Below are 72089 nucleotides of genomic sequence, written 5' to 3'. Positions count from 1 at the left end.
TGACTATTACCTACGGTTATTATAACATAAATAAAAGTACCCAGGTTCTATCTAACCATCTCTTCCTCCACCTAGAAAGTCAGTTCACTCTTCACTATGTTCTACCTTGATGATCATGCTCCTTGACAGAAAGGATAAAAGCATCATAGGTAGGGCTGCCTTGCTGCGTAACTCTAGCAGGTGTTATTCGCACTGTAGTCTGCATTGATGGCGCCCTCTGGAGGTGTGCAGTATACAAAACTTCTGTGACCATTAGCCTCAGTCCTATTAGAAGTAAAATAGTTCTTTCTGTGTCATTGATCTTTACCATACTATCTTCTCCTAGAAGCGGTCCCCTCCTGTTCTTGGTGTAGCAGATCCTAACAAAACTAGTTTTAATTTTTGTTTCATTTCGTTTTTATCATTACTACTTTTCCTAAGTCTCACTTAGAAATTTAGCCCGGATCAGCATCTTATCAACATCTTGAGTAAAAATAGGGAGAGGCAATTCCTTTAAGGGAGAGAGTCAGTGATCAGCTGTGGTCATTGAACTTGACCCTGGGACTCTATCTGTCCTTCATATGTCAGTTGGGCTGGAGGTGATGTGTGAAATAGTTCAAAGAGAGAGACCCCACCAGCGGAGGGCAGAGAAACCAGGGCAGGCATTGCCTGAATATTACTTAATGTTATCTTGTATAGAAACCAAAAGCCCTAGTTGAAAAACCCTTCTTATATTTGTCTCTTGACATTCTCTGCCTTACAAAAGAATCTCTTAAGTAATATGTGGCCTGGCAAGAAGTGAATCTCCTCTCAGATTTTGGCCCCAAACTTTCCTCCATAAATCATCTTTGGAAGGAAGTGCTCTATAAGCCATAAGGTTGAAAGGGAAAGAGAAACAGCAAGCAGTGATCAGTTACCATGTGCATAAATAAACCCACCACCTTCTCATGGCTGCTCTGTGAAGCAGGTATTACCGAATATTTGGTAGGAGTGAAATTAGTCCTGAGAAAGTGAAGGAATCTGCCTAAGGTTTGTCTGATCCAAAAGACATTTTTCCACATCACACCGGATTTTTGTGCATTAGAAACCAGCCAGACAAACAGCCAACTTACCTACATCTAATGCCTCCAGATGGTGTTAAATCTGGGCCTACAAGCTTGGAGGATGGGGTAGTCCGAACGGTGAGGTCCGGGTCAAGTCCCTCAAGACCTCTAGGCTCTGATTTCTGCATTCATATATAAAGTGAGACAATCATACCCACCCCCACAGAATCGTTGCAGGAATCAAATCAGCTCCTGCATGTCAACTGTTTTCGGGGACCTGGCTTGTAAGAGGTGACTCATTATTCATTCACTAACGGATGGTGGCTTATTACAGTTCTGGTTACTGGCCTTATTGTCAATGACTGGATCTTGCTGAGCCCTAGTGACTGCTTTCCAGAACAATCCAACCTGAACATCCCCGGCAGAGTAAGGTGGAGCACTTCGGAGCAGGCTTCCTCAAAACCGGTTCATCTTCCCAGCCCGCGTTTCCTTCGCATTTTGACTCCTGGCAGATTTTTCTGTGTTCTGAACAAGGCTGCTGAGTGTTACTCTGCAATCTGTTCTGGCCGTTAAATACACTTCTCCTGCTCCTGGACGGACTGCCATGTACGTGTAGAAGCCACTTTATGCCTGGACTGTGATTTCCAAGTCAAAGTCCCCAATGGCATGGGTGGCTATTAGGGTCACTCCAGATCCAGGGCCTCTGAATCACAGATAATAGGTTCAAACTCCGAGGCTGCTCTGGGGACTGATTATGGGGTCTGAAAGAAGAATGACTAGCAGTTGTATTTGGGCATCTTATGGCTACTCTGGGCATCAGAGGATCACATTCCGTGTCATCATCATTAGAAGAGGTGGCATTAGGAAGGGACAATAAGCAACGTGTGCCCAATACTGCAGTTCCCAAAGCCCATTTACATCTGAGCGTTGACTCATTACTTTCTCAATGAGGTAAGGATTATGAGAACCGTGTGCTGTGTAACTATGGGCCAGTTACCACCTCTCAGTGTTGCCATCTGTTAAGTGGGGTTGTTTTGGGGATTCGATACTAACACTAGTACTCCTAACAATGATATTTGATAGCTAACGTCCCAGTCTGGGTTCCCCGAAAAGCAGGCCCGAAGATAGGCAGCAGGTCATGTAAGTAGGCAAAGGTCATTTATCTCAGGAAGCTCACGTAAGGAAGTGGACAAAGAGAGAGGGGGAGAGTAAAGCCAGTACTACATGCATTAAGGAGTGGGTCAAAGCTGTGGGCAACTGGGGCTCCGTCCCACAGGGGACCCTCCGACAGACTGGAACACAACCTAGAACCACCCCAAGAGGATGAGACATTGATCCACTGACTGACGCCCCACCAGTTGTGGGGTACACCAGGGAGTTACCCCCGCACCCCCTACTCTGGGTTTCCCCTGCTAGTGGCCAAGGGAAACCCTGTAGTGTCAGAGAAACCCCTCAGGAGAGAAGGAAGCAGGCAGGTGAGGAGAGCAGGGGACACTCTCCACTGCTACTCAGGGGGGCTGAGGGCACGGGGTGTGGCCTCACCAGTGACGCTGACATGCACTCCTGATGCTTCTTTTTTATTTTTAATTGAAGTATAGTCAGTTACAATGTGTCAATTTCTTGTATACAGAACAATGTCCCAGTCATGCATATATATACATATATTCATTTTCATATTCTTTTTCATTAAAGGTTATTACGAGGTATTGAGTAGAGAAGAAATTTGTTTTTATCTATTTAGAAAAAGAAAAAGAAAAGAGGACACTAATGAACTCAGCTACAAAACAGAAACAGACTCGCAGACATAGTAAACAATTTTATGGTTACTGGGGAAAGGGGATGGGAGGGGATAAATTTGGGAGTTTGAGATTGATGCTTACTTCCTACTGCAGGGAAACGGCCCAGCACTGGACACACCTTTGGTCCTCAGGCCAACCCCCAGGAAGAAAACGGAGCCTTAGAGAGTGAAGTCACTCGCCCGGACCAAGCCAGCCTCAGATCCAGGTCTGTGTGGCTGCAGACGCTGAGCTATGAAGGGCAAACTTTAAGGCAAACATAAAAAGAAAACTAGCCTGTTTCACAGAAAGGTGGAGACTCCCACTGGGAGGAATCTGCCAAGAAAGACTTAAAAAATAATGTTGGTTACTATTCTTTATGCTGATTTAGGAAACATGAATTGAGCAGAACTTTGGATTGAGGGTGGAAAAGAAGACTGTAACCGAGCCCCAGCCCTCGAACCCCTGCCCTCTATGCGGTGGCAAAGCTCTTTCCGGCTCCACGATATACAGTGAGGACGTGCTGAGGCCTGGAGAGGCAGGGGGACCTGTCCCATCACACAGCTGGGGAGGAAGCAGGATCTGAACCTGCATCTCTAGCCCTTGAAACCTGTGTTTCCTAAACTAGTTCCCTTAAGAGGACGAGTTAGCTCATTGTGATTCGCTCAGACCTACGCTAGTGACCCCAATGACCTTGAGTAGCCACAGAGTCCAAGAATTCTAACATTTCTGATGGAGAGAAATCCTATGAAGGAAAACGAAGCTGAGCGTAGGATGACTGAGTGATTAGAAGGTGTGTAACTGGTGAGATTTTTCTATACCCTGCCATGGAGTGCTTGCATTAGAACCAAGACTTACACAACTCTGGGGACTGGGAGGCGGTGGTGTAGACACACCCCTGGGTGCATGGGTGAGACTTTCCCTTCTTTATATTATAAATAAAGCTCACCCCAAAGCTGTTTCAAGCATTCAAATAACCCTTATCGCTTGCTTGTTTGGATACATCCCTTCATTCACTTGTTCATTCAACCCTTTGACTTGAATTCATTGAGCACCTGCTACACGCCAGGCTGTGCTCCTGAGGGCTGCTGGGCCTTTGTCGTGAACACTTTTCAGTTAGCTGGTTGGCTCATGGCAAGAGATGAGTGTTGAGAGGTGAGATCATGGCAAGTTTCAGGGACTACAGAGCAGGAGAAAAGCCCCGGGTGCCAGGACGAAGGAAGGCCCCTGAATCAATGCTGCCCGTGTTGCCCTGACAACTGCTCTCATTTTCTGTGTGAGAGAGACAGCATGCGAAAGGCAGTGAGAGTGTGAGTCTCACAAACCCAGTTAAATCGCTGGACCATCTGTGTGACCTTGGCCAAGTTCCACAGTCCTGGGGCCCTGCCTTCCCTAATCGGTAAGTGGGGAGAATATCCCATGCCTTGAGAGCTGCTGCCAGGATTAAAAGGAGAAAAAAGGCTGCGGCCTCAGGAGGGCTCAGAAAACATCAGTTCCCGTCCTCCCAAGTCCACTATCTGGAGAATGGGCGGGGCTGGCCATTCCAGAAAGGGTTGACCTTATTTCTCAAGATGTAAGCATCAGAATGTAGAAGTGGATGGAAATCAGGGACACTGTCCAGACCGGAGTCACAGTAGGATTAACAGAATAACTAGGTTACATGCACACATACACATATAAATCAGACTGAAACAAAACATGCTACCGATAAGCTCCCCTTTCTCTCACATTTAGGTGAGAAGAGATCACCCTCGATTCTGGGTTGTATCAGATCAGGCAAATGGCCATCCTTTGGGAGATGACCGCTCCTAACGCATAATCTTACCACCCAGACTCAGACACTGCTAGAACATGAGGATCAGCCTGGGTGGAGCATTTTGGATGTTGTACAAAGCAGATACACGTTACTGTATTTAAACCCCATGTTAACCCTGGGAAGGAGGCAGGGCAAATGTCACTATCCCACTTTCCAAAGGAAAATTAAAACTAGTCATGTTACCCTTGATTTTTTTTTCAAGGTATTCTAACATCAGAGGGGAATGGTTGTGGAAAAAGTTAAATTCAACTTATTTGTTTTTCTGCAGAAATAATACATACTTTATAAACTATATTTTAAAATATAGAACAGAATCCTTAAGTAGGCCATCCATCATCCCTAATCTACAAAAACATGATTATACTTTGACATAGTGGTCAAAGTTAATACGTGTTAATTTTACTTTCTTTTATGAGAGAAAAAAGCAAATCTGACTGTAAACCCCTGCTGCCCAGGAAGAGGTCCCAGGCACCCTGTGGCCTGTGAAGATGGTATTGACATCTGCCAGCTATGCTTCATATTTCAGAGAACTTAACTAAAAAGTTTATCTTTTCTCTCACATAGTGAGGCCACTCAGACTAATTAAAATCACAAATCTTTCTTCTGGCTGGAACTTGGTAACACTGGAGATCACACGATGATCAGAAGTGCTGGATGGCCTTTGATGACACCATAGAAATTCTGAGACCTGGAGACAGGACCACACTGTGACTTACGCCCCACGCCCAACCATCTCAGCTCAACCGCCAGTGCAGCAAGAGACCCTGTCTACATGTGTCTAGACACTCCAGCCCGTCAATTCAGAGAGAACTTGGTGATAGAAAAGTCCATGCAGACAGAGCCAGGTTATGTAAAAGGAGTTCTTGGAAATTAAAAGGCTGGAGCCGCTGGCCTACCTTTGAGGGCTGTGGGTTTTCTGACGGAAATTAGGGGGCAAGGTGTAAAGCTGGGGGGCACTGATAGGGTTTTCCTTCCATAATAAAATGAGAGCTATTTCTTAATACAGATTCAGGAACTCTCTAGGTCTCAGTAAAAACATAAGACGACTACCAGGAATTTTTATCTTTCATGTATATGAATATATTTAAAATAGCTATTTTTCCATCTGCCATAGAGCATTAAAATGAGTGTTTTTAAGCAAGGGAAGGGAGGGTATTGGCCCTGCCATTCACAAGTGAGGGGTGAAAGGAAAGGAGGCTTTTTCACTCCCACTTCCTCTATGAGATTTGCTAACTGAAGTGGTAAATGGATGAAAAGCAGACTCTGGAGTCAGAAGATGAGGTTTGAGTCTCAGCTCTGCCGCTGCGCAATGCTGGGCGCACAGTTGCTTAATATCCTTGAGTTCAGTTTCCAGATAAAAAACCAGAGGTAACACCTCCCTCTCCAGAGGATGTGGCATTGCTGAAAGAGCAGAGGGTTACAAATCAGTGGGTCCTGTCCTTCCAATCCCACTTCAGCCATCTGCCTGAAGTGCGTACTCGGATGGCTTGCCTAACTCCGCCAAGCTTTACTTCTCTCCCCTGTGAGTAAATACCACTTGCTCTTCCAACTTCAGAGGATGGTTTTCAGGATCTGAGATAATTCAAGCAGGGGCAGGAAATCTTATAAACGGTAAAGCAAATACACCAATGCAAATTCACTGTCATATCAACGTAAAATTTGTGCTGCACTGTTTTTGGCTCGGACTGGTATCGTTTCAGACCATCTTCAAGGAATCATCTTGTTTCTTTGCCGGCTCAAGAGAGGACAAAGGTCAGGTCTTTATTCATTACTTAACAGATCCGGTGGTCGCACGCGGCCCTCTGGGCAACGCTGACTGCCGGTCTTCAGTCCAGCCAGTCAGGATAATCCCATCCCCCCGCCGTGGTGACTGCTTCGGCGGTGCTCTTCAGCACTTGGTGCTGAAAGCTTTGTTCAAATAGTAGCAAGATGTGTCAGTCTCCCCACCTGGATGTGAAGTGACCCTAGGAGCTGCCTGCTGCCATCCTGATGTCATCAGGGGAGAGTGAAGCCAGAGCTGAGAAAAGTCGCAGAGAGAAGCATGGCTCTGATGATACTGTGATCCTCTGGACTTAGCTGTGTCCATAGCTAGCGTACTTTCTGGACTTTTCTGTCAGGTGAAGCAATACATCTTTTGGATTGAGTTTGAGTTGGTTTTTCTGTTCTTGCAAGTAAAATAATCTTAAGAAATATACCATGTAACCTTGAGCAAGTTTCATTAACCCTCTAAACTTCAGTTTCCTGATCTATAATGGGGAATATTATAATACCTATCATATATAGAAATGCAGTGAGGTTCAACAGTGCTCGAAAAATGCTTAGCACAGTGCTTAGTACAAAATAAGAATTCAATAAATTGTGGCTATTTTTATTATGTTTGGAGCTCTAGACATTGTACTAAATACTTTCAGTACATCATTTCCCTTAATCATCATGTCAACCTATAAGGTAGGATTTATTATGCCCATTTTATAAATGAAGAAGTGAGGGTTAGAGAGTTTAAATGACTTGCCCAGGGTCCCATGGTTTCCAAGAGGCAGCGGTTTCACCAAGTATAATTGTTTCCTCTTCTTTTTTTTTTTTTCCTAATCCTTGGACCAGATGATGTTGAGTGTACCTTAACAATAAAATGCTAATGTGCCAAAAATGATTAGGTATCAGGGACATAGCAGTAAAGATACATGTTTTCTTTCAGCTGAGTTTTAGAGGATATAGTCGTACAACTATCTGGATTACAAGAGAGATGAGACTGAATTTGTGCCTCGGATTTACTAGCATTCATGCTCCTTAGAACTCAGCCAACCAGTCAGCAACATCTAAATCCTATGGGCATCTCAAAAGCATTGACAGTTATATAACGGAATGCAGAACAGACAGAGGTTCTTTCCATGTACAACTTAAAGTATACGTACATATATTACATTCCAACCGCTATTTAATTTCTCCTAAAACCCTGTGCTGAAATGGAACATTTATTTCATCTTTATTGATTCCATGGGTTTAAAAAATCCTCTTCAAATGCACTATAAAGATATCATCTCTATGCATTCTCTGCTCTTTCTGACATGATGTCAACCTGTATGTTTTCTAGGAAGTCTGAACCATACAATTAGATGTGATCACGGGATGGATGAAGAAAAAAGACCAGAGCCTCCACGACACAGTTTTCGTAGGAAATCTACAGGGAAATCTAACGGTGTGTTTTACTGGTTACCTCTAGGTGACACTCTCCAAAGGTCCTTACATGTTATGGAGTGCCTGTGACAGAACACCAGTCACTGGAACGGAGAGAACAACTATGTGGAGAACAGTTAATCTGAACCTCTGCCTTCCAAGTGTCGTCTGGTGCGCCGATCAACAAATTCCTTACAAGCAATCTATGGTGAGCCTCGAAAAACATAAGTAGACTCTGAACTTGTCTTCTTAACAACTAGGTAAATACTTTGTCTAAGAAAATATAACTGTGTCAGGACACATCACAAAGGAGAAGTCGCAGGCGTTCACAGGCAGGGTGAGAGGTCTTATCTCCCATCCCGCCTACCTCACTCCAGGCTTTTCAAGGGAAGTTTGACAGAACGGTCTGAGAAGAGGATCTGGAAAACCGTCCTATAGATAATATAAATGATCACTGATTTTATACTTACGAGATTTTTAACTGTATCCAAGTCATACATGAGGAAGCTAACCAACAACTGAGAATAGAGTCTGTTCCTTTTCTCTTCACAGCTTAGTTTACAGATACCTGAGGGTGTGGAAGTGGACAGATTTACAGTCAGACAGATCTAGCTTTGCTCTTTCTAGGTGAGAGACATTGAGTCTATCATTTAACCTCTCCAAGCCTGTTTCTCAACATAAAATGAAAACAAAGGCAGACCTCGTCTTATTGTGCTTCAGTTTATTGCACTTTGCAAATATCCGGTTTTGTTTTGTTTGTTTGTTTTACAAATTAAAGGTATGTGGCAATCCTTTGTCAAGCAAGTCTATTGGTGACATTTTCCCAACAGCATTATTTTTCTTTTTTTTCAACTGAAATATAGTCAGTTACAATGTGTCAACTTCTGGTGTACAGCACAATGTCCCAGTCATGCATATACATACATATATTCGTTTCCATATTCTTTTTCACTAAAGGTTGTTACAAGATGTTGAATATAGTTCCCTGTGCTGTACAGAAACTTGTTTTTTAAAATTATTTTTATATATAGTGCCAATATATTTGAGTACCAATCACAAACTCCCAAATCTATCCCTTCTGACCCCCTTTCCCCCAGTAACCGTAAGATTATTTACTATGTCTGCGAGTCTGTTTCTGTTTTGCAGATGAGTTCATTACAGTTCTTTTTTCTTTTTTTTGAATATTCCACATATGAGTGACATCATATGGTACTTTTCTTTCTCTTTCTGGCTTACATCACTTAGAGTGACAATCTCCAGGTCCATCCATGTTGCTGCAAATGGCATTATTTCATTCTTTTTTATGGTTGAGTAGTATTCTATTGTATAAATATACCAACTTCTTTATCCAGTCATCTGTCAACGGACATTTAGGTTGCTTCCATGTCTTGGCTATTGTATATAGTGCTGCTATGAACATTGGGATGCATGTATCATTTCGAATTAGAGTTCCCTCCAGATATATACCTAGGAGTGGGGCTGCTGGATCATGTGGTAAGTCTATTTTTAGTTTTTTGAGGAATCTCCATACTGTTTTCCACAGTGGCTGCACCAAACTGCATTCCCACCAGCAGTGTAGGAGGGGTCCCTTTTCTCCACACCCTCCCCAGCATATCATTTGTGAACTTTTGAATGATGGCCATTCTGACTGGTGTGAAGTTGACACCTCATTGTAGTTTTGATTTGCATTTCTCTGATAATTAGTGATACCAAGCATTTTTTCATGTGCCTATTGGCCCTTTGTATGTCTTCACTGGAGAACTGCTTGTTTAGGTCTTCTGCCAATATCATTGATGAACATAGATGCAAAAACCCTCATTTCTGGATTAGGTTGTTTGTTTTTTTCTTACTAAGTTGTATGAACTGTTTATATAGTCTGGAAATTAAACCTCTGTCAGTGGCATCAGTTGCAAATATTTTCTCTCATTCTGTAGGTTTTCATCTTGTTTTGCTTATGGTTTTCTTTGCTGTACAAAAGCTTGTAAGTTTAATTAGGTCCCATTTGTTTATTTTTGCTTTTATTTTTATTGCCTGGGTAGACTACCCTAGGAGAACATTGCTAAGATTTATGTCAGATAATGTTTTACCTATGTTTTCTTCTAGAAGATTTATCACGTCTTGTCTTATGTTTAAGTCTTTAAGCCATTTTGAGTTTATTTTTGTGTATGGAGTGAGGGAGTGTTCTAACCTCACTGATTTACATCTGATTTACGTGTTGCTGTCTGGTTTTCCCAACACCACTGGGTGAAAAGACTGTCTTTTCTCCATTGAATAGTTTTGCTTCCTTTATTGAAGATTAATTACCATAGGTCTGTGGGTTTATTTCTGGGCTTTCTATTCTGTTCCATTGATCTATGTCTGTTTTTATGCCAGTATCATGCTGTTTTGTTTACTGTAGCTCTGTAATATTGTCTGAGGTCTGGGAGGGTTATTCCTCCATTCTTTTTCTTCAGTATTGCTTTGGCAATTCTGGGTCTTTTGTGATTCCACCTAAATTTTAGGATTATTTGTTCTAGTTCTGTGGAAATTGCTATGGGTAATTTGATAAGGATCACATTAAATCTGTAGATTGCCTTGGGGAGTATGGCCATTTTAACAATATTGATTCTTACAATCCAAGAACATAGGATATCTTTTTATTTCTTTAAGTCATCTTTAAGTTCTTTAATCAATGTTTTGTAGTTCTCCATGTATGAGTCTTTCATCACCTTGGTCAGATTTATTCCTAAGTATTTCATTGTTTTGGATGCGATTTTAAAAGGGATTGTTTCTTTACTTTCTTCTCCTGCTATTTCATTGTTAGTGTAAAGAAATGCAACTGATTTCTGTATGTTAATCTTGTATCCTGCTACCTTGCTGAATTCTTTTATCAGTGCTAGTAGTTTTTGTGTGGAGCTTTTAGGGTTTTCTATATATAGTATCATGTCATCCTCATATAGTGACAATTCCACCTCTTCTCTTCCAATTTGGATCCCTTTTCTTTCTTTTTCTTCCCTGATTGCTGTGGCTATGTTGAATAGAAGTAGTCAGAGCGGACATCCTTGTCTTGTCCCAGATTTTAGTGGGAAGGCTTTCAGTTTTTCACTGTTGAGCACTATGCTGGCTGTAGGTTTGTCATATATAGCTTTTATTATGTTGAGATATGGTCCCTCTATATCCACTTTGGTAAGAGTTTTTATCATAAATGGCTGTTGAATTTTATCATATGCTTTTTCTCCATCTATTGAGATGATCATGTGATTTTTGTCCTTCTGTTAATGTGGCGTATCATATTGATTGATTTGCGTATGTTGAACCATCCTTGTATCCCTGGGATGAATCCAGCTTAATCATGGTGTATGATCTTTTTTATGTGCTGTTGCATTCTGTTTGCTAGTATTTTCTTGAGGATTTTTGCATCTATGTTCATCAATGATATTGGCCTGTAATTTACTTTTCTCGTAGTGTCTTTGTCTGGTTTTGGTATCAGGGTGGTGGTGGCTTCATGGAATGAGTTTGGGAGTACTCCCTCCTTTTCAGTCTTTTGGAAGAATTTGAGGACCAATATGAGTTCATCTTTATATCTGGTAGAATTTCCCAGTAAAGCCATCTATCTGGTCCTGGACTTCTGTTTGTAGGGACTTTTTTTTTTATTGCTGATTCTATTTTATTTCTAGTGATCAGTCTATTCAAGTGGTCTATTTCTTCTTGATTCAGTCTTGGTGGTCTGTATGTTTCCAGAAACTTGTCCATGTCTTCTAGGTTGTCCAATTTGTTCCCATATAGTTGTTCATAGTATTCTCTTACAGTTTTTTGTATTTCTGTGGTATTGGTTGTAACTTCTCCATTTTTCTTTCTTATTTTATCTGTGTTGTCTATCTTTTCTTCTTGGTGAGCCTGGCCAGAGGTTTGTAAATTTTGTTTGCTCTTTCAAAAACACAGCTCTTGGTTTGATTGATTTTTTTCTATTATTTTTTAATCTCCATTTTATTTATTTCCTCTCTGATCTTTATTATTCCTTCCTTCTGCTGACTTGAGGTTTTGTTTGCTCTTCTTTTTTAAATTCTGTTAGGTGACAGGTTAGGTTGTTTACTTGAGATTGTTCTTGTTTTTTAAGGAAGGCCTGTATCACTATGAAGTTGCCTCTTAGCACTGGCTTTTGCTGCATCCCATAGATTTTGTGTGATTGTGTTTTCACTGTCATGCATCTCAAAATATTTTTTAATGTATTCTTTGATTTCATCATTGACCCATTGATTTTTTTTTTTTTTTTGGTAGCATGTTGTTTACTCTCCATGCTATCATTTTTTTGTTCTTTGTTTTTCTGTTGTTGATTTCTAGTTTCATGGCGTTGTGGTCAGAAAAGATGCCTGAAGTAATTTCTATTCTCTTAAATTCCAACAGCATTATTTTTTCAATTAAGGCATGTATATTGCTTTTTAGACATAATGTGAGACTGCACACTTAATAGACTGCAGTATAAGGATAACTTTCATATGCACTGGGAAACCAAGAATTCATGACTCACTTTATCACAGTGGTCTGGAAGCAAACTCGCAATATCTCTGAGATGTGTCTGTGAAAAAACCTACTTCACAGGATTGTGGAATAAATGGGCACAGCTCACAGTAGGAACTCAATAAATGGTGGTTTCTGTGAGAAACTATTTATTTGATATCATGTGTTTCAAGAAAAATGTCCCTCTTAGGAATATAACTTCAACATCACTAGACTTCATCAGTTTGGGAGTACAAATAATGTATAAATAATAATGCAATTTTGAAACCTATTTCCACACTTAGATAATACAGTAATTTGGCAGCGTCACTAGGGATGTCACCTGTGCCTCTCTCATCATCACCCAGCCCTTTGTCAATGTCTGCTGCCCAGGGAGACCAACTTGGGGGCAGTGCCTTGCTCCTGCCTCTGCAGGTGATACCTCAGTGAGAACAGGGTGGCTGCCTTCTCTGAGAACCCCAGAGGTATTCAAACTGTAATGCAATCAAGGAGCTAAAATGGCATGATTTCCTGTTAAGACTTCATGCACCAGAAGCACCTATGTCTGCAAGGACATGACCCTCTCTTCTCACTTCGTTTCTCACTTTGCCACTTGGACCACAAACAACACTACCTGTGCCTCCCTATGAAAAAAGCTTCTTCAGCTTCTTCTTAATCCCTCATCATCCATAAGTGAGGACCAGGAAACTTTCTATCCCAAGATCTCCTAGTCCACATAATCCCACCCTAAGGCAAACCAATTTCTGCATATTTTGGACTGGTAGTTTCCCAGTTCATCATAACTATTCAGACTCTAAAACCCAGTTTAGGCTCAGCTGGAATGCTCAACAATAACAACTACTGCACATTCTGATTTTTCATCCACCAGAGGTCTGCCTTCCAAATCAAAAGTATACGACAGAGTAAAATGTGTTATATAAATTTATTCTGTGACATTTTCCTCATTGAAGGTATTTTAAAATACATTAAAATACATCAATATTTCATGAAAAATAAATATCTAGTATAAGAGTTTAGATAATATCTGTAATATACATGATTTGAACTTGAGTATCCTTTTTTCACTTCAAACATCATTTTTAAAAAAGTAACGTAAAAATAATAAGGATTGTTGCATTCTTCATATATCCTATGTCTCATAAATTTTAATTCAACTGCCAGTTCTTTTCTCAACTATGTATGTTAATGGTATTTGATTCTGGTTTTGAATGGGAAGAGTATCCATTTTCTGTTTAACAGTGATATTCACATCTTCTTTCTCTGCTTCTTCAAGAAAATGCTTCATGCTGAGTTTGAATAGTAATCGAGGGTCTGGTCCAGAAAGTGGTGGGCAATTACAGGCCTCTCTAATTTTGAGAGCCTATAAAGAAAGAATACAATACAAAGTATATACACACATATAACTTTATTAAAGTTATCCCAGTAATTCCTAATATGCTCTATGCAAAACAATGAAATATAAGAATATATTCTGTATTTTTGGAATAAAACTTATCTTACAACATATGAAAAGAGAATTTTATATAAATTCAAGGTAAATAGTTACATTTTCATGATTTATTCATATAAGAAAATATTTTCAAAAAAACCCAACTGTATCTGCAGTTGTCCACTGTCCTGCTGGAGATAAACAAGACCTCTTAGAGGTATCTCTATAATTTGTCAAACCTGAGCCAACACTGAGAACAACATTCAGATTAGAGAAGATCTGAAGACTCAGATTTTTTTCAAGAAAAAGAAAACAACTGAAAATAGATGTGAATGCACTGAAAGAAGATATCCATAACTGGAACAGTCTGGGATAGAACTGATGTAATAACCGAGGAAAGCAAACAAATCAAAACCATGGCAATTTTTAATGCCAGGAAAAGTAAAATGCTGCAGGAAAAATAAAAGTAATCACAGTACACTACTGTGACTAGTGACCAATTTTTTAAAAATTGAATCTTTACCTAACCAAAATTACAACTTAACCATAATTGGAAGGGGGAGGGCTGGATATATGTGTGTGCATGCACAGGGTGTGACGCTGATAAGGGAGAGCATAATTCACAGGGAAAAATAAATAGATAATGCCTAGAACTCAAAAGTTAGGAAGTAGCAATATAAGCATGTTACATAGACATAGTGGGAAATAACAAAAGAATCATGTAAGAGAGCTGGAAATTATTACCCTTGAAACTGAGGGCAGGTAGGGACTTTCAGACATAAAAACTAAAATAGCAATTTTTAAAGGAAAAAAAGTCTTAATACCTAAAAGGTTTTAAAAGAAAGATGTTTAGGGCTAAAAGCTGGCTTGGTTTTTTACTATTTCTAATGTTTTGATAGTGAGGCATGTTAAGGGAAGTAAGCGGAGAAGGGGACAGTCGGCGTTTGGAGAAGTAGTAAAATTTTAGATATACAGGGTACACAAGGTCTCACTGATAAAACAAGGGCTTTGTCAGGGCAGGGGGGAGACCTAAAGGACAAGGACACGAGGGAAGAAGTCACATGGGTACCGAGAAGAAGAGAATTCCAAGCAGCAGCTGTGAGTGCCAGAACCTGCGACGGGAGTGTGGCTGGAGTGTTCCGGACGGTGAGGAAGCCAGTACAGCTGCAGCACAATGGGGTAGGAGGCAGGAGCAGATTACGTGGGATTGCACAGGTCTCAGTAAGGATTCTGGGTTTTACTCTGAGTGGGCCTGCCCCTGATGTTTGCGTGGTCCATGCCAAGAATGCAAACGGAGGCTCAGATACCATATGTTTAAACATCTAAAACAACTACAGGAAAAATGCTCTGTTCTGCTTTGAGGAACAGACATTCAAAATGGCCCTAATGGCCAGGGACAAAATTAGAATTCTTGAATTTTGGAGTGCATAAAGTTACAGGGAGCCGACCCCAGCTGCTGCCACTGGCCTGCTGTCCACTCCCTCCTCCTCCCAGCCCTGGCTTACCTGGCCCTGGGAGGGGCCTTGCGTACAGCCGTCCAAGGGAAGAGGTCCACACAGGCCCTGCAAGCAGGCTCAAAAGTGTTTGGATGAGGAATTCCATTATCCCAAATACCAGAGTGCCATGTGGTGGGGCACAGGTTCTTAGGGAATGTTCCCTCAGGCCCCACAGGACAGGGGGGCATACAACCAGAGGCAAACCAGAAAAGTCTTTTAAATGGCTGAGGCCAGGGCAGGAGCTTGGGTCTAGGAGACTTCTGACTCTGAAAGAGGCTATGAGTTACCCAAATAAACTAAAGAGGAAAAAGCATGCAAGTGAAATTCTTCGGTGACAGAGGCCTTGTCTGAACTTTCTTTGTATATCAAAATACAAGAGTAAAACGTATCTTAACGTCTATTAAGTTTAAGTAAATGTTCATCGAAGTAAACTGAACAGAAAAAACAAGAAAATGTTTCCCAACTATAGCACTGACGTAAAGAGAAAGTCAGACCCTCAGCTGAACGGTGACCTACTGTCCAAACCAGGATATCTTTGCGAGAGAAAGGAAATGCTATAAAAGAAGATTTACACTGAGACACCAGGCAGACTGAGACTGTCCTGGCCAAACTGGGACACAGAGTCGACTCTTGCTTTAACTCCTTTACAACTCCGTTGTTCTTTTCCACGTGAGAAGCCACCTCATGGCTGCTACAACACACGCCGAAGGCCTTCAGTGGTTTCAGGAAAGGGGCCCAGCGGGGAGTTCAGCAGGTAACAGCTGGCACAGCTGAGTGTGGCAGTGAGAGACGCAAAGTGGCAAACAAACCGAAGGGGAGTGCTGCCTCCTACAATCTTTCCTATTTAGTAAAAGCTCTTCTCTCTCCCTTAAGTTATCTTACCAGTATTTTTACATTCAGCGAATATTTAGAACACCAAACTGAGTAAGGTGCTAGGTATACACCGATCAGAACAGTCACGATCCCTGCCCTCATGCAGCTTATTTTTGCATTTCCCCACCACTGGGCATTTAAATTGTTTTCATGGTTTTGCTTTGTTTGGCTTTTATAAATTACCCTGCTACAAAAACGTTTGCTTAAAAAGAAAAGGTTATTTTAAAATCTCCATTTGAGTTTACTTGAAGGATATCCCCAAAATAGAATGATCTGAACAAAGAGTAAGAACAGAGTATAATTTTTGTTATATAGGACCAGACTGTTTACCACCAGAAAGTCTTTACCAACTTATCATGTTATCAGCATACGGGCATACATACCTGAGTTATTCATAATCAGTACAACGTAAGATTTGATTATTTTTCTGTCTAGATAACCACATCATTTTAAGACTCAGAATCCTTAGAAATCATCAGCTAAATTTTACAGTTGAGGAAATTGAGCCCTAGAGAGGTTAAGCTACTGGCAGGGAACAAAAAACTGCTTGGTGCTTGTTTATTAATTTATTTACTTGTAATTGCCCAAACCTGGAAGCAACCACAATGTCCTTTAGTTTAATGGATAAATAATCTGTGTTACAACCAGACAATGGAATATTATTCAGCAGTAAGAAGAAATAAGTTATCAAGCCTTAGAAGGACATAGAGGACTCTTAAATGCATGTTTTTAAGTTAAAAAAAAATCTGAAAAGGCCACATAGTGTATGATTCCAGTTACATACATGACACTCTGGAAAAAGGCAAAACTATAAAGACACTAAAAAGATTCATGGTTGTCAGGGGTTAGGGGGAAGAGAGGGATAAACAGGCAGAGCATAGAGTATTTTTAGGGCAACGAAACTACTCTATGTGGCACTATAATGATAAAGACATGTCATTATACACTATACATACCCACAGAGTGTACAACACTGGAAGTGAACTCTAATGTAAACTATGGACTTTGGGCTGTAATGATAGGTCAATGAAGATTCATCTGTTGTAACAAATGCACCGCTCTGGTGCAGGATTTTGATAGTGGGGGGAGGCTGTATCTATATGAAAGCAAGAGGTACATGGGAAATTTCTGTACGTTCCACTCAATTTAGCTGTGAACCTGTAACTGCTCTTAAAAATAAAGTCTATTTTCTAAAAAACTAGCATGGAAGTAAAAAGGCTAGGAAAAAAGGGATAAGAACACACTTTTGTTTTTGTTTTTGTTTTTGTTTTTTAATGCTTTTGCATTACATGTGTTTATACTAATTTTTTTTGCACCACACTATATGTGTCTTGAGTAAATCTTTTACTGAATAAAATGTACTTTGGAGATATCTGAGCTATGTTTCCTTAATTGTTAGAAAAACTACATATTCTTTGTAAAAGTTTTCTATTGCTATTTCTTCATGTATGAACTGTTTTTCTCCTCTACTTATCACACAGAATCCTGTTACAGACCATACATATTTCCATCAAATCTTCACCTATTTTGCATAGTAAGATTTTATCACATATGGTGGTAAAATATTCTTTTTTTCACTTTCCTTTCCACATTTATTTTTATTACATTTCAGGGTGTCAACATCTTTTACTTTTATAAATTCAAATCCATCTTATTAAATATGCCTTCATCTCTTTAAAAGTAAACATTTTCCCACTGTACAGCTAGAATATGTCTTTCTATCTCCTTTATTTTGTTTTCTGTGTTTAACATCATGCACTGCACATAATAGGTACTTAATAAATGCATGCTGAACTCTAAACAAACATTTATAGAATGCAAGCTATGAATAAATCATTATGATAAATGTCATAGGAAAAACACTCTTAAGAGTTTACAGTCTATGAGAAAGCAGGAATGTACTCTAACAACAGGGATATATAGCTCTAAGAATCCCAAGGAAGATCTGGAGTTAAATATGGAATTAGCTACCTAAAGATTCCAACCAGGAGTGAAAAGAACTAACACTTACTGTCCATTTTCTATGTGCTTTACATTGTGCCTGGTATTTTAATGTTCTCTAAATGGGTGTTATTATGAACCACTTTTCAAATCTTGGGCTCAGTGTGAAATACTTACCATTAAAGTGTCTTATAAGGGAGGGAGGGAAGAAGAGAGGGAAAAAGGCAAGAGGGAAGGGCAGGATCTTACCCACACAAACATACAACTATATACATAAAACATTCAGGAGACATTGTTATCCCGGTGTTATAGATGAAGAAGGCTGAAGGTTAGATTAGATAACTTCCTCAAAGTCAGGTGGGTATGTCAGAATTTTAAACACAAAACTCCCTAGACCACTGCTATTTTTTCACTATTTCCTATAAGCACCCTCTTCCCACTACTAATTTGCTACATGCTACATTTCCATGAGAGAATGTAACTGCTATTCAATTGCACTGCCCAACTTTTCCATTTTTAACCTAATATTTTATTATTTGTCTTTCCTATTATTATCCATGATGCAGTAATTTAACAAATATTCACTAAACATCTCAGAAACTGTCCCAGGCACTAGGGAGACCGCACTGAACAGGGGCCTTCCATTCTAGGAGAGGAGATAGATAATAAACAAGTAAACAAGGTAGTTTTAGCTAAGTACAATAAAAAATTAAATAATAAACTGTGTTACAGAATGACTACACGGAAGGAAGGCTATTTGAAATTGGGGGACAGGAAAAGCCTCCCCAGGGACATGACATTTGTGCAAAGAGCTGAGAGAAGAACATTCCAGACAGAGAAGTCAGCAAGCAGAGGAGCTGTAAGCAGGAAACAAACTCCACATCAAATCGCGGGGATCGAGGGAAACCTGCGGAGGGCGCCGAGTGAAGAAGCTGGAGAAGCAGGCAGTGGCCAAATCACATGATTTAAAGACCCAGTAAGGAGTTTGGATTTTTATTCAAAGTTAAATGAGAAGCCAATGTAAGGGTTTAAGAAGCGAAATGACATTAAAAAGAGCATTCTGACTACTGTACTGAAAATAGGTTGTTAGGGACTGAGGTGAAGAGTGGAACAAGAAAATCAGAACAGGAGATGCTGTCGTTAACCTAGGGGAGAGAATACGGTGACTTTCACAAGGGTAGTGGAATGCTGACGGAGAAGGGAACGCATCTTATGGGGAGTCATTCTTACTCTTAACGTGTTTTTAAATTTTCTCCTTAGACCTTGGCAACTTGTAAGGGCCTGTCTTTGCAATGAAGATTGAACACTTGATAAATTTAACTATCCAGTGATCTTCACATCGGGCTCTCACGCATGATTCTTCTAAAAACCCATCTTGAGAAATGCTACCTAAATCAAAAAATGTGATACAGAAACCAAAGTCAAAGAAATGAAGGCATGAATGAATGTACTGGTCCTTACCACTGTCACATTCAGCTTGGATTACCTTGTGTCTTTTCAATATTCTTCTATTTTTAGACATTTTTAAAAGCTCTGGATGTTTTAATTTGGTTGTGCTATGCTCCTCTATCTCCAGCATCAATGAGTCTTTGCTCTGAGGCATCCATTTTGCTCTTTACAGCCTCCAACGAAAATTTTCTGGCTTCTCTGCTGTACTCAAAAGTTTAGCAATTTTCTGAAATGGATGTATCTTACATTTGCAAAGTCATTCTTTCCTCCTCTGTCACTTTCAGTGTCGTTAAAGCAGCCTCATCATGACAGCTTCAGGTGCTGCTGCCTCTGCAGTTCTCGTCACCTGGGCTGTCCTCCCCAATGGAGTAAAACTTTTAAATTAGACCTGAGATTTGAGATTTGGTTTTGTTTTTTTGATTTTTCTACTCGATGAAGCTCATCTTGCTGGGGGGAAACGGGCATTTCAGAGGATTTGTTTTTTTGTTGTTATTGTTTGGATTTAGTTTAGATGAAGGTCCTTGTAGTGTCATTAGTTAAAGACACTCAGACACTATATATAGTCTTTTCAACAGTTACCTATGATCATTTTTCCTTTCAACTCATATGCACTCATCATTCTGATTTTTTAAAAAATCTCTTACCCACCTTGTAAATCTACTCTTGAGTAGGATAAAAATGTGGCTGCAATATCTTTTATTCCATTAGAGTTGACTTGGCTGGTCTGAGTTCCTTCTTCATTGTTCTATATAGATTCCTCTTGAAGACACATTCCGGTTAGCCTTCTGAGACAGGAGGATGACATTTCCTCAATCAAAAACACTTCTCAGGTAGCTGAAGTACCGGATCTTTTGCACAGTGCTAAATCATCACTCCACAATCACTTGCACAAGGGGAAAAACTGCGTTTCCAAAGGAGGGGTTAGGCCACCACCATCCAAACCCCCTGATTGAATGTGGAATCACTGAATGTGGAGCAGCCAGATTAAGAGCAACCTGCTGTGAAGCAATATGAAGCATAGTTGTACCACCTATAAATATTCTTACCAAAATGTAACTTCCATTTATAGGTATACAGAGAAACAAGTTGGTCAACACCACAAAGAAGCAATCAGTTACATCTAGAATGTGAGAGTAGATTTATTCAACACATCAATGACACGTTTAAAAACAAACAAAACAAAGGGGAGGGGCACTGCTCTAAAGTCTGAGACATAAGGGACAGAGCAACCAAATACAATGTGTGGATCCTGATAGATCATGATTTGAACCAATTGTAAAATTCTATTTTGAGACAGAGAAATTAGAATATGCACAAGATAATTAATTTTATTAAGGAATTACTTAATTTTCTTAGCTATGATAATGGTATGATTATGGAAGAAGATGATACTACTTTCTAAAATGCATGTTGAACTAATTAGGAGGGAAAGCCCACAATGTCTAGGATTTGCACTAAAATACTTCTGGGGAAAGAAATAAGAGAAGGGGCAGATGAAGCAAGTGTATAAGAAGGTTGCTGCTACTGAATGTGAGTGAGTAAAAAAGGGGGGGGGGTTCATTACATTATTCAAATTAGTCTCTATCTTTAAGTGTTTTTAAAATTTCATATAAAAAGTAACACTAAAAAAAGTCCTTAAAAAAACTTTTTCCTCTCTATCCACCCTTCTCCTGTCATTTTTGCATTTCTGTAACTTCATTCTTGATTTTACAATGGTATCTTTAGTTCTAAATGGCTCATGAGACGTTTAAATGTTTCTCCTGAAAAATGAAACCAGTCCCTTTACACCCTCTCAATTTCCAACTCTCTCCCTTAATTTCTGAAGGCAAAAGACCTAGAATTTTAGCATCAATAACCTCAATGTAAAAACTCACTAGAAACAAATTTAACAGAAATTAATGAGACTTGCACGTTACCACTTTAAGAGACAGAAAATACAACAAAGGTAATGCCTATGTGGCTACTTAAAAATAACAAAGCAAAAATTCTGTGTGTTTATTAGTCTGACAGGATGATTTGATTTAGTATCTACTTGAAAAGCTAACTGAAGACAAAAGGAAATAAAAACAGAAAACTGTGAAAGAATCTGAAATGGACTTAAAGATCATTTGGTGTTCTATCAAGTGCATCCCTGGGTATTATCTCTGCCTTTCATGGCCTTAGAGCTATTTTACCACCGTGTAAGCTGCAGAAAACTTAAAACAATGCAAACGACACTCGTGGAAAAGGAAAAGAACTATGTCTGGTGGAATGCAATCGACTATTGCCTTATGAATGTGTCAGTTTTGCACCTATTTGTGAAGTCATCTGAGCTAGTTGTAACATTACTGGCTCCTTCATGAATAAGTTAAATAAAATCTCAGATACGGTTCATTTTATAAGTTATGATTTAACCTTTAAAAATATTTTCCTCTAACTCATTTCATTTCCTTTCATAAACTGCAGTGTAAATTAAAGTCTAATTTTTGAAGTTGTCTAAGAGAATTAAGTAAAAATAACTAAAAATTTTAAGTAAGTAAATATAAAAAATTAAAGTTAAGGCCACCTTGACACAGGTCAATTGTCCTCTTGAACGATAAAATAATATGGAAAAGTGTTCAAATAAAATTTTATAATCAACCACTCCTAACATAGGAGAATGCTGGATTAAGAAATGGCTGTATTTATTCCCCCAAACAACTGATATATTTATAAAACAACTACTGGTACACATGAGGATTCTTCTAGGTACCACACATCAAGTAAAATAGCAATTACTTATTCATTAAAAAAACTATAGTAAATTTTAAAAAGGAAAAAAGAAAAAAGCAGGGAAAAAAATAATGCCTAAGATGACTCCTGATTAAATTAAAAGCTTCCTTTGAAAACAGAAACCAAGACATTTCAAGGGAAAAAAGTCACCTCCGTTTTTTAAACATGTTTTTCTAAAAATACCATTACTTTTCTGCCCTTCCCCCTAAAAAGCAATTTTTCCCTAATAGCCCATTCATTCCAGCCTCAAGTAGATACACATTACATGTACCATAATATTTTTTTAAAGTTTTAGACAATGTTACTGTCAGGCTTCCTGGCTTTATATGATTCAGAGGCCAATTCAATTACAGTAGCTGCTATGATATTTGCCTTTTCCTCAACACTCTTCATGTCAGACAAAATGAAATTCTGCAAGGTGAACAGTGTGTGTTTGTGTACACTGGCCAACAACGACATTTCACTTCAATGTTAAACACTCTCATATTTTCTACTCATGAGATGTATATTAATGATTTATGCATTTACTCTGTCCAATTATAAATGCATAAGAATGATTTACACGAGTTAAAACGCTCAGCTTCCTGAAAGCTTAAAGAATTCAAAATAAAATGAGATTAAAAAGAATGCATTTACAGTCTGCCACTGAGTGATACTCATATCTAAAAATTAAATGCAGTAAATTTGAAACTCAAGATTTATAAAACAGTTTACAAATAAAGCTGACAAGGAAGGTTCTAAGAACATTAAAAAATAAATCCTATTCAAAATTATGATCACAATAACATAACCCCAGACAACTAGTAAGTCCAAATTAAATGTTTTTCCTACATATTCTATTATTCTCTAACCGCCCCCCCTCCACCAAGGAAAGAATGGCAGAGAGTTGGTAAGAGAAGAAAAAATAAAAAATTCAGTATAAATGCTTTCGGTTGTAAAATAAATCTTTCAAGTAAACTTCTACCTTGGGTTATCATAAAACTTCTCTTATTCACATCTATTTATATCGTATGACAATACTTACAGAAAAGAAAGTAAATAGGGTAAATCTCTTTCAAACACAATGTATGGCATATACAAATTTAAAATCTGAATATTATAATTTCAAAACTGTCATACTATTAAACATCAACAGGTTGGTTTAACATCTGCTCTTCAATTTTTCACCCAAGTTGTTATGGTAACCAAATATGTGGAGTATGTTTCCTAAATTTAACTGATTATCTCAAGTAAATAAAATTATAACATATTATTAACTACAAATATTATTATTATTACAACCCTGTATTTATCCTTTTTAAATGCTAGTGGATCAGAGGATTACATTTAACTAGGCATTTACACAAACTTTTATCTCAGAATTCATATTTAAAAAAAACAAGGGTATATTTTTTTCTAATTTGGGTGTGTTTTCTTGATTTAAAAACAAAACAAGAAAAGGAACTAGTCTATCTTCTGAACAGTATACTATACTAAAAATACTACAACATCAGGACTGCACTGCTTTGTAGGAGCTGTAGAGCACCTTCTTTTCAAACATAATTCAAATCCTGGTATTCCTTTAGTCCTCTGCTCAGAGCCCTCCACTGGTGTTCCATATCTGGGCTAAAGCCAAAGTCCTTTTTTTGTGGGGATACAAGGCCTGCACCCCCCACCTTCCCTTGCTCACCTCATCCAGCTCCACTGGTTCCTCTGCTGGCCCGCAGATACGCAGGCTCACTCCTGCCTCGGGAGCTCGTGCTGACTACTCCTTCTGCCTGCAAGGCTCTTCCTCCTAGGCAGCTACACGCCTCACTCACTCATTTCAAGTCTTCATTCAGATGCTATCTTTTCAGTGAGATCTTCTCTAACCAAGCCCATTTCAAACAGCTATTCCAGCACTATGACCATCTCTACTCACACATTACCTACCTGCTACAGAATGAACTGTGTCCTCCCCAAATTCCTATGTTGAATGAAGCTCTAATTCCCAATGTGATAGGTATTCGGAGATGGGGCCTTTGGGAGGTGCTTCGATTTAGATGAGGTCATGAGGGTAGGGACCTTACGATGGAATAGTGCCCTTATAAGAAGAAGAAGAGACACCAACGCAATCACTCTCTGCACCACGTGGGACGCAGCAAGAAGGCAGCTGTCTGCAAGCCACGAAGAGAGACCTCACCAGAAACTGAACTGGCTGAAACCTTGTTAGGACTGAAGGACTTCTAGCCTTCAGAACTGAGAGAAAATGAATGTCTGCTGCTTAAGCTACCCAGTCGATGGCATTTGTTGTGGCAGGTCCAAGCTAATACACCATTTCTCCACCTTTACTTTCCTCCCTAACACTTACTACCAATATACAACATATCGGTGTTTTATTCTGTACACTACAAATTTACTCTATTCACTGTCTGTTACCCTTTACTGCAGATTCACAGGGCAGGGTTCATTTGTCTATTTTGTTCACAGTATCTACTAATCTACAATCTGGCACATATCAGGTAATCAATAAATATTTGTTAAATGCATGAAGTACAGATTTAAAATATCTTACATGTTGATATGCTATGGTAAAGAATAATATATTTCTGAGATGATATTCAAGAAAAACAATAAGAAATAAAAATATACAACCTTTAGTAAGTTAATTTTTTTAAAAATCAAAATTACCAAGATTTGTATTCACACAGAACCCAAGAATCTTGCTTTCCTGATTTTCTTGATCTCTCCTCCTATGAAGCTGGTCTACTACAGGCTCTGTCTTCCTTCTACCAACTAAATGTGGAATCCACCTACTACTGTTAACTGTCCAGGATTGTGTTCTCTGCTTACTTCCTAAGTGAACTCACCTATTCTCACTGCTTCAACTATCACCTTTTTGGGTGACTGAAATCTTTACCTCTGGCCTAGACACCTCTGTACTCTGGTGCTATGTTCTCAACTACCTTTGAGACATACATCACTTCAGGCACACTCAGGAATGTCAGAGGACAGGAGCTTCAGGTAGAATATAACACCACCCACTGCCTCTAGGTAGAATATAACACTGCCCTCTACTTAAGTAGCAAAAAAACCATAGGAATAAAATCTAACCAAAAAAACAGTCTTTAGTAGCATACAGAATTCTCTGCATTCCCTGAGGAATCACTTTCTTTCATTACAGAAATTAGGCCTATGATGGTAGGGAATTTCAAGGTCTGAATTATGGCTATGTATTCTAATTAACAGTATACTCTTGCACTATCAGTTTCACTTCAACCACTGAATTATTCCCAATATCGTAGTAGAGTTTTATTACTTTCAAATTGAATTTAATCACTTGGGGGGAAAATACAAGAAATTATAGGAGGTTTTCAAATTAAGTTTCTGAAGTAGGATAGTTTATTTTTAGAAGAAAAATATCTCTCAATTTTTTCTTCATCACTGGCTCCCAAATAACTTACCTGTTTCTTGAACCATTTTTCTTCATACTCACTAATCAATTCATTATTATTTTAAGGACTTCTATAAAGAACATTTTTTTACTTCTCTAAAGATCCATAGTTGTCTGATGAAATGAAAACTCAGAATTTAGGACAGGCGCCAGATAAAATTCTTTATCCAGTTTAAGTAAACCATGTATTTTTAGAATTTCACTCAGCAAAAATAAAAAGAAAGGAAATTCTAAGAGAAAACCATGTGGTTATCATGGCTTTAGAGGCAGGTTAAGCCTCCCAAGGCAGTATGAGGTCCTGGGGCTTGGGTAGCACTAAGAAAACTCTTAGAGTCAGTGCTCTTCAATATAAAACGGTTACTAAGGAACCATGTTATCCTAGTCCTGTGTTGCCTTTTAAGATGAATGATTACTACACATTATGTATCAAAGAAATTTCACTGCTGTTTCTTTCTCACAAATTTTTTCTCTATATTAAGAGTACAAATGAAATACATCTAGGATAGGTATCAAGAACCCATGTCTGGCTGTCCCCAATTCTCAAAAAAGGCGCAAAGTATGCCCAAAATATCAACAAATCCTGTCACCATTCCTTTCAAAACATATCCAAAATCTGACCACTTCTCTCCCTCTCTTCTGCCTCCATAATCTCGTTCCAGAATTACTGCAAGAGCCTCTTAAACAGTCTTCCTGATTCCACCCTTCCCCGACTACAGTCCACCCTCCACACAGGAGTCCCAGTGACCACTACAAAACACATGAGTCAGACCAAGTTACTCCTCTGCTCAAAACCTTCTCATGGCTTCCCACATCACTTGAAATAAAAGTCAAGCCCTTAAAACGGTTTAGAAGACCTTTCACAGTCTGGACCCTTTCACCTCAACCATCCTGCCCTCCCTTACTCCACTCTGCCCCAACATTTCCTTGCGGTTCCTTGAACACACCAGGCACATACGCTCACTTCAGGTCCTGCACACTTGCTGCTTTCTCAGCCTAAAAGACTCTCCCTCCACATACCCACAGGACTTGCTCCGCTGCTGCTTTCCAGCCCCTGTGAAGGGAGGCATTCCCTGACAAATGAACACACACTAGTACACCTCCACTGCCCAGCCCTCTCATCTACCTCTAACCTGTTTTTATTTTTCCCCAACATGCTCATCAATGCTTCACATAATGTATGTATGTTTATTATTTGCATTAGCTAACTAGAATGTTAGCTCCAAGAAAACAGACTCTTTTGTTCCTTGCTTATTCCCCGGCAATAGAACAAAGAATGGCAGATTAGCAATGAATATTAATAAATACTCTTCACATGAACAAATTAATTAATCTTGTGGTAGTTTCTTATTCCAAACTAGATGCAAGCTATTCTTCCTTCAAAAGGCATACTACTGTATTTCTACTTTTCTTATGATAAATCACATTCCTTGTATTAAGAATCATTTTGTATTTATTTAGCATCCTGAAAATATCAAGGCCATGTATCACTGCTTTTGGCTCCCATGTATCTAACATCCTTTTTTTTTTATAATAGGTACTCAGTGTGTGTTCATCTGAATTCGGAGTCATACTTAGAGATACGTGTACAATACACCTATGTCTGTTGTGCTATCCTTTAGCAAACAGCCCAAAACAAATTCTTTTTTTTTTTTAACGTTAAGATTTTTTTTTTTTTTTTTGGTGGGGCGATAATTAGATTTCTTTCTTTATTTTTAGAGAAGGTACTGGGGATTGAACCCAGGACCTTGCGCATGGTAAGCCTTCGCTCTACCATTCTTAAACTGCTAAAGAACATTCTGCCTTTATAATCAACCAGCAAACTAAATGCAAGTGAGACAGAAGAGGGCATGTAGCCTGGCTTAGAGATGTCTGACATTCAATTTGTACCTATGTGGAAACCACAGAAAACATTCTGAATGATGCTAAAGCAAAAGATTTTTAGAAGATAGTGATTACTGCTTGGGAGAAAGCTATTTCAGCTTGATCCATTAATAAATTCTACCAAAAAAAAAAGCCACACAGCACACAGTTTAAGAAATAACCAGAAAGCAAGATAATATGAAGGGGTTTTTCTCCCTAAAAAAAAAAAAAAAAAACTCCAGCATCACTTCTAGAATACCCAATTGACTCAACATTTTTACACAACTCATTAACTGGTATTTTTAATGATAAGCTTAAATAACTAAAAAAAAAAAAGATTAAATTATGAACAATATGTTGAAAAATATGCCTTGAGGTTAAGTCTTTCACCAAATCACTCAAAATTAGAAAGTTCAATACGAAAAAGGTTAAGCCTTCATCATTAACAAAAGTCAACTATACACACCAATTTATTCTCCAAGACTAGCAGGATTTTACTTTTCAATCAAATCCTTTGAAAAGTGACAGCAATCAAAATAGCTGACAGGCTAGAACTCTCTTTTTCTAAGTACAAGAAGTAAGAGCATTAAAAATAAGTAATATAGTAAAAATAATGTCTTGCCTTACGCAATCTCCGCTCACCTGAGGTATGAGTCTATCCAAGGACTCGGCTCGATTTCCATGAGAAGGATGTGTAGATAACCATTCTGGCAACTTGGGATGACCATGGATGCTGTCTGCAAATTCCATCTGCTGCCAAAACACTGAACTGGCTCTGACGTCCACACAAGCCTAAACCCCCAATTAATAAAGCACAAAATGAGCTTAGTTATGAGGACAACTTTTTGAATAATTTACCTTTATGTCATTACATGTTTTAAAGACATTTTTAATCATCATTTTAATACAAGTAGAATATGCTCATTGCTTTTTTAAAAAAAAACCTCAAACAATATGGTATAATCGAACACAAAAAGAGCCTCCCCCCTTGCCCCTCCTACACAACATTTACAGTAATATCACTCCCAAAGAAATCCCACTCCCACTATTTTCAGTATGTTAGATATTAAGAACATGTATCAAGAGCAAAAATCTTCCACAGAAATTAAAATTTTTTGTTTTCATAAAAAGATTTTAAAATCTAACCTGTTATTAAACTGTACTAAAGAAATTTTATTCTTAATCTATACCACTAGAATAATTAGAAGACTTCAAATAAATATAATGAAAAGACAGTTATATTTTTAACGTGCACATCAATTTGTCTACTTTTCCTTAATGTATTTGCCGAGGAACACATTTAAGTCACTCAAAATATCTTATAAAAGTGTTACTCTCTTTAAAAAAAAAATAGGGTACATAGGCATTGTGTGTATGTGTGTATGATTCCATCATACTCATACACATATATTTAGCTATGCACAGAACACTTCTGGAAGGCTATTTAAGAAACTGTTCATAGTTGCTGCCCTAAAAGTATAACCGGGGTATTTGATGGTGGAGGAGGAGCAGGACTTTTACTTCTGAACTATATTAAAGTATATTAATTTTATAAAATTTATTTCTAAATCCTACCTAAAGTGACTTAATAAATATTACTATAAGCCTGTTCAATTTTTTCACATTTCTTAACTTACTTTTTCTATAAAAAGCAACTGAGGAAAAAGTTGATTATATTTTATTTCCCAACTAGTTCTATTTTTGATTAGAACAATTAAGAAAAAAATTACACTGTATCAACTAGAATGTGTTATCAAAAGCCTTAATGTGCTATGAGCCTTAAAATAGTGCAACTGTGACACACAAAAAGGCAAAGAAAGAACATCATATGCCAACTTAGCCAGTCAACATCCATACCATATCATTTGTAAAAAAAACACCACTGAAACCATTTTCAAATACAGGGAACATGAAAAAAAATTAAACAATTTGAAATTCAGGTAAATTTTAGTCAATGTTTAAAGCAATACAATTCTTTTTAACTGTGGTAAAATACACATAACAAATTTTACCATCTTCACTATTTTTAAGCCTACAGCTCAGTAGTATTGTGTGCATTCACACTGTTGTGTAGCCATAACCACCGTCTATCCCCGTAACTCTTTTTATCTAGTAAAACTGAAACTCTATACCTATTGAACAATAATTCCCTATTTTAATTCCCCCCACCCTAGGCCCTAGCAACCACCATTGTAATTTCTGTCTTTATGACTCTGACTACTCTAAGTACCTCAAATAAATAGAATCACACAGTATTTGTCTTTTAGCAACTAGCTTGCATCACTTAGCATAAGGTCCTCAAGGTTCATCTGTGTAATAGCACAGCACAGAATTTTCTTTTTAAGGCTGAATGATATTTCAGTATATTTAGATACCACATTTTGCTTATCCATTCATCAGTCAATAGACACTTGGGTTGCTTCCACATTAGCTACTGTGAATAATGCTGCCATGAACATGGGTGTACAAACATCTTCTCAGCTTTCAGTTCTTTGGGGAATATATTCACAAGTAGAGTTGCTGGATCATAAGGTAATTTTTATTTTTTAACTTTTTGAGAAACCACCATACCATTTCTACAGTGGTTGCACCATTTCCATCAACAATGTACAAGAGTTTCAATTTCTCCACATCCTCGCCAATACTTGTTATTTTATGTTATTTTGATAGTAGCCATCCCAATGGGTGTGAGGTGGTATCTCACTGTAGTTTTGATTTGCATTCCCCTAGTGATTAGTGATGTTAGGCATCTTTTCATGTGCTTATTTCATATTTCTTCTTTGAAGAAATGCCTAGTCAAGTCCTTTGATCATTTTTGAATTAAGTTTTTTGTTGTTGTTGTTGAGTTTGAGAAGTTCTCTATATCAGATATACGATTTGCAAGTATTTCCTTCCATTCCATGAGCTGTCTCTTTTTACTCTGTGGATGGTGTCTTTTGATGCAAAAATATTTTTCTTAATTTTCATGAAGTTCAATTTGCCTATTTTTTTCTTTTGTTAACTCTGCCTTTGGAGTCATAGCAAAGAAATCATCATCAAGTCCAATGTTGTGAAGTTTTTCTCCTATGTTTTTTCCTAATAATGTTATTGTTTTAGGTCTTATACTTTGGTCTTTGATAAATTTTTGTATATGGCATTATATAAGGGTCCAACTTCACTCTTTTTGTATATGGATATCCTGTTTTCCTAGCATTATTTCTTGATTAGACTGTCCTTTACCCTTTCCCATCCTTGACAAAAAATCATTTGACCATATGTGTGAAGATTTATTTCTGGGCTATCTACTCTATTCTATTGGTCTATGTGTCTTTTATGATAACACCACAACATTTTGATTACTACAAATTTGTAGTAAGTTTTGAAATCAGAAAGTAAATCCTCTAGTTTTGTTTTTTCAAGATTGTTTTGGCTATTCAGGTTCTTTAAGACTGCATATGAATTTTAGGATGAGTTCTATTTCTGCAAAAAAAAAATGTTTTTGGAATTTTGATAGGTGTTACACTGAATCTGCAGATTGGTCTGGGTATTGATATTTTAACAATATTAAGTTTTCCAATCCATGAACACAGGATGTTTTTTCATTCATTTATGTCTTCTTTAATTTGTTTTGCAAATGTTTTATAGTTTTCATTGTACAAGTCTTTCACCTCCTTGGTTAATTTCCAAGTCTTTTATTCTTTGATGCTACTATTAATGGAATTATTTTTGTAATTTCCTTTTCAGATAGTTCACTGTTTACATATAGAAATATAATTGATTTGTGTGCGCTGACTTTATATCCTGTTACTTTGCTAAATTCATTTATTAGTTTAAACAGATTTTTTTTTTTTTGGTAGAGTCTTTAGGGTTTTCTATATATATGATCTTATCATCTGCAAACAAAGATAATTTTACTTCTTCCTTTCCAATTTGGATGCCTTTTACTTCTTTTTCCTACTCTGGCTAGAAACTTTCAGTACCATGTTGAACAGAAGTTAAAGTGGGCATCCTTGCCTTGTTCCTAATCTTAAAGGAAAAGCTTTCAGTCTTTGCTGCTGTGGGTTTTTCATATATGGTTTTTATTGTGTTGACGTAGTTTCCTTCTACCTCTATTCTGTTGAGTGTTTCTTATCATCAAAAGGTGTTGAATTTTGTCAAATGCTTTTTCGTTTTTTTCTTTTTAATTGAAGTACCATCAGTTACAATGTGTCAATTTCTGGTGTAAGCACAATATCCCAGTCACACACATACATACATATATTTGTTTTCATATTCTTTTTCATTAAAGGTTATTACAATATATTGAACATAGTTCCCTGTGCTACACAGCAGACACTTTTTTTAAGATCTATTTTTATATATAGTGGCCAATTTTTCTGCATCAATTAAGATAATAATATGGCTTTTCCCCTTCATTTTGTTGATATGGTGTATGACTTTGATCAATTTTTGTATGTTGAACCATTCTTGCTTTCCAGGGATAAATCCCACTCGGTTATGGTGTATAGTTTTTTTTAACATGCTGCTGAATTCAATTTGCTAGTATTTTCTTGAGAATTTGTACATCAATGTTCATAAGGGATACTAGTCAGTAGCTTTCTTTTCTTGTAGTTTCTTTGTCTGGCCTTCGTATCAGAGTTATACTGGTTTCACAGAATGAGTTAGGAAGTGTTCCTTCCTCTTCATTGTTTCAGGAAAATTTGAGAAGGGCTGGTATTAATTTTTCTTTAAACACGTGGCAGAATGCCCTTGAGAAGAATGTGCATGCTGTTGTCTGGGGGCAGAGTGTTCTGTATGTCTGTTAGAGCTAGCTGGTATACTGTATTGTTTAACGCCTCTGTTTCCTTATTCATTTTCTGTCTGTCTGTTCAATCCATTATTGTAAGTGGGGTATTGAAGTGTCTATTATTGTAGAATTTTCTACTTCTTCCTTCAATTCTGTCAGCTTTTGCTTCATGTATTTTGATAGCCTGTCATGAGATGCATAAATCTTTATATCATTATACCTCCGTGCTATATGAAACTATTATTATTACATAAAGTCCTTCTTTGTCCCTTGTAATCTTTTTTGATCTAAAGCCTACTATATCTGATATTACTATAGCTACCCCTACTCTCTTTTGGTTACTATTTTCATGGAATATCTTTCTCTGTCCTTTTACTTTCAACCTGTATGTGTCTTTGGATCTCAAATTAGTTTCTTATAGACAGCATATAATTGGGTCATGTGTTTTTATCCATTCTGGCAATCTCTGTCGTTTGATTGAAGGGTTTAATCCACTTAAAATCAGAGTGATTACTGATAGGAGGCATTTACTTTTCTCACTGTGCTCATTTGTTTTCTGTATGTCCTATAACTTGTCTCTTATTTCCTGCATTACTGTCTTCTTTTGTGTTTGATTTTTTGTAGTGAAATGCTTAAATTCCTTTCTCATTTCCTTTTATAGCATATTCTGTAACTATTTCCTTTGTAGTTACCACGAGGATTACATTTAACAACCTGAAGTTATAGCACTCCAATTTGAATTTATATCAGCTTATCTCCAATAACATACAACAACTTTGTTCCTTTCCAGTTGTTGTTAACAAAATTATATCTTTATACATTCCAAGACTACAAATATAAACTAATAATTCTTTCAAATGCACTAGTCTCCTAAATTACATACAAAACAAGACTTGGAGTTACAAAGCAAGGTTACAGTAATACCAGCTTTTATACTAATAGCTGTTTTTTTCCTTCAAATGTCTGTCTCTTCAATCACGCAGAAAACAAACAAAAAAGTACAGTTACAAAGCACTGTTACAATAATACTTTTATACCTGCCCATGTTTTTAACCTTTAAGATCTTTATCTCTCCATACAGCTCTGAGTAGCTTTCTAGTACACATTCACCTCCCCTTGCAGGGCTCCTCTGCGCATTTCTTGTAGGGCAGGTCTAGCGGTCATGAACTCCCCCAAACTTTTGTTTAACTGGCAATTGTCTTCATTTCTCCCTCATTTTTGAAGAACAGTTTTGCAGGATATAGGATTCTTGGTTAACGGTGTTGTTGTTGTTGTTGTTGTTGTTGTTGTTGTTGTTGTTGTTGCGGCTGCTTTCCTTTTAGCACTCTGAACATATCGAGCACTGTCCTCTGGTTTCCAAAGTTTCTGGTGAGAAGTCTGCTGAAAATCTTATTAAGTGTTCCTTGAATGTGATGAATTGCTTCTGTCTTGCTGTTTTCAAGATTTGCTCTTTGTCTGTGCCTTTTAAAAGTTTGATTATATGTATCTCAATGCGGCTCTCCCTGGTTCACCTTACTTAGAATTCAATGAACTTCCTGGATGTTTATATTTATGTCTTTCTTCATATTTCTTCTAATATTCTCTGTCCCTTTTCCTCTCTCTTACCCTTCTGGGATTCTCACAATGTGTATGTTGTCTTCTTGATGGTTCCCACAGGTCACTGAGGCTCTGTTTACTTCTCTTCAATCTTTTTTCTTTCTGTTCCTCAGCCTTAATAATTTCCATAGTCCTATTTTTAAAGTTCACTAATTCTTTCTTCTGCCTGCTCAAATCTGCCTTTGATTCATCTAGTGAATTTGACATTTTCATTACTGTGTTTTTCAGCTCCAGAATTTCTTGCTGACTTCTTTTTTAGGTTTTCCAACTCTATATGGATATTTCCATTTTGCTCACGGTCACTTTCTTGACTTTTTCCACAGCTTCCTTTAGTTCTCTGAGTATCTTTAAGACAATAGTTTTAAACTCTCTGTCCAATATATCTGCCATTAGGTTTTCTTAAGGGACAGTTCACATGAATTTATTTTTTTCCTTTGAATGGGCCATACTTTTCTGTTTCTTTGTATGCCTTGTGCTTTTTATTTAACACTGGACATTTGAATCTAATAATGTGATGACTCTGGAAATCAGATTTGACTCCTTCCTTAGGGCTCACTTTTTATTATTATTATTATTATTATTATTATTATTATTATTATTATTATTATTATTAAATTATTATTATTATAGGCTCTCTGTGTGCTGAGGATCCACCTGAGTGTAAATTTAACATCTTCTCAAGTTTTTTCTGAGCATATATGGTTGCTTTCTAAATTTATCCATATATGTATCTGTTTTTAAATGTCCTAGTCTTTAATATCTGGCCCTCAAAAGAAAAAACAAAAAAATGAAGGAGGGACGGGACTGGACATTTAAATCCCCTGGAAGTCACTTCAGTCAGATGGGAAGGGACTTGCAAAATGTGGGGAGGTGCAACAACAATGGCTGCCCACCTCTTTGCATCTGTGATCAAAAGCAGCATTCAGTGATCAGAGCAAAGATCCCTGGTATTTGCAGGACAGGGTTCTTTTTGCTCAGTTTCTCCCTAGGGAGGGAAAGAGTTAGACCACACATCCAATGTTCTAACTTTTCCAGGGCTGCCTGAGAATTGGCTTCTGTTTCATCTGTCTCAGAGCACTGACAAAACCCAGCATACACTAGATGCCTGGGAACCAGTAAAATCCAAGACGACAGCATGACCCAGCACATAAGCAGTCACCACAGCCCCTCCTCCCAGCTCAACACAGAGTAAGTAGGCAAAAAAATTCCCAGATTCCAGCTTCTCCTCCCTGGGGAGGGAGGGAGGTGAACCACACATCTCATGTTTCAACATTTCTGGGAGCTGCCCAAGGGACTGGCTACTGTTACACTGTCCCAGATCGTCAACAGGCTCTGACATACTTCAGATGCCTGGGGACCTCTAAGACCAAAGACAGGGGTTTGGACTAGCCTGAATATTTGAGAGGTTCCCCAAAACCCCTGGCTGAGCTGATTGGTAAGGATCTTCTCCAGTATGAGGCCAGTCCATGAAGATTGGAAAAGGTGGTTGTTTTTCCTAATGTGAAGCTACTAATATAAAAAGTTAAAAAAAAAAAAAAAGGAAGAAACAAGGAAAAACATGGCAAATGAACAAGTTACATCTCCAGAAACCAACCCTAATGAAACAGATACACGATTTACCTGACAGAGAATTCAAACTAACCATCATAAAGTGGCTCACCCAGGTGAAGAAAACTGCACAAATTGCAACCAAGAGATAGAAAGTATTAAAGAGTACCAAACAGAAATCTTGGAGCTGAAGGATACAATAAACAAACTGAAAAATTCATTACAGGGGTTCAAAATCAGACTAGATTAAGAAAGGATCAGTGGACTCAAAGACAAGTCAATGGAAATTATCCAGTCAGAGGAGCAAAGAGAAAAAAAATTATGAAAGAATGCAGAAAGCTTAAGGAATTTATGGGATATAATCCTGCAGCAGAACAATATATACATTATAGGAGTCCCAGAAGGAGGAGAGAGAGAGAAATGGGGCAGAAAGCTTATTCAAAGAAACAATAGCTGAAAACTTCCCATTTCTGGGGAAAAAACAGACATCCAGATTCAGGAAGCCCAACACATTCCAAAAAGAAGATGAACTCCAAGAAATCAACACCTAGACACATTATAATCAAACTGTCATAAGTCAAAGACAAAGAAATAATTTTGAAACCACCAAGAGAAAGTGAATCAATATATAAAAGGGCACCCTATATGTAAAAGGACTGTCAGTGGTTTTGTTCAGCAGACATCTTGCAAGCCAGAAGGGAGTGGGATGATATAGTTAAAGGGCTGAAAGAAAAAAAAAAAAAAGGCCAACTAAGAATACTATAGCAAAACAATCCTTCAAAAATGAAGTACAAAGATTTTTTTCAGACAATCAAAAACTGAAGTTCATCATCACTAAACTTGTCTTACAAGAAACACTAAAGAGTTCTTCAAGTTGAAGTGAAAGGACTATAAACAGGAAAATGAAAGCACTGAAAGTATGTAAGTCACTGGCAAAGGTAAATATATAGACAAATACAAAATACTATAATGTTGCAATAGTATCACTTTATATCTAGCATAAAATATCACTTCAAATCTAATATAAAAATCAGTAGGGTTAAACATAATGATAACTATAAGAATATGTTGATGGATATACAATTTAAGATATGTAAACTGTAACAATAATATAAAGTGTGTAGGGGGAGAAAAATTAGAAGTGTTGAGTTTTTACATGCATTTGAAGTTGTTATCAACTAGAAGATGTCTTATGTAAGCCCTACAATGACCACAAATACCTTAGAGAAGATATACAAAAGAAAAAGAGAAAGGAATCAAAGTACATCAATAAAAAGTATCAATGAAACAGGAAGACAGCAATAGAGGAAAAGGACAAAAGTACTTCAAGACAGAAAACAATTCACAAAATAGCAACAGTAAGTCTTTCTCTGTCAATAATTACTTTAAATGTAAATGCATTAAAGTCCTCACTCAAAACATAAAGAATGTCTGAAAGAATGTACAAACAAGATCCAAATATATGCTATCTATAAGAGTCACTTCAGATTTAAGGACCCAGATAGGCTGAAAGTGAAGCACTAGAAAAAAATATTCCATGAAAATGGTAACCAAAAGAGAGGGAGGGTGGATATACTTATTTCAGACAAAATAGGGTTTAAGACAAAAACTATCACAAGAGACAAAAAAGAGCATTATATAGTGATAAAAGGATCAATAAGCCAGGAAGTTATAACAATTTAAAATATATACACATGCAACATAAGAGCACTTAAATATATAAAGCAAATACTGATAGAACTGAAGGTAGAAACAGTAATACAATAGTGCAGGAGACTGTAAGACTATACTTTCAATAATGGATAGAACATGCAGAGAGAAAATCAATATGGAAACAGTGAATTGAACAAAATGACAGACCAAAATGATCCAACAGACAGATGCAAAATATTCCACCCAACATCAGAATACACATTTGTCTCAAGAACATGTGGAACATTCTCCAGGACAGAACATGTTAAGTCACAAAACAAGTATCTTTTCCGGCCACAATGAAATAAAACTAGAAATCAATAACTGGAAGGAAACTAAATATTCACAAATGTGTGCAAATTAAATAACACATTCTTGAACAACCAATGGGTAAAAGAAGAAATCAAAAGGTAAATTAGAAAATATCTTGAGACTAACAAAAACAAAAATACTACATACCAAATCCTACAGGATCCCACAAAAGGACTATTAAAAAGAAAGTTTATAGTAATAAACATCTACATTAAAAAAGAATATCTCAAATAAGTAACCTAATTTTACACCTCAAGGAACTATAAATAGAACAAACTAAGCCCAAAGTTAGCAGCAGTTAGAATATAATGAAGATTATAGTAGAAATAAACAATAGAGAAAAGAAAAGCAAGAGAAAAAAACCCAATGAATTCATCCAAGAGCTGATTTTTTTAAGATAAGCAAACTGAAAAACCATTTGCTAGACTAAGAAAAAAAGAAAGTCAAATAAAATCAGAAACTAAAGAGAAGACATTAAAATTGAAGCCACAGAAATAAAAATGATCCTAAGAGATCATTGTGAATAGTTATATGCCAATAAATTGGATAAATCAGATATGGATAAATCCTAGAAATATACAGCCTACAGAGACCAAATTATGAAGAAACAGAATATATGAACGGACCCAAAACCAGTAAGGAGATTGAATCAGTTAAAAAAAAAAACAACATCTCCCAGCAAAGAAAAGCTCAGGACCAGATGGTTCCACTGGTGAATTTTACCAAACATTTAAACAAGAATTAAAATGAGTCCTTCTCAAATTCATCCAAAAAACTGACAAGGGTATACTTCTAAACTAATTTTACAAGGTCAGCATTACCCTGATACCAAAGCCAGACAAAAAACACTTTAAGAAAACTACAGATCAATATTCATGATGAACACACATGCAAAACCCCTCAACAGAATACAAGCAAACCAAATTCAATAGCCCATTAAAAGAATAATATGCATCATGATCAAGTGGGATTTATCTCTGAGATGCAAGGGTTGTTCAACATACAAAAATCAGTTAATGTGATATAGTGCATTAACAGAATGAAAGATTAAAAATAACATGATCATCTCACTAGGTGCAGAAAAAGCACTTTAAAAAATTCAACACACTTTCATGAAGGAAAAATATCAACAAACTAGGAACAGAAAGAAATTATTTAATCACGATAAAAGCTATATATGAAAAAAAAAAAACAGTGAACATCATATTCAACAGTGAAAAACTGAAAACTTTTCCCCTAAGATCAGAACAAGACAAAGATGCCTACTCTGGACATACCTATTTAACACAGTACTGAAGTCCAAGCCAGAGCAATTATGGGGGGGAAAAAAGAAAAGAAAAAAGGACATACAATCAGAAAGGAGGAAGTAAAATTATCTCTGCAGATGACATGATCTTACATGTGGAAAACCCTAAAGGTGCTATAAAACTTTCAGAATGAAATGAATTCACTAATGTTGCAGGATACAAGAATCATTTGTTTCTATATACTAATGACAAACTATCCAAACAGGAAATTTAAAAATAATCACGTTTATGATAGCATCAAAAACAATAAAATACTTAGGAGTAAACTTGATAAAGGAAGTCAAAGAATTATACAATAAAAAGTATAAAACACTGATCAAAGAAATTAAAGAAGATACAAATAAATGGAAAGACATCCCATGTTCATGGATTGGAAGACTTAACATTGCTAAAACCCCCATAGTACCCAAAGGAATCTACAGATTCAATATAATCCCTATCAAAATTCTAATGGCAATTTTTACAGAAATAGAAAAAACAATCTTAAAATTCATGCAGAACCACAATAGTCCCCAAATAGCCAAAACAAACTTGAGAAAAAGAACAGAGGTAGAGGCAACACACTTCCTGATTTCAAAATACATTATAAAACTACAGCAATCAGAATGGTATCGGCATAAAGACAACCATACGGAACAACTGAACAGAATAGAGAGTATAAAATAAATTCAGGCAAATCTAGTCAGATGATCTTCAACAAGGGTACCAAAAATAAGAATATATAAATGGGTAAATGATAATTTCTTCAACAAATGGTATTGGGAAAACTAGATATTCACATACAAGAATGAAATCGGACCCTTACCTTACACCATAGACAAAAATCAACTCAAAATAAATTAAAAACTTAAACATAAGACTTGAAACCATGAAACTCCTAGAAGAAAATATAAAGGAAAAGTTTCAAGACACTGGTCTTAACAATGATTTCCTGGATGTGACACCAAAATAGCAGGCAACAAAAGCAAAAACAGACGTGTGGAACTACCGCAAACTAAAAAGCTTCTGCACAATAAAGAAAATAATTAACAAATTAAAAGACAGTCTACAGAATGAGAGAAAATATTTAAAATCCACATATTTGATAAGGGATTAATACTTTTAAAAATTAGGAAATCCTACAGCAAAAAGTCAACAGCAAAAAACACACAAATAGCCTAATTTTAAAATAAAGGTTTAGCCTATCACAAGCATAGCTCACTAGCCTCATTAAAAATATGGGAAAGTAAGGAATCTGTGTTTATCAAGTGTCTAGAAGTACATAAAGAAAGAAAGGATGGGACACTTTCTAGACAACACTTCTTTTTCAAAATAGAACTAGTAATGGCCATAGCTGTCCAAGGGAAACATAAGAAAATATGTTTCAGTGAAATACACTGGTCCTGGAACACTCTGAGACACTATGCTGGGATAATGGGAAGAGCACAGGTTTCAGAACCAGAAAGACTGGGTTCAAAATACCAGTCATTTATTTTATTTAATTAATGATCACTTATATGACACTATGTGCCAGGTATTAACTCAATCTATTAACTCATTTAATTACCATAACAGCCTCATGAGGTAAGTTACTATTATTGCGCTCATTTTACAGATCAGATAAAGAAATGAGGGCCCACCAAAGTCAAGTAATTTGCTAAGGTAATATAGCCAGTAAGTGACAGAGCTACAATCTGAACCCAAGGAGACTGATACCAGAGTTTGTAACCTTGGGCCAATTATTTAGTCTCCAGGAGTCTCAGATCTATCTGTAAAAAAACGAAAATAAAGGAGTGGATCATTGGGATTAAATGTGGTAACTCTTGCAAAGTAGCCAGCCTGGAATCTAGGACACAGTAGACACTATTTTTACTCTTCCTTTCCCCTGGTGAGCAAGCAGAGGCCTATGATTATTGCAGGATGCTCAATTTGGTCATAAGTGATAAAGTCATGAATTTACAATTAAAAAAGAAACTAGCTTAATTCAGCCTATAGTATTAATATGCATAAATATGCATTAACAGATATATAATTGACAAAGAATTTACTACTATTCAATTAAAAACTCAGTGGGATATGATATTCACAAAAGTATAATAGTGTAAGAGCTGTTCTTACAATTTTAACATTTCCCAATGTCAAAACAATGCTAGAGATAGGTCTAGACCTAGTATACTCTACCTGTAGCCAAAATTTTCATTAGAAGTACAAAGATGAAAAGTTTCTCTGAATTTTGCTCTTTCTATTCACTTACACTCTCCAACCAAAGTCCTGGCAGCCATCACCCTCTCCAAGAGGCAAATTCTGACATTAGCAGTTCTGAATCTTTCCTCAGAATGCCATTAACACCCTACACTTGTCCCAGTCATTCTGGCATTCTCTCTTGTCTTCCATGTAGACATGTGGTAGATAAAAGAGCCATCTGAGATAATACTGCAAAGGACTGTGGCAGAAGGGTAACTGGACTCCCTGAGGTAGGTGAGTACACTGAGGCTATTTTAAAATGAGATCTAAAAGAACCAAAACAGTTATCAAAATGGTCATCTTAGGGGTAATACTACAGAAGGCCAAAATTGTTCCTAGCAGGTTAAAGTATTACAGAAAGTCCCTCTTCAGATAAGAACATACCTTTATTTGGGGGGCGGGGGGGCTTACGATCTGTGAGCCCTTGACAAGTTACTTGTTTTCTCTACCTCTCAAGCTTTATCTGTACAGTGAGGATAATAATCATACCTGCACTTCACAGGGTTGCTATGAAGGATAAAAGAGCGTATTTAAAACACTCAGAACACACGCAGCACATAAAGAAATGTTAACTATTGTTATTACCATTTTTGTCAAAATCATCCTCACTGTTATCAGCACTACTGTTACCACCGTCGTCGTCATCTACCAGGAAACTGGTTTACTGCCGTCTCTCACTTTCACAGGTTCATTTTCCCAACACGGCTGACAGCATCGGTTGTTAAAGCTCTCTTTACTTTATAACCCACTTCTTGTCTAAACATTTTTCCAGTCAATAATTTTTCCTCTATCCTGAAGTTTTATCGTAAGACTTAGCACTAGTACTGAAATCACAGCAACTAAAAAGTTAAAATGAATAAATGAATACAGAAAAGCTCATCTCATTTCTGTAGGTGAAAAACTGGTTCAAAAATGAGATGTAAAGCATAATACACGCATTGTGTAAGTTTACTTCCTAACACACCTAGTAAATGAGATGTTCTCCTCATTTATTATTTTTTCTTTCTTAAATGAATCACTAAACAAAGAACCTCAGATAGTAACCCAAACAGGACACAAAGTCAGTTTGCTATGATGAAGGCTCAGATGAGTCCTGAATTCTAGCCATGGCTCTTGCTACTAACTAGGTATATGTTATTGGACAAACCGTTGTTATCTATTTGGATCTGAATTTCCTAATCTGTAAAAGGAAAAGGTAGATTAGATTATCTCCAATTTTCCTTCCTGCACCAAAAGTTTGTGATTCTATAACCTACTATTTTATAGAAAGTTTAGAATTTTCAATTTTCTCTTATTTCTGCAGTGAAAGTAGATTTCGCTTATTACCCCTTTCTCTCACTAGATGGTGCTATCTGCACATTCATTCAGGCTACCGGAAGAAACCATCCAGCAGTGTCTCTCAAGGGGGGCACTGACAAGCTTTTGGGCCTGGACAGTTCCTCCCTCTGGAGGGCTCTCTAGGTCACTATGGGATATTTAACATCCCTGCCACCACCAGTAATGCCCACCTCTCCAGTCACTGTGACAATCAAAAACTGTCATATACAGTGCCCTACTAAGAGGCTGTCCCTCAGCGTAGAACCACTAAAAGAAACTTAGTTTTTTCATATTATAAAAAACAGATGCTCAAAAATAATTCATGATTTAGCTGTCTGTGAAGTCAAATAAACAAAAGTCATTCCTGTAAATGACTGTAAAGTGTCAAATTCTCCTTATAGTAACAAATGAATACACACACAACAAAATCAAACATTTCACAGGACATCTTTTTGTCAGCTGACAACTGGACAGCTAGTTGTTATTCAATGCTTAAGTCACACCTCAGTCCTACCAGCTTTTATATCTGTCATTGATTATTTACATAATGATAAATATAAATGAAAAATTAAAACAACTATAAGAATGTAAATATACAAAATAAACGCACTCACAGCCCACAGCAGAGCAGACGTAGAGTGCTCTAGAGAAGGCAAACTGTCTATTTTGAGAGAGGCCTCGTGAGTAACTTGATTTTAATAAATCTTCCATATTCTGTTTAGCCCTTGGCCTTAAAAGCCCATAAATCCAATGAGACAGCATATGAGCAATAGATCTGTCTCTCAGGAACAGCCCCCATTAAACAAGCTCACAAGACTGACATAAAATCAGAACGCCAACGTACTAGTTTACAGCAGTAAGTGTAACTACCCAAACTACAAGGGTACAGGGCACTTGTGTCCTCAAGTCAGTATGTTCTCTCCCTCAGGGGCATGGTACAGAGAATGCCAAGCTTAATCAAAAGGCTGCCTAATAAGGACAAAATTAGGAGTAAGAGAATTCTGTTATGTGATCTGAATACTAAATGGTAAGAAGTTAAGGGAGTCTGATGCATCAGTGTCCAAAAAGAGGACGCAAGCCACAAATAAGAATCAAGTGGATATCCAAATTAACCTCTGAAACAGGTACCATCATTATTCCCATTTTTCAGAGTAGAAAACAGACCTGAAGAGGTTAACTGATTGGCCTACAGTCATGCTGAGGAGACCAGAGCTCAAATCACAAAAAGTCCTTAAATCCTTAAAATTGCTAATGAGCAGTCTCTACCTACCTTCCAGTTTTATCACTTGACATCAGTGCCCTTGAAATCTATCTGCATTTCAGCCATACAGAATTTTCAACTCCTGGACTAGGCGATCATTTCTCTTGCCTTTGAACATTGCTGCCGCCATGCCAAAAACACCGCCATCAGCATCTTCACCAGGCTAATTATCACTTGTGTAAGTACTGTGATCGCTACTTTCCAGTAAATGGTAGGCACACACTAAATATATGTTGAACTAATAAATGAAAATCAACACAACAGATCAGAGAAAAGCTATGTACATCAATTTAAAGAGAGCAACACCTGGGCCTCAAAGATTGGTCTCCTAACTGCTTGTATTAACCAATATGAAAAAGAATTTGTCAATCAGAAGTAGGGGGTTAGTCAGTCCAGAAATGGAAGAATTTGGTGGCAGATGCTGGCCCATGTCCATCTAAGTCTTACCTTGATAAAGTGAGCATCATAGCTCACTGGACCTAACTCTTATTTGCAGCAGGGTAGAGGATAAAATCAGGCGAGGATGATTGAGTCAATGAAAACTACAGTGAGGTTGGTGCATAAGTCCATGTAAAAGATGCTGATAATAAAAATGAAAACATAATGAGATATACTTTATGGACAGAACTACCAGGACTTGGTAAAAGATTATGTGTAAATGATAAAGAAGAGGGAAGTACTAAGGAAGACTCCAGATTTTCTCCAAAAGCAACTGAACAGAAGGTGGTATAATTTTGGAAAAAGGGGGACTAGAAGAGAAATAGGTATAAGGAGAAATCAAAGATTTAACATTGAATATATTAAGTTTGAGATACTTGTGAAACAGAAAGAGTAACAGGCCAACATTTGAATACAAATGATTAGAAGATTCATGCTCTTAGGACTTTAACTGTGTGACTCTATGATATAGGCCCCATTATTGTTTCTTTCACACTGATGAGGATACCTGAAGTACAGAAAGGACAAACAACTTGCCCAAGGTCACAAAACTAGTACTCTCTCGGGCAGAGCAGATTCTCAACCTTAGGCAGTCTGGTTTTAGAGCTCACTCATTATCAGTACACTGTAGTGCTTCTTTGGCAGCTGATTAACAACACCCCAACACACACACACACACACACACACACACTAAGGGGACTCCAGAAAGGTTCAGTACTTGGTTTCACAGACCTTGTGAAAAGTTTCTTAGTGCCTTCTTATAAAATAGGGACAGAAAATCATGAATCACAAATTTGGAAATCTGCACTCCCATCCATGAGAGTAACTAGTACTGGACCTGTCCTCCCAACATGAACAACTATAAAATTGAGCAGAATATATGAGGCACATGTTTTCAGGTACTAGACAAGAGGCAGGATAAGCCTGTGATCCCAGAGAGAAGAGAAACATGTAAGTGATCCCTAGATTTGCCCCTGCTCTCTGCCCGGGGGCAGTTGCCTGACCACAACACAGGGAGGTAGAACCCAAGCAGAGCATGATGAGCTTGGCTGAGCCAACATGTTAGAAGACAGAAGTTTAAGGCTGTAAGAGTGGCTGGAATTGGTCGGGCAAGGTATCACAAAGCAGCTTGCCCCAGAAATTGGTGCAGAATTTACTCAGTGATTCTGCAAATTGCATTTTGTCAAAATTTAAAATGCTTACTCTGCAAAAATATCCCTGTTAATAAAAAGAAAAGATGAGCCACAGATGAAGAAAAACTATTTTCAAATTACATACCTAACAAATGACTATATACAGAATATGTAAAGAACACTCTAAAGTCAATAGTAAGAAAACAGACTAAATATTTTATAAGAAATCAATAATGTCTAAACATAATGAATCAATAAAATACAAAATAAATGCATTATGTAGGAATATAGAGGTAAATATGAGCTAAAAGAAGTTATGATTTTCACCTCTGGGGTATAAGGCTGAGGGCAGTGAGGGCTGTTATTTTCTATTATGAGTTTATAACACTAAATGACTTTCTATGTTATAATTAAATGTGGACCTACACTCACAAATAGACACATATTTTTTAAAGGGGAGTACAGTTAATAGGATCAAATGCTACTAAGGGAAAGAAAAAGATAAAGGTGGCTAAGTAAGCATGGGATATGACAACATATAGGGAGACAAGCTGACCTTGAGAAATATAATTGTGGTAGAGGGGTCGCAAACTGGACTCCCTGTTGGATCCCATTGGCCTTTTATTTATCTTTGGGTAAATACCACATTGTCATTGCAGCTATGTAATAAGTCTTGATATGTGATAGTCTCTGTCTTCCAATGTTGTTCTGCAAGATTGACTTGGCTATTCTTGGTCCTTTGCTTTTTCATATCTATTTCAGAATCAGCTTGTAAAATCACCCATCTATACAAAAACATGCTTGGGATTTGATTGGAATTGTGTACACTGAATATAGATCAATCTGGCGTCAGCTGACTAATGTCAATAGCACAGAGTCTTACAATCCATGGATGGTGTATTTGTCTGTTTATTTAGATGTTCTTTAATTTCTTTTAGTGATGTTTCGAAATTTTTTTGTGTATAGAACTTACACATTTTTTTTAGATTTATTGCTAAGTGTTTGACATTTTTTTGGTGCTATTATAAAAGGTGTCATTGAAAAAATAAATTTGCTTATGTATAGAAATACAGTTTGTTTCTATAATTGACTTTATACCCAGCAACCTTACTAAATTCACTTAACTCTAATAGTGCATAGATTCTTTTAGGTTTAACATATACACAGTTGTCTGTGAATAATGACAGATTTATTGCTTCCTTTCCAATCTATATACTATTTTTTTTTTTTTTGGAATGGTCAGAAACAGACTAACACATAGCCTCCCACATTTATGATGAAGAGACACTGAAGTGTAGTGGAGAAAAGACAACTCTTCAATAAACAGTGCTGAGTCTATTACATATCCACATGGGAAAAAAATTATCTTGACCACTTTCTTACATTTTAATATGAAATTTTCTTTACATGTTCTTATTTTAACAAAATAAAACTTCTTGGAAATAAAACAGGAACATTTATTGAAATAAGTAAAGATTTCTTAACCAGAACACAGAATGCACTTACCTAAAGGGAAAATTTCATAGACTGTATAGTACATTAAAATTAGTTAATTCTTGATAGAGCCCATCTATGGCCCATTATCTGGAAACCTCTTAATCTATGCAGTCTGATAATTCACTTAATCCTGCTTATGTAATATTCAAATAGCACTGCTTTTGTGAATAAGTAATATCTTGATTTATGAAATTCAATACATAAATAACTCCATAATCCATAACTCATAATGAGAAATTCACATAACAGTAATTTTCAATAGTTAGGACTTTTAATAACTACTGAAAACTCAACAAAGAATCAAATACAATTTGAATTTAACATGTGAAGTGGCATTGTTTTCACTCATTTTTAAAAATGCAGTTTTACTTCTAATGTTAAATCCTACTAATAATACTCAGTTATCACAGGTGATTAAAAATAGCAGCCAGGCATGAAGCGCCCTAGTAAGTCGACACTAACAAAACCAGCCTAAACCAGGGCAGAGGCCCGGAGCTGCTCTCTGGGGCCAGCAGAAAGGAGCCATCGGCTGCAACAAAAATAATCTGAAAGATACAGAGTAATAAGCCTCTTCTACCGTTTATTTAAATGGTAAAACTTCAGTTTGCTCAGCCATGATTATAGCTACAATAGGATAAATCTTTCTCCAAGTGGGGAAAAACAGCTACACATCAACTTACTTACTCAAAAAGCCTCTTTAGATCAGCAAAACAAGTGGAAGTAGTAAAGCAAAGATAGCAATAGCTTCCACATGGCACAGACTTGAAAAGGCATTAATGAAAACTTGTTTACAGTCCAGCTCTCATTCACTGCCCATGCCAAACCTCATTAAGACGACTCACATTTATCTTTCACTATGTGAAGGACACTATATATTCTCAACTACTAAATATTTTACCTTTGCAGCAAGCTGTAGTCCAATTTCGTCAGCTTCGGCCTCCAGTGTTCTACTGTATGGTCTATCAAACATAAACTAAGAAGAAATAAGAAAGAAAAGTTCCATTAATGCTATTTATGTCATAACAAAAGGATTAACAAAATGAGATTTTTTTAATTAATTTCATGGAGCACTTAGGATACAGTTTTTATGCTCTCCATGATTAACATTTAAAGAAAACCATGGTATAAAACAAAGTGCAGCCTTTATTTCCTCCATCAGAGATTAATATTTTAAAAGTATGGAGAATAAAGGAAAAAAAAAACCATGCTTACAACCTTCTGGAGAGTCCACAAGCATATAGAGTATTTGTATTTTTCCAATTATAATCTCCACTCACTACATAAAGGATTCCCTAAGAAAGCTTACTGATGTAGGCTTTTAATATGGCCAAGGAACATTCTGATCTCACAGTTTTAAAAGAAAATTGAAAAAATATAGCTATGTAATAGCCAGTAACACTAGTAGAGGATTTATTTCAGTTAAAAAATTAACCATATAGCAGAATGTTCTTTTTTGATATACTATCTTAATTTCCTCTTTGTTTTTTCTAAATATTGATTAGTTAGGAAAACGAACTTTTCTTCCAACTTCAATAAAAAAAATACAAATAGATATTGTAACTTTAATTTTCCTAATTACTTGTATTTATGTGAATGCTTTCCAGTTAAATTCTAATTTTCATTAAGTACTAAAACTTTGTAGAAGATGGATCAATAGGCAGGACTTTTGAGAAAACAACTATTAATTGGGGAAGCAATTTTTCAGAAGTAGTTACATGTCAGTGATGGCTAGAAATAATATAACCAACCTAATCCACAGCATATGACCATTAGATATGACTTACTTCCTTCTCAGTCATGTCTGTTTTAGGTTGCTGAACTATATTACATAGTGTCTTCACTCTCCATGAGCAGTCTGCAGGTGTCCCAACAAATCTACTCGTAGTGTAACTGATTTAAAACATTGGTTTTAAAAGAAGAGAAACTTAAGTTCAAGCCCAAATGCTGATACTTATTAACTATTAGCTTTGGGCTAATTTTATCATTAGCATCATATGTAAAATGGAGCAGTAACAGTACCAAACTCCTAGAGTTGCAGAGAGGATAAAATGAGCAAATAATAATAATAGTAAGTCCTACTTTTTGAGTCCTTACTTTGTAACAGATACTGTGCTAAATGCTTTAAATCAGTGGTTCTCAACTGGATGCAATGTTGTCCCTCGGGGACATTTACAAATGTCTGGAGATATTTCTGATTGTCACAACTAGGGTTGAGAGGAAGGAAGGAGTGCTACTGGCATCCAGTGGGTAGAGGCCAGATGTGTAGAGGCATCTAAATGTTCAGAGGCTATTGAACATTCTGCAATGCAGAGGACAATTCTCCACAACAAAGAATTATCTAGTCCAACATGTCAACCGTGCTTATATTGAGAAATCCTGCTTTAAATGTATCATTAAACCCACAATAATGCTTTGAGTTAGCCACTATTATTATTCAAATTTACAGATAAAGAAACAGAAACAGAGACCTATAGTAAGTAATCTGCTGAAGTTTTATAGAATTTAGGTCTAATAGAGATAAAATTCAAACACAGATCCTTCTGATCAGAGCCTATATGTTTAATACCCGTATGAAATTAATCTATAGTATGTATCCTAGTGCCTAATATATAGTAAGTGCTCAAAAAATGTTAGCTGTTAAAATTATTACTAATAGCTCTCAAAATCTCACCTGATGACACACTATGAGGACTGCTACATTATACCCAAATCTTTCAGATTACAAAAGTAATTCCCCAATGGTTAAGTGAGGGCCCCTACTTCTTCTTTCCTCTCTTCCTTTCTCTGACCAAAAACAAAGTCAGCAATTCTTCATCCTTAATAACTTCACTATCAGCATTCCCCTCTGCTCTCCAATCACAATGAGAAAGGCTTCTAGAGAGAGAAATATGTCCGTGTCACCAAAATTATTTGGAGGAGGCCTTGATTTAGGGAAAAAGAGTTCAAATAGAAGTAATCCTTACTTTAAGTTTAATTATTAAAGAATTATACTCAAGTAGCAGGATCATCAAGTATTTCAAAGGAGAAACAGCTTCAAGTTATGACCTAATCTTCTGATTCCATTACAGAAAAAGCTATCTATTGATAAATGAGGGGGAAAAAAAACTACATTACCTTCTTTGACATCCCAGCACATCAATGATAAAAATAAAATTCAAAATATGAGATTCCATAACCTAAGCAATAATCATTTTTTCTTTTTCCCTTTAAGAACCTTTATTTCAATATAAATGAAACCAAATGATACAGTAACACTGAATAAAAGACTTCGTTATTCAATTGCAGAGGTAATTTATCTCAAAGAATTCTACACATTAGATTCAAACAGCACCCAGATGGCACTCTGATGGGTGCTCCACAAATCACTGAATAAACAAATAACAGATTGTTCCTAATCAAACCTCCCAGGACAAGAGGAAATATTTGACAAAAGATGTAAAATAAAATAATTAATTATAGTTAACAAAGCAATTATCAAGACTGCAAGACCCACCTACTTCACTAGTATGCTGTTCTGAACAAAATGGAGGACTTAACAAATTTTATCAGATGACTATCATTACACATAAGTACTAAAAACAAAAGTTAACAAACACCTATTAATAATATCCTTTCAATATTGCCCAGGCAATATTAGTTTAACCAGGAGTGAGGAGGTGAGGGTAGTCAAGCAGCTTCTGTCAACCCTGTGCCCAAGGAAGTTTACAGATTTTACGAGTTCCTCATCGATATACAAATATTTGAAAGAAGGGAGAGTCATCCCATGAGTACATCACTGTCACTACGACAGACAAAAGTGGAAAGTTTGAAGATAAAGGAACAGAAGGAAAGAAAGGGTTTGTGACTGCATTTTCTCTCTGTAAGAAAAATAACTATGCCCCCAAAAAAAAAAGTTAGCCAAAATTTGCTAAGCCCTTCTAACTCATCTATCTCCATCATTTGAGAGATGCAGTATTTTCTAATTTGAATGCTAATTATTAAGAATATCCTCTAAAAATGAGAAAACATAAAACACTAAAAGTTAGGACCCATATTTCATGATATGATTCATGCAAGATGTGAAAACATACCTAGCATTTTCTGCTTTATGGTAATACTAAAATATCCTCACCACAGGCCATTGCAAATTCAAGTTATTGTCTCAGACTTACCTCCTGCAATTTAGACTGTATCCACTGGCCCAAAAGTGCCAAACTATCTCGAGGACAAATGGCCCAGATCATTGTGAGAAAAATCAGACCTAGGAAATCCAATAAATGAGCCAAGCTAGCCTTTTCTACCTGAGAAAAATCAAAACAATGAAAATAACACTTAATAAATTCAGACAGTACATGCTTACATTTTCTAGTTTCATCTTGTGTAATCACATTAAAAATTACATGTGTTTAACTGAACTTCACCAAGTAAGATTGCAAGTTCTTTTCTTCTGTGTGCTTTATCCTGTCCCAGTCTGTTTTTCCTATCTCTTGCTTACATACTTATGTATTTATTCATTCATTCATTCATTCAGTCATTCAACTAATATCTACTTGAACCACTACCATCACTCAGATACACTGACAGGTTCATTAACCTACAGTTTCTTATATTAACAAGTATAAAAATTTTGTAAAATAGGTACAGTTGTTCCCTAGTTTATAAATAAACTATGATAAGAGAGGTTAAAAGAGTTGCCCAAATTCACACAGCTATTAGGAAAAGAACAAACCCAGCAGTTATAGTTTCTAATACAATCACTAAATCTTTTTTAATAATCAAATAAATGTGTTTATTATGGCTATACTTTTGGACAGAGACCAAATACTACCTAACAAATAAATCAGTTAAAGCAAGGAACAATTCAGAAAAATACTGGAAATTAATTTTAAATAGAAGTCTTTTGGATTTCATGAACTAATATATGAAGATTTATGCAAGTCTGCAACTTTATCAGCCTGGTATTTCCCACCAGGAAATTTAGTTATATGAATTTTTGTGTATACTCATAGCAGTAACCAAAAAAGTTTTCTTAAAATAGTTGTTTTGAGTAGTAATATCTAAATATAAGTTTAATGCACTGGATTGTTCATTGTTCTCCACTAAAGTTGATTAATAAATGGTATTGTAATGCTGATACTGATAACCACAGGAATCATTGCTTGAATGTATGAAGCATGGCTGACAAACTAAAAATAACCACCTAGAATACTTGTTAGTATCATCTGCCCTCACGAAGCATTCTTCACTTCTTTATAACAACTGTGAGCCATGAAAAACAATTATGGAATTATTTTAGCACTAAAGAGTGGAACTTCAAATGATGAAGTCATTATAGAAGAGAAAATCCTTGCAATTAATTATTAAAGTATATAACTGTTGTTATATAATCTTAGAAAACTAAAAAAAAAAAGTTTAAATCTGTATTTGTGGAATAATGAAAACAACATAAAAGGCTAGATCAAATAAAAATGGAGACTCCTAAAAGAGATAATACCTAAGATTTCTAACAAAAAAAAATTAATAACTATTTCCTATTTTTAAGGCTGCTGTTTCCTTTTTATGTCTCATTTAATTACTGTTCTTGCACCGAAGGATGACAACATTATGCTGAATAAGGCATTGCTCTAGGTGCCAGAAAAATTAATGTACTGAAATGAACACCTTTTAAATGCTAAAAATAGCCAAAATTGATTGATTTTGCAGTTATGATGCCATTTCTAGAAAGACAATGTATTTCAGCTGCTTAGATTTATTTTTGTATATATCTGTTTAAGGGAAAAATTTTTTTTAATGTTCCTATAACTCAGAAGAAATAAAGGAGATAATTACTCCAGAATAGCATGACTTAGGCCCACTGCATCTTATTAATTTTCTAAGGAACAGAATTTGAGACGACTTTTAGAGGATTAATAACATTCTCATTTCCACTTGAAGTTAATATTACTTGCATTTCTGATACAGCATTTCACAGTCCTTTCACTATTTACCATCGTGTTTTCAATTAGAAAATATTTCTCTCTCTAATCATGTGGACAAATGAGCCATGCATATTTTTAATGAATAAAAATTAAAATGAGTAAATAAATATATAATTTTTCTACATTCATACCAAGCCAAACAGATGTGTATTCACAAGAGCAAGTCGACCTGATTTCTATGATCTGTAAGAAGAGTTAACCAGTTAACTGTGGTAAAAGGAAGCAGTACTGGACTTGCAAACAGAAGACTTTGGTTATAGTTCCAATTCTGCCAGTCTATCACTTTAGTCATGTTACCTAGGGTCTTTTTAAATATTAGAGTCCTCGTATATAATGTAAGGGATATTAAATACCTACCCCATGAGGATGGTGTTAAAATTACGAATGAGAAGGTACGTATTAAAAAGCTCAGTAAACTGTAAAATGGCAAGGTATCATTAGTATTACTCTGCATTAATTATGTATGGCATATCATTCTAGACATTTTCAAAGATGCTCTAAGCTATCCTCTGAGAATGAATAAAAAGGCAAGAAAACTGATTTACTGCTTAAATAGTAATATCACTTTCCTACAGTTAATTTTCTGACTAGATTATAAGTATGTTAATAATTATGGAAAGTTTAAAATCTAATTTGAAGTACTTAGAGGTTGAGAATAATTACTTTTTAGCAAAAGAGACAGGTGATAAAAACAGCATTTAAGAGAAACACTAATTATTCAGTATCAAATACTAAAGACCACAAAAAATCTCAAAATTAGCCAATCATAATTTTTCAGGTAACAGAATAAGTCAATTACAAGAAAACTAAAATTCCATCATTTAAAAAAAAAAAAAAAGAACTGAAAAGAATCATTTCCCTGAAAGATTTAACTTGCTAGCTTCAAAGGAGTGTTTCAACAACAGATCCTTCATTGTAGGTACTTACAGCATGCCCAAGTACTGCATGTGCAATTTCATGGCCCAGAAGGAAGGAAAGCTGATGAATATCAGTCACACTATTTAAAAGCCCAGTGAAGATAAACACTTGTCCATTCTGCACCATAAAGAAAATAATGTAAGCAACTAGAACACCATAGAAAACAAGAACGTTAAATTTAACAATTAAGAATTAGGCTGGATAACACTTGCTTACTGGAAGCACAAAGGCATTTATATCTGGGGAATCAACCACATGAATAATCCAATTGATCTCAGAGATCCCTGGAATATCTTTATTGCATTCAATTAAATGATGAACCACCTCTTTAACAGTCACATATCGGGCGTCTTTCTCAGGAAGCATATCATTTTTAAATTCTTCCATCCACTGAAAGATTAAAAAGAAAAGTAGTCTTTAAGAGAGCGTAAGCTCTACAATTTAATAAGATTTTTCATATAAATTGGTTGAAGTAAAAATTTCATTTATCTCTTCCATTAGCCTATAAACAAATAAAATGCTTAAATATTATTTCTACTTTTCCAAATATTTTAGAAAACAAAACATTGTCTAGAGAACATAAAGATATCGTATAAGAAAATAAAATACAGAAGAAAATTACTTTCATAACATACTGAATAAACACCCTATACTTAATAATAAAGTTAAACACCTACCAAAAAAAGGACAATATCTTATTAATTTTAAAGTGTTTTACCCACATAGACTGAAAGGAAATTGCTGAAATTTTAGAACAGAATGGCATATCATTTTCTCTATACTATGCTGACTTAGACTACCTACCATATGAAGACACTTTTTCTGAATCTATATTCATGAAGGACTCTTTCAAGTGTACTTAGAAAATTAAGGATATTCTAAAAATATTAAATTTCTGGAAAACCTATAATTTCTTACACATATGAATCAAGTTTGTAACCTTCTTCCTTGAGATGCATTAAAAATAGATGATTTTATAGAGTATGAATTTAAAAGTCTTCATATCAATTAGCATTTTTTAAAAGTACAAGTCACCAGTGTAAACTGTGTAAAACAAAACCACTGAAGTACATACAACAAAGGTTATATGTAACTACAGTACTTTATGATAATCCTGTGAGAACATGTATTTGAATTTTCATATCAAGCAGCTATTACACTTGCAGGACAAAAATAAGAAAAAAAGAATATACATATGTACATGTATATAATTTTTTAAAGTGTCTTAGTGATATAAATAGTAGAAGACGCACTAACTTAACACTAGGCCTTTCTCAATCTTAACACTTTCCTCAAACATGCCTCTGACTAGACTATTCTAAAACACATCTCAAATCTCTGTAATAAACTCTGTATAGAAGAGATTGGTCTTGTCTTTATTAAGAACAATCTTAATTAAGACCATTGTTACTTTTTTGTAGTAACTTTCCATTGACAAACTCAGAAGCTCAATTGAAATAAAAATATATAACGATCCGACCGTGCCAAAACTGTCAAGTGAGCCTATAAGATTTCAATTCAACAAACATTAATTGAGCATATACAGGTATACCTAGGATGTACTGTGGGCTCCTGTCCAGACCACACAGTAAAGTGAGTATCTCAATAAAGGGAGTCACATGAATTTTTTGGTTCCCCAGTGCATATAAAAGCTACGTTTACACTCTATTGCAGATAGTATGTGCAATAGCACTATGTCTAAAAAAATTATGTACATACCTTAAAGAATACTTTAATTTAGCTAAAAAATGCTAACCATCATCTGAGCCTTGAGCAAGTCATAATCTTTTTTAAAACAATAAAAGATCACAGATCATAGATCACTGTAACAAATATAATAATAATGAAAAAGTTTGAAATATTGCAAGAATTACTGAAACGTGACTCAGATATGAAGTAAGCAAATGCTGTTGGAAAAATGGCGCCGGTAAGACTTGCTCGACGCAGTGTTGCCACAAACCTCCAATTTTTCAAAAATGCAGTATCTGCAAAGTGTAATAACGTGAAGCACAATAAAATGAGGTCTGTCTATACTGTGTATGCGCTAAGCACAAGAGGTAGAAGATGATCTGCCCTCAAGGCACTCACTACTGGTATGAAATGGTTAACTACCTGAGTTATTATATTTTCCAAGTTAATTCCAACTTTATTTTGCATTCAGAAAATACAGTAAGTTGTGAAAACTGATGTTTGAGGGGAAAAAAAAGATCTTGTTCTACTTTATTTTCAAGGTGCAAAAATTCAGATTACAGATCTATTTATCCAAAAAATATATATAAAGCACTACTTTGTACAGTACTTAAGATAAAATGATAGATAAAACAGACAGGGTCTCTGTCCCCATGGAGCTAGTCTAGCAAGGGAGACAGATCAGCAAATAATTATGCAAATAATTATTAGGTTACCTTCATGATAAGCATTTTAGAAGAAAACTACAGTATGCAAAGAGAAAATAAAAGGAGGAGACCTAACCCCAATATAGCCAAGCACTAAGCACAATGACAAATGACTGATTCAAAATGCAGTCTCTGTGAAGGACACCCACTAGAGCCTAACGCAGCCACCCTGCCTAACCCAGTCAGGATAATCCAAGAAGGCTTTCCTAAGAACGTGACATTCAAGGTGACATGTGATGAGCAGGAGTTAGCTGGGTGAACGGGAGGAAAAGCAATGCAGACAGCAGGAACACTAAGTATGAAAGGTCTGAGGCCTTTTGGAAAAAAATGCTAATTTCCTATCAAAGGTTAAAATAAAGTAGCACATCTTTCATATTTAAGAAACTTCCCTGCTTCGAGTACTTCATCAAGCAATCTAATTGAAAACAATTCTTACTACTTACTGCTTCATATTCCAGTTCTGATAAAAGTCTGAAATGTTCTTTCCCCAATAATAGTAGCTTGCGCCTTCCTGTGACTGGACTCACTTCCAGGTGAGTAAAATAAAACACTACAAAGAGCAATCCAGAACTACTCAAACCAAGGAATAACTTCCATTTATTCTTCCTTATACTTTCTTTAAATAGTTCCTTCTTGTTAGGAGGAAGAGCCTGCCACCATTTTCTTATGCCCCTAGAGCAAAAAGAAAAATTCAAAGTTCTGGTAATAGAATTAGTACATATCATTGAATCAACATAACACTTATGCTAAAATTTTGTCAAACACTTGAATTTTTATATTTCTCTGTATAGATGATTTTTTCAGTTTATAAAATTCTTAGCTAAATGATGAAAAAGTAATCAGTTATACAGAGCTATAGCTAAAAAACTATAGTTAAAAATTCTAATGTTCGGCTAAATTTTCTTCTGCAGTTATTTTAAAGGTAAGTGCTAAGTGAGAAGCTGTTTTACTACAACTACCACTAGTTAACATGTATTGACTGTTTAGCACATTCACAGTACTCTTCCCATTGCTATACAAATGTCATCTCATTTTAATCTTCACAGTAACCCTGCTACGGAAGAGAAAATTGATACAGAGAAGTTAAACCATTTGTCCAAAGTCAGAAAGGTAACAAGAGGAAAGCCAGGCAAGAAAGGCAACGTGACAGCAGGGATGAATTGCCCAAGTAAACATCCAAGGGGGCCATGGTTCAGTAAAGCTATACCTTTAACTACCATTCCCCCTACTGCTCATCAGACATCAAGCATTTGGCACGATCTGCCAGTATGTCAGCAAGGTACAAGGGGAACTCTCAGTATTGGTTTTAGAAACAAATATTGCTCAGTCGCAGAAACTCCACGAACCCCTCAAGAACATGACAAAGGAGAGGTAATATGAAGAGCATAAGCACTGTAAATACAGAACTGAGAGATTTTATAGATAACATCAAGGCGATCCAATTCCACCAGGCAACAATGTACTCTCTGCTGCTTATCAGGGTTCAGAGACATTTTTGACAAGCAATGTTTCCAACACTGGGACAAAAACTGTTCCTTGTTGAGTTTACCTATGAAATTACAACCAAAATTTAAAATATATACATCATTCAAAATGTATTTTATGCAACAACTTCTTTAAGTTACCTTAGTTTTGTTAAGTGACACACCTAAAATGCCTTTAAAGTGTTTTAACCTAAAAAAGACTTAGATCAAACTATGAAGTATACTTATTTTCAATTTAAAACTTTATATGACATTAGTATTTATTTAAAATGTATGAAAGCATATCCTAAAAGAAAATGTTAGGTGATTTACAATAGTAACAACAACAAGACAGTTAAATAATTAAAAAGAATGAAAAAGAGCTATTGGCCCAAGCACCTGAGCTGAGTTGTGACAAAGATTCTCCCCTCCAGCAAACTCTACTCAGACCTGCCTGATCTCTTTTTCAAGTAGGCCTTGACTTTTGGACTCCTATGTTCATCTCAGCATTGTCCAACAGCAAGAATCCTGCTAGGTCAATTCAGCCAGAATCCCCGCTCCTCCAGATCTAATTACTTTTGATATCTAATCAGCTCCTTATTATTCATCACCACCCAGGGGATGTCTGCTCACCCTTGCTGCCTTCAGCAAGAGCCCTGGTAGATCAGTTAAGCTAGAATCTTGCCCTGACTCCTGATGTCTTCTGTCTGTAATTTTCCATCCACCAGCCCCCATCCTGCCCACTCACCCATGCTGTATTCAGAACTTACACTGATTCTATATAGAGGTCTGCCTTCTCCTACTGCAAAAGTCCTGAATAAAATCTGCTTTTGCTGCTTTAATTATTGTCTAGCTTTGGCTTAGCAATCATTATTTAAATTGAAAGCTAAATTAGCTGTATATTTTCTGGGCGTTAATGCCTCATCACAAAGAACACAATAAATTACAAAGTACAAGTCCTCGATTTTTGACAAAAAGAAAACTGGGTTGGTTAATACGGAAGTAAGGCTAGAAGGCACTTCATAGTTATCAAACGAAAGAAAGCTTTACAAGGAGATAATGCTTAAATTTATCGTTCTTCAATTTTCATGAAGCAAATAAGAGAAAACAGGATTAATTATGAGGGGGAGGTTCAAATTAAATATAAAGTACTATTTAGCTATCAAAACATTAATTATTATAAAGGACCACAAAGAGAAAATAAAGATTTGTTGGAAATAGAATAGAAAAACAAATACTAATTAAGAGCTGACTTGGCTAGGAATGAGCCCTTTCTCATATAAGCGAAGTTCTTCAGTTTCATGATCCATTGCCTCAAACTCCATGAACTAAAAAGTAATGTTTGTAAGTACTATTCTTACATATGAGCGAGCTGTAACAAACATTTCTGATTCTCGTAATCATAAATACAAGCTCTTTTAAATAGTGTCTACACAAAATATATAAGAAAAAATTTTAAAGATCACATTTCTATAATATGCAGTAAATGATTTCAAGATTATTAAGTCATACATAACAAAACTAGGTAGAACCAACTGTTTAGAAACTTAATTCTGAGCTAAATCTGGAAGGGAAATCAAACAAGTTTTCTTTCAAAGGGTAGTTCTGCAGATACTTTTTAACAGAAAAGTTTGTTTTTTAAAAAGCATTTTACCTGCCCACAATGATTGCAAGTAGTTTCTGCACTGGTTTAAGAATCATCAGCAAGAGAGGAACTGGAGCAGCTTGAAACCGTGGAGAAGTATGGAAACTCCTGAGGTCACTTACGGGCAAACAGTTTAGAGGACAAGATACTGAAAGAGGAGAAACTCCTGGAATTTCTTTCCTCAGATGCTGTCTAGAAAAAGAGTTATTCCAGGCAGTACATTTTTGGGAAACCATCCCAATTTCCTTAATGCTGGTGCTCAAGAAGCATCCTGTTCTTTTGCTATTAAAAGTCCTATAGAAATGATAGTTTTCAGGAAGAAAAGTCAGTCTATCACCCTGATTTAGTCCCAGGTCTTGAGACTTATTTACTGTACGGTTAATTTTCACTTGAGGATAGTCCAGTGAAGTTACAGCTAGTGTGTGACATTTTCTCCAGTTGGTCAGTAAACTGAAGCGGAAGAAAACACAGTTTCTAGCAGCAGACTGCAGTCCATGGATGAAGCTCATCTCTGTTTTGCTTGATTATCTGGAACACAAAATATAAACTATAAATATCCCTACAAAACACTTATTAACCAAACTGAGAATACAACACTTATGAAAAAGGCTTTCTTTTCTTTACTCATCTCTGACTAAATTACCTTGGGTTTCTACTCACCACCCCTGCATCAATGCCTCTTAGCAATAAAAATCAAACAGATATTATGTCTTTATTTTTTTTTTTTAACTCAAGAACCTGTACTTTCAAAACTTGGATTATTTTCCTTCCCTCTTTTCATTTTTCACTTTTATTTTGGGAAGTCTATTTCTATTTTAACAGATAAATTTGGGAAATAAGAAACGGATTAAACAAAAACAGCACTAAGTTTCAGCAAGTAACAGTAACTGGGGGAAAGAGTATTTAAGGGAATAGTAAAATCTAACATAAAATGTATTTTTAAAATACAAATTTTTTCCTTTCAAACATAATACTGGGACTTCTGATTCACATCAAGACAGAGTAAGAGGGACCAGTGACTTATCCTCTCATAAAAAAACTGAATATGAAGACCTAAACAAACATTTTTCCAAAGACATACAGATGAAAAGAAGCTCAAAATCGCTAATTACTAGAGAAATGCAAATCAAAACCACAATGAGGTATCACCCTACACTGGTCAGAATAGCTAACATCAAGAAGTCTACAAATAATAAATGCTAGAGAGTGTGGAGAAAAGGGAACCCTACTACACTATCTGTGGCAATGTAAATTGGTGCAGCCACTACAGGAAACAGTACGGAGGATCTCTTAAAAACTAAAAATATAGCTACTATATGATCCATCAATCCTATTCCTAGGCAAATAACCAAAAAAGATGAAAACTCTAATTCAAAAAGATACATGCACCCCAATGTTCACAGGAGCACTATTTACAATAGCCAATGGAAACAACCCAAGTCCCTATCAACAGACAATGAGCTTAAGAAGATGTGGTACACATATACAACAGAATACTACTCCGCCATAAAAAAGAATGAAAATAATGCCATTTGCAGCAAGATGGATGGACTTTAAAGACAAATATTATGATATCACATATACATAGAATTTTAAAAAAATACAAATGAGTCTATATACAAAACAACAGATTCACAGACATAGAAAACAAACTTATGGTTACCAAAGGGTAAGAGGGGGAGGATAATTAAAAGTATGGATTAACAGATACAAACTACTATATATAAAATAGATAAGCAACAATGATTTACTGTATAGTGCAAGGAATTATATTCAATATCTTGTAATAATGGAAAATAATCTGAAAATATATATATATATATAACTGATTCACTTTGCTGTACACCTGAAACTAACACAACATTGTAAATCAACTATACTTCAATAAAAGAAAAAAAAGAGTAAGTAAAACAATGGTTCCAACATACTGGACATCAGACAAGAACAGTCATTCCTGAGAGATGGAAAACAAATAAGGTGAGCCCTACGATTGCCCCAGTTATCCCTTAGAGAAAGTTTCCAGGCCCTATGCAGAGAGGGGAAACCTAGCACAGCCCAGTGGTCCCCCTACATTAAAGGGATGAAGCTAGGAATTCAAGTAGGCCACGGTGGCTGGAGCTCACAGAGCAGAGTACAAGAGAAGACAGAGCTGCACAGAGAAGTAACTCCAGATTGCTGCAGAAAATCCACCTTGTGTATTTAGCTGAGTCCTGATCAGGGCATACATGTGAGAATACTCCCCAAAGCTGGCAAAGACCAGCTGACATTAGAGGAACAATATACAGGACTCACACAGGGCAGAGCACAGTGCCTGCTCCCACGCTCCAAAGTAGAAAATCTTTTAATTGAAAGGCATTGGGTAAAGTACTCAGAAGGGTTTTTTGCCTCAATATGAGAGAAACATTAGTCCTAGACTAAAAGCTGCTCTGGTCCTACCTAACAGAGATTAAACACAACACCCCAAAAGATCAAACTGTTTCTAAGTAGCCTCATTCTAGAAGAAAATGTTCAAGAATATTTATAAGAATACAAAAATATCCAACACTTAACAAGGAACAATTTATAAATAAAAATTATCAGGCATGCTATGTGACCTGTGATTATGAGGAATATCAATCAATAGCAACTAACTCCTAGATAACACAAATTGCAGTATTAGTAGTATTAGTTATTATAACTATATCGCATATGTTTAAGAAGCTAAAAGAAAGTCTGAGCATGTTACATAGAGCCATGGAATATATTCTTTTTCAAAGACCTACACTGAACTTCTGGATTAGAAAACTACAATGTCTTAGACGAAAATTACACTGGATGAGACTAACACTAGGTTAGACATTATAGAAATAAAGACGTATGAACATGACATATCAATAGAAACCATCCAAAATGACATGCAGAGAAAACAGGCTTTTAAAAATGCATAGAGCATCAATGAGGTGTGGGCTAACTCAAGTAACCGAATACACATGTAAATGGAGTCCCCCAAAAGGGGGAGGGATAATAGAAAAAAAACAACTTGAAAAAATCATGCCCCAAATTTTCCAAATTTGATAAAAACTGTAAAACCACAAATGCAAGAAGTTCAACAAGCCACACACACAGGAAACACAAAGGAAACTACTCCAAGATATATCATACAAATTTCTTAAAACCAATGAAAGAAAAAAATCTTAACTTTGACATCTTAGATTAAATGGATACATTCCTTGTAAAACATAAACTACCAGAGCTCACTCATGAAAAAAATAAATAACCTGAAGAGCCCTATACCCAATTTTTAAAAACTGAATTTATACTTAAAAACATTCCCACATAGAAAGCTCCAGGACCAAAGGCTTCACTTGGGAATTCTATCAAACATTTAAAGATAAATTAATAATTCTATATAAACTCTTTCAGGAAATTAAAAATGAATAGCTTTCAACTCATTCCATAAAACCAGCATTACCCTGACACCAAAGACAGAAAAAAAAATTTTTTTAAGAAGACTATAGAGTAATATCCCTCATGAACACAGACACAAAAATTCTTAACGGTATTTTAGAAAATCTAATTCAACAATATATTAAGAAGACAATAACATCATGACCAAGGGAGGTTCGTCCCAGGAATGCAAGGTTGAATAAAAATTCACAAATCAGTGTAATTCACCCTACTAACTGAAAAAAGAAACACCTGATCATCTCAAAAGACACAGTAAAGACATCTGATAAAATCCAACATCTAACCCTGATAAAAACTCTCAGTAAACTAGGACATCTATAGAAACCTAGAGCCAACAGCATTTTTATTGGTGAAAGACTATACTTTCCTCCTAAGATCAGGCAAGGATGGACGCTCTCCCCACTTCTATTCAACACTGTACTGGAGATCCTAGTCAGTGCAATATGTACACACATACATACATAACTAAATAAATGACATCTAGACAAGAATAAGTAAGTAAAATGGTCTTCATTTGTAGATAACATGATTGTCTATCCAGAAAATCCAAAGAAATCTACCCAAAAAAAGCTATTAGAATGAGTTTAAGGTGGCAGGATACAAGAGTTAACACACAAAAACAATTTTATTTCTATATACTAGCAAGCAAGAGAAGACAGACTCACACAAAGGGAAAACATACACAGGAAAAAACACCAGTCTCCCACCAAAACCATACTCCACGATTCCAGCTCTAAAATATAAACTGTAGAAAATGCAAACTGATTTATAGTTACAGAGAAATTGGAGGATGGAGGGGTAAAGAGGGGCAAGGGAGGCATTACAAAGTTTTGGGGGCAGTTAAAATGTTCACTATTCTGACTGTGGCATTGGTTCACAGATATACACATAATCAAAACATACACAGTTTAAATGTGTACAATTTATTGTATACCAACTATACAGCAAATAAGCTTTTTTTTTTTTAAGTTAGTAAAAAGAGACAAATGCAACGTGTGCACTTTGATTAGATCCTAGTTTGAAAGAAAAAAAACTAGTTTAGAAGATAACTGGGACTATTGGGGTAATCTGAGTATGAATTTGCTTTTAGGTTACTTTAGGTAAGTATCACTTATTTTCTTATAATGATGTGGTTATGTAGGTGAATATTTTATACCTGAAATATTAGCTGAATTCTCTTCTTCATAATAAATAAAACTTTCAAATATTGTAATAAAAGTATATGCACATATACACACAGGACATAAAGACAATACAGTAAAATGCTAACAATCTTTATAGCTAAGTGGTAGTTATATATGTGCTCATTAAATTTTTTTTCAGTTGTTTTAATGTTCAAAACCTTCATAACAAAAGTTGGGGGAGAAATACATAAATCTTAACTCAACCTAGGCTAATACAATATTATCTGGGAAGATGCTTCAGAACATCAGTTTTCATATAAATAGTATTACCTACATATCAAACCATTAGAAAAGTACTCCAATTTTTTACATACTTCATACATTCTGCCTTTCCATTACTAACGTATAATGCGAATAAAGGGTATGCTAAATAAACATTAACTCCTAGTTAACCATTTTTTAATTACTACCAATTTTAAATCAGTAGAGTCCAAGCTGATATACAACAGTTTGTTAACAAGATACTTTCTAGTTTTCTTTTTCCTTTTTGAATCTAGCTGATAAGCGGTAAAATATCTGAAGCCTGGAAAGTATTTTAAAATTAGTATTTGAGTAGCTATTAAGATTCTTCACTGGCTAGGTGGCATGTGAGTTCCATGCCAAATTCAATCCCTCACCTCAGGTTATAATCTTGTTGAGGAGAAAAAAGTACTTCAGTAAGACTATTAGGAGACAGTAAAATACAGTTCTTTGTTAAGTGCTACGTACCGTACAAATTTTTTTTTAAAAAAGGGTATCAGGCAGCAGGATAGTTGAGGAAGGCAACTTTTATTTTTTATGCCATTTGGATAGATGCAGAAAAAAATACTTTTTTAAGATTTATTTCAAACAGGAAAGTGTACCTAAAATAATATAGAAAATCTACTAGAAGTCGAAACTGCAAAAAAAAAGACAGAAGCACACTTTCTTTCCATTCCTGTAGTAAACAAGGTTCAGACACTTAACCAACTACACTCCCTTTTTGTAAATGCATTCTACAGCCTCAGTTTAGGGGGCAGGACTAAATTGCCATGTTTGTCCCTACTGATACACAGACCCCGCTCAGTTTTTGACCTCTGAATAATGTTATTCATCCATTCATTAAATATTTCATAAATGCCTACTACACACCACACCACACACCCTTCTGGATGCTAGGGATACCACAGAAAACAAAACAGACAAAAATCTCTACCCAACGTGCAAGAATAGCAATGCTAGCACAAGCTAGTATATACAAATATAAATGAATCTGAAGGAATATACACAAACGTATTCACAGTGATTATTTTGGGTAGCAGGATGATGGTTGTAAGGGATTTAGTATTTCCACCTTATATATTTCTGTGCTGCTTAATTTTTTACAGGATGTATTATTACTTTATAAGCCCCCAAACCAATAAAGGCAAATATTTTTGTAATTTCCATTGGTTTCCATGGGCTTCAACAAACTGCTTCATATTGTAGACCAGACCTCTCATAAAACCACCTCTATTTCTCCAGGCACCTTCCCCACTCCTCCTTCACCCACTCCTAAGCTCCAGACCCACTGATTTACTTAGAGCTCTCAGAAAAGCTCTCACGTCTATGTCTATGCACATTTATTTACACTGCTTAGCTCTTGCTCACATGTCAAGCAAACTTCTCATCGTTCATGACTTCTGTGAAATTTTTTAAATTATTCTACTGACACAGAAGGTGTCAAAAGCAAAAGCCTCAAACACTATACACATATAAGTAAAAACACTATCATTATATCACTGACAATCAAGTGTCACCTAGAACAGAAACGGTGCCTGATATATTGTAATCCCTGGTTTATCCTTAAGAAAGGGTAAAGAATGGGAGAGGAAATCTATTTATACATCTTCAAAGAGCAAATCACTAGACTACACAGAGCAGACTAAAGAAATCAGGGCAGACACAGCCTCTTCAAAGAACTGTAGCAGGTCAACAAACATAGCTGGCAGACTTCTAGGATTACCAAATTAATGATGTGAGAAAATTAAACAATTTGGATTGTTAGCCTCTAAGAACATTTCAGATCCTTAATTCTTTAAGTACCATCTCAGAATGAGCAAGTACAGCACTCACGGGCACTCAGCTGAAGCCTGGAAGACAGTTTTAACAGCTCTGCTGAAAACCACTATTTCTTCTCTAGTTTCTATGGAAACAGCTGTCAGGTTGGCAAAAATAGTACACGTACTTTAACATAATTATTCCCACAAAGTACACACATGATGGAAGGCTTAAAAAAAAATAATAAATTGGAAGGCAACAGACTTGGATCTTAAGCTTCCAAATGTCAGACTGTACCCCTTAACCATGGCTGAGAATGATGGAAATGAGCCTAAATCCTTTGAGTGAGGGTTACATGGCACTGGTCGGAGTCACTACAGTTGATCAATCCCTGGATTCCCAATGGGGTATTTTCATCTCCCTGGACTAAAATTTCTCACTGAGGACTGCAGGGCACAATACAACTGTTGCTCCATTTTACATAGACAAGCGACATTATTTATATAGCATAAAAAACGCTTTTTGTAGACAACTTCATGAAGAAATTAAATCCCCTACAACAGTTTAGACAAGGAATTTTCTACTTTTCATTGTAGGCGGTAGGTAGGAAAACTTCTATTTTCTCTACTTTAAGAGTGAGGAGGCAAAAGAGGGGGATTGAGTCGCCAGATGTCCTAAGCAGCTGCAAGCGGTTTTGCACAGGTGAAGGTATCACTGTGAGACGCACGATTCTGCGTTAACAAGAAACAATTTTTAAAAGGGGGCCGCTAAGGACAAGGAAAGGCTGGGAGGAGGCGGAGGCTATCTAACCAGGAAACGCAGCAACCTGCCAATTTGCAACTCCCGCGCAGCCAGGGCAGCATCCCGGGGTCCCTGCACTTCACGCAAAGAAGGGACAAGGGGGGAGAAAGAGGCCTTACTCCCACGTCCCCCTTTCCCACTCGCCCGGCTCCCCGACTCCAGCCAGACGCCCGGTTGTCTCTCCCTCACCACCCCCACCTCGCCACCCCACCCCCGCCGGGTCCGCACGAGCCCCAGCTCCTCGCCCTAGCGCCCCTCGAAGCTCTCCCCACCCAGCTCCAGTACTCTGGCCCCCACCCTGGGCCCAGCCCAACTCCTAAAGGCAGGGCAAAGGCGTCCCCACAAAGACAGACCCTAGCAGTGGCAAAAGCGAAGACTCCTCCGACCCGACCTTTGAGCACGCGCACACCCCGCCAGAGAAGCCCCGCCTCCTCACTTCCTGCCCTCGGCACTGACCTGGGCGCCTTCTGCTCCGCCCACACCGGTCAGTCAATACACCCGCCCAGAGTCGTTCTCCCTGCGGGCCCGGGAGCAGAAGTGGCTGTGGCGCTCTAGCGCCCTCGCCTGGTCGGAGGAGGGACGTGGCTGTGGGCTGGGCTGCTTGCCTGGAAACATCGCTTAACTCATGTCTTGGAACCCGACTTGGGTCCTCTAAAGAGTGATCCAGGCAAGGCTGAGCCCACTGTAGACTCTCAGGCAGTGCTGGCGAAAAGGAAAGAGACTCGAGGGCTGCCAAAAGACTAAGGTTTCTTGGTTCTGAAGTTGCACTGATAGAAGTAGTCTTTGAAGTGTGAAAACTCTGCTTTCACATGGCTTCTGGAGTGGCACATTTGAAGGAAGATGAAGTATAACCTGAAGCACCTGGAAGTTAGTTAAAAATAGCTGGCTGCAGCCATGTGTATAGTACACTTCATTCATTCCACCAAAAAAAATATTTATTGAGCACTAAATGTATCCTAAGTGCCAGGGATACAGCGGAGAACATTTAAGAATTGGCTGTTGTTCATGTAACATTTCCCCTTCCTGACATTTGTCTTTCAACTTTAATTCATGTCTGCATATATACATAATTTTTAGAATTTTAATATAGACAGATCTATCCATCTTTTTCATCGCGGTTTTTGCCTTTGAGGTCATGTTTACAGTCTGTCTCAATCCCAAGATTACATGTTTACCAATATTTTCTTCTAGTATTTAATGACTGTCCTTTCGTAAATCTTTAGTCTACTAAGAATTTATTTCGGTGGAAAGTAAGGCAGAAAAATATAACTTATTTTCTGAATAATTAGGCCAATGGAGCTTTTATAAAAGACACATACATATGCCCTTCCCATGGTAGGGATCACCAGGGTAACTGCTGGTCCAACAATGTATTGAATAGCCCATGCTTTCCTGTCTCAGTCACTTTTATTATATACTAAATTCTCCTAGATACCCACATCTGTTATTGGACTTTCTTTTGTTCATTTGTCTGTTCTGGCACTGGTATATGATTCTGATTACATATTCTAAGTTTACAACATAGATTTTATTTTCAAATATTTTCTGACTCTCCTTAAACATTTGACCTTTAAGATGAACTTGAGAACTTTTTTCAAGTCCTCCCCACCAAAAATGCCTTGGGATTTTGATTTTGTTATTGCTATTGTTTTTAAACTTTGATTAATTTTGAGGAAATGTGTATCTTTGCAATACTGACTCTATCAATTCAGGAAACTGACATGTGTCTCCATTTATCCCAGTCTTTTTTTATGTCCCTCCATAAAGTTTTACAGTTTTCTTTTATGGGTCAAAGCAGTATATTTTTTAAAGGAACTATAAACTTTGACTTGTCATCGTAGAATTACAAAATCTCAGAGCTGAAAGGGACTTAAGAATCATCTCATCATCCCACCCAAGCTGTTGCTGAGTTTTCCTCGCAAACAACCAAAGATATGGAGTGTATTTTGGTGGGGTTTTTTGACATAATGACATTAACTTACATGTGTTTTCTGTGACTTCCAGTTTAGTACTTGAACAACAAGTCTTGGAGAAATTTCTGTATCAATGTATAGTGGTCAATTTAATCTATTTTAACCACTACATGGTGTTCTATGGAAATGGCATTGCATCATTTAATTTACTATTCCCCTGTTATGGACATTGAAATGATTTCTATTGTTTTGCTCTTACAAATGGCTTACAACCTTGAACCCTAACTAAAATCAAAGTCCCCAGAATTCCAGAGCACACACTAGCCTGCAAAATCTCCCTTCTCAAAATCACCACCCACCACGTGGCACAATGCCTCTTCAAAGAAAGGCTTTTCTTTTGCTTTCCACAGTATCTTCCAGTTCTATTCAAGAAACATTTATTGAATATGCGTTGTATAGTTAACACTGGAATTTTGTGGGATTTTTTGGGTTTTTTTTTTCTTTTATTGAAGTATAAGTTGGTTTACAATGTTGTGTTAATTTCTGGTGTACAGCATAGTGTTTCAGCTCTACATATATATTCCTTTTCATATTTTTTATTATAGGTTATTATAAGATATTGAATATAGTTCCTTGTGCTATATGGTGGAATCTTGTTGTTCCATCTATTTTGTATATCTTGAACTCCCAATTTATCCCTCCCTGGTAACCATAAGTTTGTTTTCTATGTCTATGAGTCTGTATCTGTTTTGTAAATAAGTTCAGTTGTGTCATATTTTTAGATTTCACATATAAATGATATCATATGGTATTTTTCTTTCTCTTTCTGGCTTACTTCACTTAGAATGATGATCTCCAGTTCCATCCATATTGTTGCATATGGCATTATTTTCTTCCTTTTTATGGTTGAGTAATATTCCAGTGTGTGTGTGTGTACCATAACTTCTTATCCAATCACCTATCTATGGACATTTAGTTTGCTTCCATGTCTTGCTTACTGCAAATCATCACTGAAATTCTGTAATATCCTAATTTCAACACAAAAAACAAGTTCATTAATTCAAAAAATGCTTATAGAGTGCACATATGTGCCAGGCACTCTGTAGGTCTGAGGGCTCCAGGGAAAATTAACAATCTCTAGCTATTCTTCTGGACTCCAACAATTCCCAAAATAAAATAGGGGTCATTACAACATGGTACCCATTTATTTCTAAGCCCGAGATAATTCTTTACCCATTAGATCAAGAGACCAGGCAGTAGATTCTCAAATAATTTGGATAATGCCTTAAATTTGTTGTGACATGTCCATGCTTAGGTTCCCATGTTCTTACACATGCTGTTCTTTCTTTGTGGTATGTTGTCTAAACTGCAATTCCCTCTGAAGGATATCCTGAGACAAGGAATCAAATGCAAGTAATTTATCTGGGAGGTGATCCCAGGATACACCGGTTGAGGAGCAGAGAAGTGAGAAAGGGAAGGGAAGGAAGCCAATAAATGACACATTAACAAACTAGTTACAGATGGGGTCAAATGGAGTGAAGTCTCCCTGATGAGTATAGAGAGACTATGTAACACTCAAGAGTTTTCCCAACTGAAGGATGAAGTTGCTTGGCTATTTATCTACCAACTCCAGCTAGTACTTTGTTCGGAGCTGTCCTGGAGGTGATTAATAATTCTCAGCACTTCTAGCCTCTTGCATGTGTTCCTGGGAGTCCAGAAGCCTCAAACAAAGAGATTCAGATGCTGGTTGTTGTAAGTAGAACCAGCATGTGCAGAAATACAGGTTAGGCACCAACAAGGGAGATATATGAGTGGGCACCACTGGTACCTGCTACAAATGCCTTTTCTACTATAACCCGGCTAATTTATTCTTCAAAACGCAGGGCAGAAATCACCCACTTGGGCAAGTCCTGAATGCATTTGCAGGTCTGGTGAGTTGCCCCACTTTTCTGTGCACCAGCAGCACTGTGTGCTTGTGTCTTTCCTACTACAAGATGTAAGTGGTGGCTCTGAGCCCCAAGTTGGCTCCTGACTTCCAATCTCAGGAATCTCAGGATGAAACCATTAACACACTCCCATAGGAGAGAGCCCCTTGGCTTGTAGATGCATAACTCCAACCTCTGCCTCTGTCTTCATGTTGCCATCTTCTCAGTTTCTCTGTCCTCTCTTCTTATAAGGACACCAGTCATTGGATTTAGGGCCCACCCTAAGTCAGGATGATCTCCTCTCAAGATCCTTAGCTTAATTAACATCTACAAAGACTATTTCCAGTGGAAATAGGAAGGAGAAAAAAATTCTTCTGTGTGGCTGTTAATTTAGTAGAATATGAGACTGGAGCTGCTATGGGCCATCTTACCCTGGATGAGGAGGAAATTATTCTAAAAACTGAAGCCAAGCCATGAGCAGGATAAATACATAAACAGAGACATGGAAACTTGCCATTATTTGAGCCCTTGGATACAGCCATGCCTGAAGCTAACACTTCCCCTTCACTTCTCAGTTACATGAGTCAAAGAATTTCTTTTGCTTAACTAGTATGAGTTGAGTCGCTAACACTGGCAACTGAAATAGTTCTTACTAATACAATCAAATATTGTACATCTGCTTCCTCCTGGATCGATCCATTTCCACTTCCTCTTCTTGTACCTGACAGGGTACTATTTATCCTCAGATCTCAGTTCAAACATAACTTTCTCAAATAGACTTTCCCTAAACTGATGCCTACCTCCACCCCAGATTCCATCAGTTCTACCTGATGGATGGTCTCATAGCCCTGATACCCTTATCGTAGCACTTATCCCACATGACGGTAATTAGCTGCTTAATTTAGTCCCATCCCGGCACCACCACTGCAATGAAATGTAAGATCTTTGAGGACAAAAAAAATTCTGTGTATTGCTATGTTCAAGTTCCTAGCGTAGTGATTAAAATTAGTAGGTGACTAATGTCTACTCCTTCACAACTTTGACTTTTCATTTGTTTTTCAAAAATATGGTGAAATAGTCTATGACCAAGTGTAAGTCATGGCTACTGTGTGTGTGTGTGTGGGGGGGGCTACTAGGCATTGTAATATGTCCTGATTGATTTTTAGTATAGAAGCTAGTAATTGCTTTTACTTAGGGATTTCTTAATAAAATTATAATAATAATTTTTGAAAACTCCCAGGCTGATCAAAGGGAATAATTTGAAGAAGATAATTATACTCACGGAGGATGAAGATTATTGCTTTTCTGGTATTAAGCAGTCTGATTAGACTAAAGAAAGGAAGAACTCAGTTTGCCAGTTCTTTAAGCATTTTCTGAAGATCTGGATTTAAGTCTAAATAATACATCACCTTGAACTCTCCTTGTTTTAAATAACTTTTGGGTTTTTTTTTTTATTATTGAAGCAAGTTATAACTGTCATAGAAAATTTGGAAAACACATAAAAGTATAGTTGGAGAAAATAGAAAGCCCCGGACCCCCATCAGTGAATCTTTGCATCTTATTTCTGTGTTTCAGTAACCAGATGTCAGGTCAGATCCTGGCTCCTGCTACCAGGGACACTCCTGGCCTTACCTCCTCAGCGTTCCTCCTACAAGATTCCTGATTTCACTTCTCATAGGTGTCCCCTTTTTATTCCACAGAAACAAAGAGATACCTTTTCCCTGACTTCCACACTTGCAAAGCTGACTTATGCTGAAAATTTAGGGCTAAAGACAAAGAGAAAATTTACATCACAGTTCTATATTCTTCATTCGTTCATTCATTCATTCAGCAGGCCCAGACTTTAAAAGAAATGAAA

The 72089-nt window shown here is 36.5% G+C and overlaps 1 protein-coding gene across 8 annotated transcripts; it reads right to left on the bottom strand.

Moving 5' to 3' along the window:
• Window positions 1–13192: 13192 nt before the first annotated feature.
• Window positions 13193–66850, bottom strand: OMA1 (OMA1 zinc metallopeptidase). 8 transcript variants are annotated; one of them, XR_012511248.1, is made up of 10 exons: window positions 66747–66827; window positions 58973–59491; window positions 56299–56527; window positions 53676–53849; window positions 53469–53576; window positions 50736–50864; window positions 47483–47557; window positions 28138–28287; window positions 20121–20257; window positions 13508–13644 (listed from the first exon to the last, which is right to left on the bottom strand). XR_012511248.1 is itself a non-coding variant. In XM_045519099.2 (9 exons), the coding sequence occupies exons 2-9, from the start codon at window positions 59470–59472 to the stop codon at window positions 13435–13437; spliced, it is 1575 nt and encodes a 524-aa protein (XP_045375055.2). In that variant the 5' UTR covers window positions 59473–59491; window positions 66785–66850; the 3' UTR covers window positions 13193–13434. The 8 variants fall into 8 exon arrangements, 6 of the variants coding, with proteins under 6 accessions (XP_045375055.2, XP_010956677.2, XP_010956678.2 ...); XR_012511249.1 differs by lacking the exon at window positions 13508–13644 and adding an exon at window positions 13652–19412; XM_045519099.2 differs by lacking the exon at window positions 20121–20257 and having other exon boundaries at window positions 13193–13644; window positions 66785–66850.
• Between the last annotated feature and the right edge of the window lie 5239 nt (window positions 66851–72089).

Source organism: Camelus bactrianus, chromosome 13 (assembly GCF_048773025.1).
Source record: "Camelus bactrianus isolate YW-2024 breed Bactrian camel chromosome 13, ASM4877302v1, whole genome shotgun sequence".
Taxonomy (NCBI): domain Eukaryota; kingdom Metazoa; phylum Chordata; class Mammalia; order Artiodactyla; family Camelidae; genus Camelus; species Camelus bactrianus.
This window is presented reverse-complemented; position numbering and strand designations above follow the sequence as displayed.

Coding starts and splice junctions, on each gene's coding strand:
- OMA1 (XM_045519099.2), bottom strand. CDS start 59,472: ATGAGCTTCATCCATGGACTGCAGTCTGCTGCTAGAAACTGTGTTTTC. Junction 53,577..53,675: donor TAAATGCCTTTGTGCTTCCA/GTAAGCAAGTGT, acceptor TTTATGGTGCAG/AATGGACAAGTGTTTATCTT. Junction 50,865..53,468: donor ATGCAGTACTTGGGCATGCT/GTAAGTACCTAC, acceptor GATTTTTCTCAG/GTAGAAAAGGCTAGCTTGGC.